This window comes from Gymnoscopelus microlampas (assembly GCF_963454915.1).
Source record: "Gymnoscopelus microlampas genome assembly, chromosome: 14".
Lineage (NCBI taxonomy): Eukaryota > Metazoa > Chordata > Actinopteri > Myctophiformes > Myctophidae > Gymnoscopelus > Gymnoscopelus microlampas.
The window spans coordinates 2,692,010-2,748,952 of NC_139951.1; the positions used below are offsets into that span (position 1 = coordinate 2,692,010).

The following is a 56,943-nucleotide window of genomic DNA, read 5'->3' on the forward strand; positions in this document are numbered from 1 at the left end:
AGATTGCCTATGCCATCTCTCCTCTCATTGGCCACACGTGCCACTGGTTATCAACGAGGGGTCCAGGGACCCCCAGCGTATGTTATGCCCGTCCGCCCGTATGAGCACGGGATGAGCACGGGATTGTAAACAGCTATAACTCCAGTTTGCAGCATGCCACCAAGTCCAAATTTGGTATGTGGACTTAGACCACCAATAGGGACGAGCATGAATTGCTGAAGCCCCGCCCCCTCTGTCTTCCCATTGGCTGGCCTTTAAACAGCCATAACTCAAGTTCGCAGCATGCTACGGAGTACAAATTTTGTACATGGACTAAAACCACCAATAGGGACAAACTGTAATGACTTAAGCCCCGCCCCCTCTGTCTGCCCATTGGCTGGGCTTTAAACAGCCATTATTCCAGTTTGCAGCATGCTACCAAGTACAAATTTGGTAAGTGGACTCGGACCACCAATAGGGACGAACTGAAATGAGTTAAGCCCCGCCCCAAAGGCACCGCTTCCTTCACACAGGGTGTGATTTTTAAATATATATCATTTTAAAAAAAACGGAAATGGAAAAAAAGGGATAATTACTCGCGACCCATGAAAAAACGCTGCCCTAGAGGTTTTAAATCACCTGATGAACTGTCAGTTGTCTACCATCTCTCTATACTGTGTTACAGAAATGTGTCGTGATCTAAAATGTAACGGCCCCATCAGAGTTCATCAGTGTTATTTATATCGTCCGAGACAGTCCTGTCAATATGTGTGACGTTTTCTTCATCCTCCAATTTACACACTTGTCTTTGAACAAAGTCACATGTCCTCAAGATGTTACATCAGCAGAAAGCAGCACAGGCGTAACATAAATCTTTCTTTAACCAATTAAACCCCATGGGTAACCGGGAGTGGTGTAAAGTAACTAATTACATGCACTCAAGTACTGTACATAAGTACAATTTTGAGTATTTAAAATGTTCAGTACTTTTACTTCTACTCCACTACTCTCAGAGGCAAATGTTGTTCTTTTACTCCACTACAATTATTTGAAAACTTTAGTTGCTAGATACTTTGCAGATATAAATTATTACGTTATAAAACATACATTAAACACTTTAGCTCTGTTTTATACATACTGTAGGCTAATTGAAAATAGCCGATCTACAAGACGCGTTGTGAGCTTGTAGATCGGCTATTTTCAAACATTTTAGTACTTTTACTTTTGGTATTTCAAGTATATTTTGATGCCAAAAGTAACATTTTGAACACGGGCCTTTTACTTGTAAGCAGAGTATTTTTATATTGTGGTATTGGCACTTTTACTTAATCTGATATTTCCAGCGAACGCTTTCCCTACAATAACAGAAAACTGAAAAGACACAGTAAGGAGCCTTGAGGGACTCCAGTTACCAGTGGTGGAAGAAGTAGGCCTACTCAGATATATTTGACTTAAAGGCATTGTAGGGAACATTAAGCCTAAATTTAAAAAATATTTATATATATATTTTTTGCATTTTTTCCCCTCTATCAGCCACTATATAATGATGCTGGGGTGTTTTGAAACACAGTACTCTTTCTGAAAACCCTATTTTCCCTCATTGTTATTGTTTGTGCAGTTCGTTTCCCGGCCACCAGGGGGTGATGCCTCCATAGACTTCCATAGACTTCCTTACCTACCGGACAAATATAACAACAACAACAACAATAGGGAAAATAGGGTTTTCAGAAAGAGGCCTGTGTTTCAGTGCAGGAAAACACCCCAGCATCATTATATAGTGGCTGATAGAGGGGAAAAAATGCAAAAAATATATATATAAATATTTTTTAAATTTAGGCTTAATGTTCCCTACAATGCCTTTAACAAGCTCACAATGTGACGCAATGGATGCTGGGGTTTAAGTAGTTAGTAGTTAGTTAAACTGTGGACACAAATGTACTCAGGAGTCAGTATTGTATATCATCGCTGTGGGGCAGATACCTCTTATCTCCATATTTAAACGTTTTGTGTTTTCTCGTAAATTCATGATCATCCTACACCTCACACAAAAGCATCAAAAGTAGCAGATCCACAAGCTCAAAATGCGTCCGCGCTTTGAGCTTGTAGATCTGTTGCTTTTGCTATTTTAAATTTTTAAATCCTGAAAAGTAACAGTTCTGCACATATGAGGTTTCCACCCGGCAGAGACGATACATATTAAACGTCACAGTAGTCCTCTGTGATAACAGCTTGTCGACAACGCTGTCAGAACGCGTCACAGTCCACTGGTTTTAACGGACATGCTGTATATATCTCTGCTGTCCGGCAGAAACCATCTAACTCCAAAAATCCAATTTTGGTGCGGATCGGAGCTGCGGTGCGCCTCGCAGGTCCGCATGTTACGTGTACGTGTGTGTGTGTGTGTGTGTGTGTGTGTGTGTGTGTGTGTGTGTGTGTGTGTGTGTGTGTGTGTGTGTGTGTCTGTGTGTGTCTGTGTGTGTGTGTGTGTGTGTGTGTGTGTGTGTGTGTGTGTGTGTGTGTGTGTGTGTGTGTGTTTGTGTGTGTTTGTGTGTGCCCACGCACGTGTGCAGTGCTGGCTTGTACATGTGTGTGCATGTCTTTAAGTGGCGCATGTGTTGCAGTGGTGCGCCTCGCAAGTCTGCACGTTACGTGTGTGTGTGTGTGTGTGTGTGTGTGTGTGTGTGTGTGTGTGTGTGTGTTCGCCCGCGCACATGTGCAGTGCTGGCTTGTGTGTGTGTGCATGTCTTTAAGTGGTGCATGTGTTGCAATGGTGCGCCTCGCAGGACCGCATGTTCTTGTGTGTGTGTGTGCGTGTGTGTGTGTGCGTGTGTGTGTGTGCGTGTGTGTGTGTGTGTGTGTGTGCGCGTGCGCGCGCATGTCTGCAGTGCTGGCTTGTGTGTTTGTGTGCATTTCTTGAAGTGCCGCATGTGTTACACCTTTGCCGTCCCCGCAAACAATGGACGGACGGACACGGTCAAATGTAGAGCGGCTGGCACCGCTAAAAAGTGGAGTTAGGAGGTTTTGTTCATCATTGAGAAGAACAGCTGCATGGACCTCCAAGGTCACAATGAGGTTGGAGGTCAAAAGGGGGTGGAGTCTGGAGTCAGCTGACTCCACCCCCCTTTGGTGGGCTTAGCTGGTTTCAGAAAGTTTGAGGATCCAATGGAGTTAGCTGGTTTTGTCAGAAGCGCTTTTTGATACTTTTCATTGGTTCAATATGTTTTTTAATCTACGCACAGACGTAAAGGGTGTTCAATAGCACTGATTTATGGAAAAAAAATATGAAAAGGCAGAATAAAGGAGTTAGCTGGTTTCTGCCAGACAGCAAAGATATTTATGCTACTGTACACATGCTGCAGAGCCCATGACCCCCTGATTCAAACACACTTTGCTATAGTTTGGGATGGCTCAGGGTAGAAGACAGGGTTAAGCAAATTTCAATGGGTTTTGTATTTAAGCCATTAAGACTGGGAAAAGCACCCAATGCCATTTTAAGATTTATTTGGCTATTCAAAAATAGCAGATATACAAGCTCATAGCTCATGCTTGTATATATCCGCTATTTTTGAATAGCCAAAGTATAAAATAATGGTTTATAAGTGGTTACACAGATGCGTTCCCGGTTTTAATGGGTTAAGAGGGAACCCATCAATTAAACCATGCAAGTAAATCACTGGTTTCTTTCAAAACTGACCTGAAAAAAGAAAAGAAAACATTTGTCAGGAGACGACAAGGGGAGGTAGATTTTAATTCCCATCGAAAGGAGGTGTCATTCACTGCTGCCGATTGTCCTTTTTCTCCTTTAGTTGTTTGAATTTGTTGTTGACATGTATTAATATTCTATGCTTATGGTTTATGGATTGAATACATAGGTCCCAGAACGTTTTAACCTTGCTGTACCTCTGTGCTGTTTACATTTCTGACTAATAAAGCATTCAATCATAAAAATAAATACATAAAAAAACGCTATTTAAGGGAATGATTACTTCAAAGGACCCGCGGTCATTTGCGTGACTTCCAGTCCATGCTGCTGCTAAGATGGATGACACACTGCTGGCTTGTTTTCCCGCATAATTAATGGTTAGAACAGTGGCTGTACACTACGCCCTTTACCCTATAGAGGTCAAAGCTGAGTCTGAACTCTCAACACGGCTGAAAAGAGCTACCAATGTTTTTGCACTGGGCTCCTGTGAAGGGGTTTGAATTCTTAGTCTATGTTATAATTTACAATTTAGGCATAGTAGACACTCCGATCGAGTGCGACTCTCTAATAAGCAAGGTAAAGACATACATCTAATGCAGAGAGACAGTGTAGGGTCTCAAGAAACTGTAGCATCACAGGTAAACCAAGAACATGCATGGGCAACTGGGCCACACACGGACCCCACCTTCACTTAATGCAGCCCGCAGGTTAATATCGGAATACTGATAAATTATTGATTTCAGCTGTTACAATTCCAAACATGCAAACATGACCCGCTTTAATTACTTCAGTCTATATTAGTAGCTTAATGACTAGTATTAACATTCTAATGTCTTTTCTATGTCCAATGTATTTGTATTTAAGTTCATAAAGTTAACATAAGTATAACTAAATGCATTTGAAATTCCAGGATTCCAATTTAAAAATACCTTTAGGTAAAAATCAGATCAGCTATTTTTGCTACTTTTGTGTCACATAGAATGGCAAGTACGGCATTAATTTGTGAAAAAAAGTTAAAATACGGAGATAGGTGTCTGCCTGACAGTATATGCAAAGTGGCCCTCTGGAGTGAGTGTGGAAATAGAGTGGCCCTCTCCATCATCAAAGTTGCCCCTCCCCTGCCCTAGGATCAGTCTAAACAAAATACTAATCTGTACATTGAAACTAGAATACCAGGTAAACAATGAACCTATAGCGTCTTTCGTTTAGACAAGCATCCCAAATCAGAGTGTTGGCGTATAAAATAGTTTTTTTATCAAAGTTGAACAGCAAACAATTTTTACTGTACCACATTCCTAGGTGGTCTGAAATGTGATTCAAATCTTTGTCATAATATGACAGATGTGGTTCCAGGTTCTGCAACTCTGCAAATGGAACCAAATGGGTCCATTTGGTTCAAATTGCACACCTCAGAGTTATGTGGGTCCATGGGCTATTATATATCAAATTGGGGGTCCTTGAAAATAAAAGATAACGTTTGAAAACCACTGTTCTAGAGAGGGTCATGTCCCGCATTACCCTGCAAAGGTAACTATATCCACTGGCAAGCACTGGACCTTTTTACATTTCGTTTTATGGGCTTTGGAAAGCAGACGGAAATACATTCAGATTTATGATGTTTATGTCCGACCGACTCGGGGAGGACAATACAGTAAATCGCCTTTCATTTCAAGTCGAGCTGACATTCATGCCATCATTGTTGTGACTCGTGTCAACATTATACGTGAATTAAAAATATTTCATTGGATATATCTGTTAGACGAGAGCGCACAGGGTAATGAGAGCATGACATGTGCTTGGGTCAAGAGCGCGCACGTGCGCGCGTGTGTGTGTGTGTGTGTGTGTGTGTGTGTGTGTGTGTGTGTGTGTGTGTGTGTGTGTGTGATAGTACAGTGTGTGATAGAACAGTGTGTGCTTCCTTTGATGTATGTGTATTGGAGCTGTGTGAATGGCTGGGAGCTGGGTGTAGATTTACACTGTGTGTGTGCATGCGTGTGTGTGTGCGTGCGTGCGTGCGTGCGTGTGTGTCAACTTGCCTTGCGATGCAGTCTCTGAGTAACGGCCCTCATTTATCATTCTGTCCTTATTGCCACATGGCATGCACGCATGCACACGCACACACACACGTTTACCATACTTGCGAGGACCTCAACATTTTAGAACAGCAATTTTACAAATGTCATATTTAGAAATATGTGGCATTTTTAACCGTAAGGCTGAAAAATAGCTGAAAACAAGCTCACCCTGCAGACTCAGCCTGATAACCCATAATCTCAACCTGAATCTATACAGTATAACTCTAGAAATCTTTTTTAACCATACATCCCATTTCTTTTGCTTGCGAGGACCAGGAAAATTGGCCTTAAAATGATGTTTTTTCATATTCTACTATAATTTTGTAGACATTTGGCCCTCACAAGCACACACACACACACACACACACACACACACACACACACACACACACACACACACACACACACACACACACACACACACACACACACACACACACACACACACACAGGTCTGTTTTACTGCAGTTATTTATAAGTGTCATTAAAAAAAGGAAGGCTTGTCAGAAGGATTGTTTTGGGCCTCAGTGATGATGATGAAGTGTTCTGCGTTCTGCTGTAATTCACTGACCATCGGACTCAATTATCTGCAGACAGACAGAGACACAGACAGACAGACAGACAGACAGACAGACAGACAGACAGAGACAAACACAGACAGACAGACAGACAGATACAAAGACAGACAGATACAAAGAGAGACAGACAGACAGACAGACAGAAATGTAACTAAGTACATTTACTCAAGTACTGTACAATTTTGAGGTACTTTTACTTTACTGGAGTATTTCCAATTGTCTATACTTCTACTCCACTACATCTCAGAGGCAAATATTGTACTTTTACTCCACTACAATTATTTGTAAACTTTAGTTACTAGTTACTTTTCAGATATAAATGATTATAAAATATACATTAACCACTTCGGCCCTATATTTTATACCTAGGCTATTTGAAAATAGCAGATCTACAAGCTCACAACGCGTCGCATCGCGACACGTTGTGAGCTGGTAGATTTATTTCCGGTCTTTTACTTGCAACGAGTACTTCTACATTGCAGTATTGATACTTTTACTTAAGTAAAACGTTTTTGTAGCACTGGTTTGTGCCACGTTTGGTGTGGATTGGAGCAACGGTGCACCTGTGGCACCCAGGGGGCACCCCTGGGAGTCGACCCACCCTCTAGGCAATTTTTATATAGGATAATGACATGCTCAAAATAGGAGTGCTATAAATGTGGTTCCAGAACCCAGACGGAGCAGATCGCTTGCAAACGGTGAATCCTGGGTAGCCCTTTGAGTTTGGACCTGTTAAAATCAGTGGTGGAAAAAGTACTCAAATGTTTTACTTAAGTTAAATTATCAATACTGCAATATAGAAATACTCTGTTACAAGTAAAAGACCAGAATTCAAAATGCACTTGAGTAGAAGTACAAAAGTATTGGCATCAAAATGTACTTAAAGTACCAAAAGTAAAAGTACTCATTATGCAGATCGAATGTCCCATTTCAAGTCTTCAAAATGTGTAAAAATATTTGAAAATAGCAGATCTACAAGCTCACAATGCGTCACATCGCGACGCATTGTGAGCTTGTAGATTGGCTATTTTTAAATAGCCGAAATGTACATAGGGCTGAAGTGGTTAGTGTATGTTTTGTAATAATAATACAAATCTACAAAGTAACTAGTAAAGTTTTCAAATAATTATAGTGAAAAAAAAGTACAATATTTGCCTCTGAGATGTAGTGGAGTAGAAGTAAAAGTACTGAAAATTGGAAATACTCCAGTAAAGTAAAAAACACCTCAAAAGAGTATGTGAGTAAGTACAGTACTTGAGTAAATTAACTTAAGTTACTTTACACCATTGGTTAAGAGTAATAATAGTCCACACTTCTAAGTCACTCTGGAACAGAGCATCTGCTAAATGCCTAAACAGTAAACGGAAAATAGCAGCGCTAGAGCTTGTAGCTCTGCTGTTTTCGCTGCGTGGGTACAAGCATCCCCAAACCCACCATACAAAAGCATGTCGTCACCTTCTTAAACTAATGGCCTAAGTAATCTTCTAAAGTTTTTCGGAAACAAATAAAAAACTGATCCAAAACAAAACTAGATGATATTTCACCCAAAACGTTTAGAACAATTTATGACTATTAACATAAAAATAACACTGTCCGTCAGTTATATAACATACATGTAAGAGATTTAAATATGTTTAAATAGGATTAAACCTGACTTAAGCCAAATGATTTACGGATTTTTTCCAGACTTTTTTTCTCACATGGTTTTGTGACTTAAAATGGCCTACTTTGGCCTAAGTCACACTAGGGAGATAGGCCAGGCCATTATACTAAAAGGGGATTGAACAGCATGATTCTTTTTCAATTAGGAGATAGGCGATTTTACCAGAGGTGGCCAGTGTCATGAGGAGCTGACTTAGGCAAACATATCATTTTCCTCAAAACATGACTTAGGCCATTAGTTTAAGAAGGTGACGATGTGAAGAAAATGCTGAAATGACCAATCAATCAATGAGATTGGTCATTCAATCACCGTTTATCAAATACACACTACGGGGTCAAATGAAACTAAACCATTCCAGTGAAATAAATAACCGGGAGGGAATATTGATTTATTTTCCATCATATACAGTAGAAAGACATTTTTTTTATTGCTCAGGATACCGTTAATGTGTCACCGTTTCACACCATCAAACATACGCTTAAGATAATCTTTTCTTTTTCCCAGAATACCTCAACCATTTAACAAGTACACAAAAAGCATACTGTAATATCTATTATCCAAAAAAATACACACAACTCATTACAGTAGCTCTGTGTCTATAAGTCTTTCCCTTTGGGTCGCAAAAATGCCTGATACATAAACATGATAATAAAACATACATAATAAAGCAGTACAGCTTTGTGTTATAACAACAGTCATAACTCAGTAACATGTTCGGTTCCCTTGTTGCAGACATACCGTTCAACTTGCATCATTTTATAGTTTTGCTTTTAGTAGTGACATTTTACTAACACAATGTGTACTATACAGTATGTATGGAAGTTAGTATATTATTTTCACAAATCGGCCCAAAAATATTCTGATAGATTTTTTAGTAATTGACTAAATCGATTTGTCCGATTAACCACTTAAGTCACGCTGCAGGGAAGCAATTTGAGCAATTTCTTTGCAATCAATTATTTTTTATTAAAATCAATTATTTTGTATAGGGGATAAAATCAATCAGTTTGATTAAGCGTTGTACATCAAAATGCAATGTAGGGGCTAGAACAGCGGCGAGAACCTTCACAAACAAACCTAAAGCCAAAGCTTTGAAAAAAAAGACTCATGCTGCAATACCTTGAAAAGCCTTGAACGTTACATTAAAAAGACGTCTATTCTCTCAGGCTCATGGCAACTAGTGGTTTGACATTTTGTTTGTTGGTTGTTCATTGTCTTTTGATGTAAAGCGTTCTTGGGTTTCGTGAAAGGCACTATATATATATAATTATGCATTATAATACACTTATAAACATTCATAACAAGTTATAATGCCTTATAAGTGCATTATAATGCGTTATAAATGTGGTTATAACACATTATAGACCCGTCCTTAATACAAAGTCTTACCATTATATAATACAGTTTGTATTTAAAGCTCTGGATCGTTTCCCGGCCAGTTTTAGCCGATTTGTTGAATTTAGATGTCAACAGACGTAGATCTCTGATCGTTCGGCTAGGTGAGACTAGCAGAGGTCACACTGGAGTGATTTCCTTATCATTCACACCTCACACAGTATACAGACTGCATCCTACGGTGCGCACACCGGACGCTGGGGACAGCTACTGTCATCAACTGCCTCCTCCATCTGTTCGTGTATACAGTAACTTAAAAATGGAACTGTTCCATTTTACACACGCTCAGAGTTACAAGTGAATACATATAGGGCATTCATTCACTAAAAACAAACATAAAAGGTTGAAATATGGAGATTACGAGGTTTTCGCACGACAGCAACGATATGGCGAAGGACGTATACATTTGGCGTTATCAGTAAAAAGGACCAGTTATATTGTATCTCTACTGCATAAAACATCACAAAATGAGTGCGGAGGGCAAGCAATGTTGTTTTTTTTTGCTACATTATGAATACAACCGATTTACATTAATTATTGCAAACAATATAACGCATAAACCACTCTCTGACAGATGAAGACATCACTTTGTGCACAATCGTTTGTGAAAGCCTATACAATGCTTGAGATGCTCTGGCTTAATGTAAACATTTATGACTAGGGCTGGGCAATCAACGCCAAATAGTTATAGTGAAACCGATATTTAGAACCGACAACCAACTTAATGTTGAACATAGGTTAAATAAACGAGAAGCAAAAAATTGAATCGACCAAATCAATTGAAATCGACTAAATACTGTATTATACTTTGCTGTGCAAAGGTGCCGTACACAACTATAGAAAATAGCCAATCTGCAAGCTCACAACGTGTCGCATACAGTGACGTGTGGTGATCTGCTATTTTCTTTTTTAACCCATTAAGACCGGGAATGCATCTGTCATTTCCGATTTTCGATATCCGATATCTGCTATTTTTGAATAGCCCAAAGTATAAAGTAATGGTTAAAGTGGTTACACGGATCCGTTCCCGGTCTTATGGGTTAGATAATCATAATAGAAGCAACATTTTAAAAATAATTGTGATATTGATTTGAAGTCATATGGCCCAGCCCTATACACACACACCCTCTCTCTCTCATTAATATTAGACAATACATTGGTACAGTACATATTAGAAAACATATGATCCATCTATGTGTTTGTGCATAGATAAAAGCCTCTGTTCTGTATTAAATAGACATACATGCAGTCTCACACATTACTGGCATCATGTGTGAACACATGCCAACACCCACATGGTCACAATATGCTCTTTTTTTTCCCTACAGGTGTCCGAAACGTGACATTTTCATGGGCTCTGTAGGAAGGAGCGCCATCTAACACATTGGTTCTCAACCCCCAGGTGGGTAGCCTGGGTGCCAGCCTGCTTCGCTACGTTCGGCGGATTTTTTTTTCTCTCTGCGCTTCTCAGTCTGGAATGCCTCCTATCTCCAGGAGGCGGGACACAGCAGCCAAGGTTCCAAACCTACCGTGGCTTCTGATTGGTCTGTGGTGCGGGACGGGACAAAAAAAACGGTGTGATCGTTTTGATTCGTCATTCGTTTGAACAACATCCAATCAGCAACGACGTTGCCTAACGTAACATATGTAGTTCCTGTGTACTTCCTGTGTAGTTCTCCAAGACGAGTCAATGGGGTGCATTCCAGACTGAGAAGCGGAGAGAGAAAAAAAGTCCGCCGAACGCAGCGAAGCAGGCTGGCACCCAGGCTACCAGGTGGGTCCCCACAAGATTTGTGGGGGGTCCCCAGATGACAATTTAAGGACTTTTAAGACCTTTTTAATACGAAAACTAAATAGCTCTAAAGGTATATTATGACATGGTTCAATGTTGAAAATGACTGGTATTCCCCTTTAAGCCCCATCTCAAAAATAGCTAAAATAGCCGAGCTACAAGTTGAGAACGCGTCACGATGCGACGCGTTGTGCGTTGTGAATATAAGTCACATCTACCCCTGTTTTTTTTTACAAGCTCATAGCGTGGCACAAGAGTGCCGCGCTATGGAGCTTGAAGATCAGCTATTTTTGAAAAATCGTGAAAATGTGTGCAAATCTTTGAATATATATTCTACAAATGTTTTCTAAATCCTAACCCTAACCCATGTTACTATATCAGTGTTGCTCAAACCTTTTCATGTCAAGGAGCCCCAAAACGATATGTATTCGGCTGCGGACCCCCATCTAAAACATTTTTTTTCCAGGGACCCCCCCAGAAGCAAAGATTTGAGTTAAAAATCTTCGCTTAAAAAAAAAATCCTATATTCAAATATTTGCAAAAAATCAAGATTTTTCAAAAAAATAGCAGATCTACAAGCTCATAGCGCGGCACTCGGTGCCGCGCTATGAGCTTGTATATCTGCTATTTTTTTTTATAGCCAAAGTATAGGCTATTATAGTATAGGTAATAGGCTTCAGAAGGCGTGGGCCATCTCCACGGTGACGTCGGCTCCCTGCGCGGCCGCGGCGGCGCCAAAGCGGAGCGGCTGGGAGAAGGCGGCGGCTTTCATCATGCAGGCTCCGCCCCCGGCCAGGCAGCAGTACACCCACACGCTCAGCGTCAGCGACGGGGCGGGGGTCCCCGAGGCAGCTGTTGCCTCGGGGACCAATGGGAGCTTGGTCGAGACGGAGAGGGGCTCCGCTAGGCTCGCGATGTCCCCGGTGACCACACCCCCGCTCTCCAGCAGCCAATCGTTGCCTGGGGTTGAAATGTTCACAAAGAGTCACAGGATCGTTAGTATCATGGCGATCTGATCTTAAAGCCTTCGTGAAATGAAAACATATGTATTTCACACTTTAAGAGCATGGTTCTCAAACCTTTTTATGTCAAGGATCCCACAAATGGTCCCACAAATTCATATGTATTTGGCCGCGGACACCCATCTGAAAATATTGTGCCAGTAATAATAATAATAAACTTTATTTGTATAGCAGCTTTCATGACATGAAATGCAGCTCAAAGTGCTTTACAGAGCAAGAATACAATTACAGTTACAACCAATTTAACAAAAAGGCAAAAAAAAGAAAACCAAAAGCATAAAACAACATTAAAGTAATAGCAAAAAATCTGCCAAAAGCAAGAGTGAAGAAGTAGGTCTTGAGCTGCAGAATGCTGCTTCACCGTGTTTTTTATATGTCATTGTAGGCACCTCGAGCAGGTCAGCACTTGAAGACCTGAGGGGCCGGTTTGGAACATATCTCTCTAGGCAGTCATAGAGGTAGGATGGTGCCAGACCATTTAGAGCTTTATAAACTAGTAAAATCATTTTTAAATCAATCCTAAAAACAACCGGGAGCCCCCCGGTAGTTTTTAGTTTAAAAAATAATTCCAAATTAATTGGTCACAATATTTCATGATTTTTCAACGATTCAAAAATAGTAGATCTACCAACTCAAAGCGTGTCGCATCGCAACACGTGAACTTGTAGATCAAAAAAAGGAGGTGGAGCCCCCAGAGGCAAAAACAAACGGAGAAAAAAACAAACCTCGTTCCTCCACACGCAGCTGATTTTGATTAGGGAGACGCTCTTGAGCAGTACATTGAAATATATCGGAAAACATTTGAAGTGAGAAATAGACAAAGCGGTAACATATACAGTCCGGTACAGTCCGTCTCGGGTCTCGGTTCGGTCACGGGTCCATTCACAAGATGTGACTCCGGGTCCAGGTCGGAGCCGGTACAGTCCGTCTCGGGTCTCGGTTCTCCGACTGTGAAATGGACGGTTCCACTAATACCCGAGTTGACCCGGCGAGCGGGTTTCTCGGGGCTCAGACTGTGAAATGCACGGTTCCATTAATACCCGAGTGGAGGGAGGGAGGGAGGTCGCTCAGATGACAGACTGGCAGTGACGCAGTCAATGACTGGCTGCTATTTATATTATCATATCACTACATAATGTTATATCATTGACCTAAATGGCGATATATTAACCCATTGCATGCCAATCACGTAGATCTACGTGAACCTATTTAAAGCCGCCACGTGCCAATCGCGTAGATCTACGTGAAGTGAAAAAAAATTCAAAATAAAAGTTTTTTTTTTTTTTTTTGGTCCAATTTGACCCAAAGGATATATGATTTATCGAAGATATAGGGGTCTATCCACTTCCTTTTTAACTTAAAACTTAAAAAATATTCATCTCTGCTCCTAAGTACTTTTTTGTTTTTCAATGAAAAATCTCTGGCACTGGCTAGAAATTTTCAGAAATAATCTCTGGCAGTTAAAGGGTTAACAAGGATAGGATGATTAAAACATATTTATGTCTGTATTAGCCTTGATGATCGTCTTTCTTGACCGAAGGCTCTGTCTGTATTAGGAACAATTTGGACAGGGGTGGAAAACTTTAGAACTTTAGTGGCGCATTACTTTACCTGAGTTACATCTTCTGATAGTTGTACTTGAATGTTGACATGAGATAATAATCCTGTTTAGTGTTTCACTACCACGAGCAAAGACTACAGCGCATATTAACGGCGCTGATCAACACACACGTTGAAAAGCTAGGACAAAGATACCAAGGATTCGACAGTGATGTCACTATGCAACAAGGAAGTAGCGACGGACGCTACGCCATGTTCAAAGTTGTTTTAAAGATAGCAACTTTAGCAAGGATTCGTCGGCGATGACATCACCGACGAATCCTTGGACATATTTTACCCACTCATTTATATACACCAGTTATATCAAATATTGTCGATTAACGTAACGCTTTGTTTGGTTAATGGTTAAAAATGGTAAAATAATCGAGTTAATATCAACATGTTGTTAATCAAAGCACAATGGAAACTCCAAAGCCAATTATAATGTTAAACAACATTAAATGTGGTTTAACATTAGAAATTAACATGGATTATAGTTGGCAATGAAGAAGGATTACAAACATATAGAACGTGGATTTATTTTTGTATAGCTGTCCAATGAGCATTGACTGGGATTATACATCATAATCATGGAGGCTATACATTTATAGGTAAGAAAGTATGAAACAAGTCTTATTTAACGCTGGACAACTTGTACTAATGACGTTGGCAAACAATTTTGCGTTCGGGTTTTTCGGAGGCTCGGGTTATGTACGGGTTCGGTTCTTGTATGTCACGGTTCTATACGGGTCGGTCCCCGACAGCTCTCGGTGCTGTTCGGGTCCGGATCTCAATTTCTAACAATGGCCCGGGTCCATTCGGTTACGGGTATTTTTTTCGCGGGTCCACTCGGGTATCGGTCCTTCATATTGGACCATAGGCCGGGTCCATTCGGTTCCGGGTAAAAAAATCACGGGTCCATTTGGGTTCGGGTATTTATATTTGACCCGTGAAGACCTCTACTCTGCAATTAAAATCAGGTGTGTTTGGAGGAACGTGCAGCTATGGGAATCATACAGGTGAAGGAAGTACGTTTTTGTTTGACAGGAAGTCATTTAGATTGGCCTTTTTGATATAAGAATACACAAACACTGATGACCACGGATATGCTCCAAAAGTGTGCAAATGTTAATTTCACCAAGTCTTTAAAGATTAAGTTCTGTTAACACAGAACTATTAAGGTTGTACACACATTCGGTGAATGAAAAGCCTGCCAGGCCATTGAGTCTGAAGAACTCAATTCTTCTCTCTTTCCTTTATTTCCTGACAGTCTTGTGGAAAACAAAACCAAAACATTACATCAAGGGTTCACAAACTTTTCAGTGCCGCGACTCTCCCAAAATAATCGTATTTGAACTGGGGACCCCCCACCCTGACAAGCACTTGGAATTGTAGGCATTGCATTTAGTTTGACTGTTGCACAGATAAATATTGTGAAAATAGCCGATCTACAAGCTCACAACGCCTCACACCGCGAGGCGTTGTGAGCTTGTAGATTGGCTATTTTCACAATGTTTGCCCCCTTCTTATGTAATATTTGACAATTTGGCCAATTTTGTATAAAAAATATCTTAAAAGTCATTAAATTGTAAATTTAGAATTGTGCAGAAAACCTGTATACAATTACACAGTATGTTGGTGTGTTTACTGTTGAGCAACAGTACAGCTTGTACTGTTGCTCAACAGTACAAGCTGTACATAAGTACAAAAAAACATAAGTGAGAGCACATTTCCTCAACACCGGCCTGCCTGCTACTTTCGATTAATAAAGATAAATCTTTATTTAGATTTGAAGATTTCGTTTGCCAACAAAATCATGAACCACTCGAACCCTAGTATAAAATGTGCAAACACATGTGGATTTAATTGGATGTAAATTCTGTTTTTGTGCACAGATCAATGGAATGCATAGCATTTCTCTTGGAACTTTTATAGGTTCATAGGTTTGGGATTTATAGTGCGTCCCCCCCATCCTGTTATTACACTGGCCCGGGGCGAAGTCCGCAGAAAATGAAAAAAAGAGACAAGAGAAAAACACAGGACAAGACGAAGAAGTCTAGACTAGGACAACAAGACCTCAGCCACACTGTCAGTCAGTCACAACAGGAGGGAGAGTAGAAACTAATCACACACACACACACACACACACGCACGCACGCACGCACACACACACACAAAACACACACAAAAATGCCTTATTTTCTATCAATTTCACACCCCATGAAGCATTGAATTCATGGAGAGTTTTTTTTTTGTCGCATTCCTGAGACAATCATTTGATAACCGGCGGAAAGATGTTAATGTGTCCGGAGACTCTTTGAGCCTCCTACCGGAAATACACCCGGTCATCAAATGATTGGCTTAGGAATGCGACAAAAACAAAACAAATCTCCATGAATTCAATGCTTCATGGGGTGTGTAATTGATAGAAAATAATATTTTTAGGGTAAACTATTTCTTTAAGCATGCTTTTAACCCATTAATACCAGGAACGCATCTGTGTCATTTTAGATTCTTTGGCTAATCAAAAATAGCAGATATACAAGCTATTTTTGAAGAAAAAAAAAGGAATTCGCACAAATCTTTGAATATATACATGTTTTAATGTGGTTCGTGCAACAACGGCTGATAAGTCTATTGAGAATTACGGAGCCATTCCGGGTGGAAAACGGAACGCTCGTCCCAAAACACACTGCCCCATTTTTTTCCGCGGACCGAGGCCGCCGGTTTAGACCTGGGGCGAGGGTGTTTCAGGACGACGGTTCTTCTTCTATTCCATTTCTGAACTGGACAGAGGTGGCCGTCTCTGCGCAATGGAGAGAAGGACGGCCGAGGTTTCCTTTTTGCTACTCACAACAATAATGAAATGTGAAGCTATTTCGGGGCCCTCTTTATACTGTGTACCTGGCAGGAAACCGGTTTGACGGCTAAACTGTTTTTTTAATGGCCACTCATTAACAATTCGGCCGAATGCAAATGAGCCCCATTTGAAAACAAAGGCGACTTTCTGTGGTCGGCTACAACAGAATAGGGTGAGAGGCTGCTAATGTTGATTTTTAGTTTTTTTTCCCCTGGCGGATCTTGCCCCTACACAGGGACAAGCTGGGTTTACAGACCGGGCCATGGCATCGTTGGCCCCAATGGACGGTACGCGCCTGGTGGGAGTGAGAGGCACGTCTGTCAGCCTGGCACGGCCTGCTAGCACAGGTCTGTCAGCCGTGGCACATGTCTGGGCACACGCTACCATTCACCAGTGACTGGAGTCAACCAGAGCCTGTTGAAAGACACTGTGCCAGGGTGGTCTTAGTTTCCCAAACAGTGGATCGGGACCCATCTTTGGGGTCGCGTACCAGTTTTTATGGGTCGTGAGTAAATATTGTTTCCCCCCGTTTCTTACATTAAAATAATAAAAATAAATAGTATTATTATTGTTAGATATATGTATATAAATAATAATTTATTATCATTTAAAACATAATAAATATAATATAATATAAATATAATAAACAAATCTAACACTTGTGTTTGAACAAACATTATGTTGCAAAGAAACATACTTTTGTAGATTCTAACCACATCGGAGTTGCCCGACACATTTTCAGGCTTTACATTTGTTGTACCGCAAGTCTCTCAAAGCAGTGGATCTCAACAACGTGGGGTCCGGGACCCCCAGGGGTCCTTGGGGGAGGGGGGGTTCCAGGGGGTCCCCAGCAAAGGCAGTTAATGTAGCATCACAATCATTTGAACCACTTCATCCATTTATACCGGGGCTATTAAAAAATGGCAGATCAACAGGCTCACAGCGCGCCACGAAGTGACGCGCTGTGAGCTTGTAGATCTGCTATTTTTCACTTATTTAAAAAAAATATCGGAAATGTTTGGAATAATGTTTAAATCATTTTTGATATGTTTTTTTCCTTCTCTTCTGGGGGTCCCTGGCAGAACATATTTTCTGGGGGTCCTCGGCACGAACAAGTTTGAGTTCCGCTGTCTTAAAGAGAGGTATTTAAGCCGAGCAATTTAAAACAAAAAGAGAGAGAGAGAAAACAGCAGTAAACAGCAGTTTACGGCCCGTCATGCTCCACTGGCGTGATCCATTAACATTCCTGCCTGCGAGATGGGGATCAGACCAGAATGTCAACGTAAGCCACTGACTGCAGAGGCTAATTACGTAAGGCCATCTCCCCTTATCAAAATGTTTCTAAAAATAGACCCCAGCGATTAAACCCCCCCGCCCAGACCTGGAAACATTTGCGTGCCACAACAAGGCAGGCAGCACAAAACTCCTCCTGGCCATCAATCACTGCTGCAAAGCCATAGTTTCCATCGCTCGGTCGGAGAAAATGCTACTTGATTTAATTTCATCTCACAGCACATTTGGAACGCACAGCAGGCCGTTCCGTAATGTTCTAATACAGGGGTCTTCAACGTTTTCAGGCCAAGGACCCCTTAGCTGAGAGAGAGATGAAGCAGGGACCCCCTCCTCTATATTGTAAAAATTGTGTTTCAGATTAAACATTTTCATAGACTTGGACAGCACTATCATCAGTGTATGTTGGATTAATGTGCATTTTCAGACATTTAACCAATTTAACTGTCAATACTTAATCTGCCCTTTTTTCCCCTCTACACCAAACCTCGCTGCGAGGCGTTGTGAGCTTGTAGATCTGCTATTTTTGGCTAATGTTCCACTCAGAATAGGGATGATAGGGTTCAAGTGGTTAATGTAAAAAACATTATCCTATCACACAAAGATTTGGCGGACCCCCTGTAGTAACTCTGAGGACCCCCTGTTGAAGACCCCTGTTCTAATACTATTGTAGGCCAACCAACAATTTTCTTTGAGATCATTCTATTTATTTTATTATTCAATTATTCAATCAATTGAATCAATTAAAGTTTCTATTTTATATATTTATTTTTTTTCGCAAATTTTTTATCCCACGATTTTGTAAACCATTTTTGTAATCCCGGGCGCTACTCTCCCTCTGCCAGCCTATAATTAGGCCAAAACGTGAATCTGCCTGTTACAGCGCCACCATGAGGCTGATTTGAAAAATATAGGGTGGCATTTCTTCCTTGGCCTAGTGGGGATGTGCGTACAAAGTTTCACGGAAATCGGAGGCTGCGTTCATGACTATTTACCAATGGATCGAAAATCACTAAATCATTTAAAAACGATTGAAAACAATACATGATTTTTTTAAACACCTCATCTTTTAATTATTATCATTACAAACTAATAAAATAACCCTTGTCGTACAAAAACAAAGTTGTCCTTTAAAGGACAACTACACCCATTTTCAACCCATCAAATAATTGGTCCTCACTAATGATGATTATAATTATGGTGAAATTGTTGTCAGCTCGGTCTGTGTCTCAGAGGAGCAGATGGCTAATGATCTCTGTGCGGTAATAATACTAATGTGTTCCAGGCCGGTGCCTACAGGTGTGAACTAAATGTCACTTCTCATCCAGACACTATACGGTAACCTCCACAAACCTTTACAGCAGTGTTAATGTCGTGTTGACGATTTAAAAAAAAAAAAGGTTGAATCATTTCGAATTGTTTGGGGGGGGGGCGGGGGGGGCGCTCAGAAGACAGTTGACTGGCTGTCAATGACTGGCTGCTATTTAAATGTTATCATATCACTATATAATGTTATATCATTGACCTAAATGGCGATATATTAACAAGGATAGGATGATTACAAAATCTTTATGTCTGTATTAGCCTTGATGACGGTCTTGACCCAAGGCTCTGTCTGTATCAGGACACAGGTGGAAAGCTTTAGTTAAACTTGCAGAGTGACGCATTACTTCGATTCGATTCGACGGTGATGTCACTGCTATGCAACACGGAAGTAGCACGGACATAGAACGCCATTATGTTCGAAGTTGGTTATAGAGATACCAAGGATTCGTTAGTGATGTGACATCACTGACGAATCCTTGGACATGTGACCCGACTCAGATTTTCTCCGTCGTTTGCGACATCCTGGTGACGCAAGGTTATAGCCTCAACGTTGCCTGCGCATATTGTACAATCCAGAGGTCTTCAACAGGGGGTCCGGGACCCCTTGGGGGTCCTCAAGAGTTACTACAGGGGGTCCGCCAAATCTTTGTGTGATATGATGATTTTTTTTTTACCATAACCACTTGAACCCTAGCATCCCTTTTCTGAGGAGAACTTAAGCCAAAAATAGCAGATCTACAAGCTCACAACGCCTCGCGCTGCGAGGCGTTGTGAGCTTGTAGATCGGCTATTTTTGGTAAAGAGGTATAGGTGTAGAGGGAAAAAAGAGCAGACTACTGTATGTAAACGAAAAAAGTTGAATTTGAAACACAATTTTATACAATATAGAGGGGGTCCCTGCTTCATCTCTTTCTCAGCTAGGGGGTCCTTGGGCTGAAAACGTTGAAGACCCCTGGTACAATCCATAAACTTGGAATTCCCGGCCGCCTTCTCGAGGACCAGTGGTTGGGAACCCCCAGTGCCATCTATTAGAGAGTTACGCCAACTCCGTTCACTTCATCGGGCCAGGCCTTCTACATACACATACATTGGCGAATAGTGACAAATCCCTAAACCGGAAGTTCATGGAATGCATTGAAGTCGACGGCTCCTTGTCACTATTTCCAGCTACATGAACCACGTGACCGACGCTGTTTCTGACCCCTCATTGGCGCAACTCTCTAATAGAAGGCTCTGGGAAGCCCTGCTTTACACCACTGGGGTCCGCGGCCAAACACATATCAATTTGGGGGGGTCCTTGACACGTAAAAGTTTGAGAACCGACCGTTGTAGCGTTTCTCCTCTCACCTTCGGCGGACAGGGCCCAGAAGCTGGGAGCCTCGGGGGTGAGCTTGGTGTCCGGGGGGAGGGTCAGCTTCAGGGTCAGGGTGACCTTTTGACCCGGGGACACGCACAGCGGGGACATCTCCACCCGGGCGGCCGACCGGGGCAGAGTGGGAGCCCTGGTGGTGTTGGCCCTACGGGTCTGGCTGGGCGGCGCGTCCGTGCAATCGGCGGCGATGATGGGGAACTGGGACGGAATGAATACAAAATATATCTCAATTAAAACCACTTTCAGAAAAGACAAACATGCATGGAGGAACATGCATCTTCTCAAAAGCAAAAACCAGAACAAAAGCTATACAACGATGGATAAAATTCGCTGGAGTGACTTTGTGGAATAGCCTTGATATGGATGTGAAATTGTGCAGCTCATTAAACAAATGTAAAAAATGACTTAAAGACGGGGTGCCGTGATTTTCAGTGACCCCCCCCCCTCCTAAAACATAATCATCAGGTATTATGGTTATACTAGGAGGAAGATTTTTTTCAAAAAAGTGTACAGAAATTGTTAAAATTATGTTTTTATGTGGACATGCCTCCAGTTCATTAAGTATACCTGGTTCTCACCTTAGCACCTCCTCCACCACCTTAGCACCACCCACCTGTCCTAGTCCCTCCTCCTCCTCATGCCCACACCTGTTGTGTTATGATAATGAGGGGGAGGGTATGTTTTTACTATGTTACTAAAGCGCTGTTTCTCTATTGGCACGTTTGACCCTCAAGGTTTCAGCTTCCAGGAAGAAACTCCAAATAGTCAGAGAAGACATAAAACACCATAAAAACACCCCCAGGGGGCTTAATGAAGTTCTATCAACCTCATAAGACACATGAAAAACAGAAAAAGTGCAAAAACATGGCACCAGCTCTTTAAAAACAAGATGATAGATAATTATAAATACATGTGCCTTCTGTATGATTAACTTATTTATTATAGCACTTGTACAAGGACAAGACACTATAGTGTCTTGTCCTTGTACTTGTTTTTGTTTTATTTTGTTTTGTTTTGTAAAAGGGTAGGCGAAATAAGCTATGGCTTCAGCTGATACCTTTTCGGTCAGAAATGTGGTTATTTTCTCATTTCTTTTTGTATTACTTATGAAACCTAAACTTTGTTACTACACAATTGACCGAAATAAAATAAACTAAACTAACTAAATAACCTGGCATCCCCATTTTAAGCCAATAAAACAATTTAGAAAATAAACGATCAACAAGCTCACAACGTGTCACGATATGACACGTTGTGAGCTTGTAGATCTGCTATTTTCCGAGACACCATCGTACGACTAAGTATAAAATAGTGTAGTTAAAAAATGAGCTGTGAAACACTATACAAAATAGTGTTTGTTTAGTGTTGCACAGATTATTCAATCTTGCAAACCACCCGAGTACAAAGTCAGATAGACTATATTTTTTACACACACACACACACACACACACACACAAACACACACACACACACACACACACACACACATCTGACCTTGGACACGGTGTGTGTTTCCAAGTCGAGGACTTTGATGTGGTGGTTGTTGGTGTCGGCTACGTAGAGCAGCTGTCCCCCGGGGGCCACGCAGAGACCCCCAGGCTCACTGAAGCAGGACTCTGAGAAGCCGGGCCCCAGGACGTCACCGGCCTGGCCCGTCCCCGCTAGCGTCCTGCACTGCTTGCTCTTTGGGTCCACCACCTTGATCTGAACACACAATACACGGCAGCATCAAACATTATGAATGATTAAATATACATTGCATGGGAAACAGGAACAGGGGAACAGGGAGTTTAACAGGGACACTATATTATTAAAGGGCAAGACCACTTTAGTAGAGGTTTGGGTTGTGTAGTTACCTTGCCATGATGTAACTCCAAAGGTGAACAAGAAATACAAAATAAATGCTCTATTGATTAGAAATTGATAATTTAAAAATATGCTCCTCATTGACTTACATTGTACAGTGAAACAGCTCTCAAAGTCACTCTTTTAGCATGTAAACAAACACAAACAAAGCTGATTCAGGCAATAAAGAACATCACAAAACCCAGTAGTATTTTTTTTATTTATAAAAATGACAACTTCCTGTTGATTTTACTATTTGAAGATCCGGGTTTTCTTCTAAATAAAAATAGCTAAATCAACAGGAAGTTGACATTTTTATGAAACAAATAAAACAGTACTGGGTTTGGTGATGCTTCACATTGTCTGAATCAACTTTGTTTGCGTTCGTTTATGTGCTAAAAGACTGACTTTGAGAGCCGTTTTACCGTACAATGTAAGTCAATGAGGAGCATATTTTAAAATGATCAATTTCTAATCAATGGAGCAATTATTTTTGATTCCCTGCCCACCTTTGGAGTTACATCATGGCAAGGTAATCCAAATTCCTACCAAAGTGGTATTGCCCTTTAAGGGAACCAAACTAGAAGATATGTAGGCACTGTTGAAGAGGATAGGTTATGTGTGATCTCAAGGAAGTTGAAAATGAAATGCATTTAGTATTGTATTGGTTGGATGAAGGAAAAATCGTTTTAAAAAATGTTCTTCTTTTTTTGCTCAAAGGTCAATGAGGAGGAGGCCTATAAAAGGGCGGGGTCTTATTTGTTCATGTTTTCTTTTTGTGTAATGTGTCATATAATCCCATATATGATGGTGGCATGGCGGGAAAAAAAGGCATTCATTCATTCATTTGGTCACTTGTGGAATCGGTAATTGTATTTCAGCTTGTCCACTGCATGGCAAAATGAACTAGATCGGAATAGAAAAAAGAACAGATCTACAAGCTCACACGGTGTCACATTGCGATGCAAATGTGCGCTTGTAGAGCGGATATTTTGAATATGAAATGAAATCAAATATTGTGGCTATTGTGACGATCACTACTGGGGCTTTCACAAAACACAATAAGATTCTTCATAAATAATCATCACTAAAGCCTTTCATAATAACTAAATTGGGTAATGGTTGATAATAGGACAAGAACAGCCAGGTTCATGAAATGATGTCACTTTACTGCAATGCAGCCTTTAAATCCAGGAAAAGACCAAACTAATGACATGATATCCCAGACGATATCTAGACTCATATCACATTACTGATAAAATAGCAACAACACAGTAGCCCTAAATAAATGGACACATAAGTACAGTGTGTGTGTGTGTGTGTGTGTGTGTGTGTGTGTGTGTGTGTGTGTGTGTGTGTGCGCGCGCGCGCGCGTGCAGTGGTGTAAAGTAACTGAGTACAGTTACTCAAGTACTGTACTTAAGTACAATTTTGAGGTATTTGTACTTTACTTAACCATCTCCAATTTCCAAAACTTTTACTTCTACTACACTGTTTGTGTGTTTGTGTGTGTGTGTGTGTGTGTGTGTGTGTGTGTGCGTGTGCGTGCGTGTGCGTGCGTGCGTGCGTACCTTGTGGTTGTAGGAATCAGCCACATACAACAGGTTGTGTTCAGGAGACCAGGCCACGCCCAGTGGATGCTGCAGCTTAGCGTCCACCCCCTTCCCATCCACGTCCCCGAACGCAAACAGATTCTGATTGGACAACAACACGGATCAGACCGATATGTCCATATATGGGCATGCCAATATACAGGGTATATGGGCATATACTAATGACATCAGGGAGCTCCATAATACTGTATGGGCATAAAAGGCACACAGGTAGACAGACACATACAGATATTTCACAGTATTTGGGCACAAAACGGACAGACGGGTACAACGGGTAGTACTCTGACGAAACCCCCCCGTCACTATGACTCAGATCGGCGGTGAGAGGTAGGTGTGAGGGCCTCTAGTGCCATGGTTCTCAAAGTGGGGTCCGGGGACCCCCAGGGGTCCTTGAGTGGGTTCCAGGGGGTACCCAGATAAACGTTGGGTAGTTAGTAACCAAATGGACCCTTATATTTGCTGTAACTCTGAGAGTGTACAAATGGAACCAAATGGACCCTCACGGGTCCATTTGGTTCCATTTGTACACTCTCTGAGCTATGGTGGTCCGTGGTCTAATGCAGGGGTTCCCAAAGTGGGGTCCGGGGACCCCCAGGGCCCTACATACATCAGCTATTTTCCAAAAATCTTGATATTCTTTGAAAATGTTTGAACATTTTTAACACCACATCTGGAACTCTTCTCAGGTGGGGGTCCGCAACCAAATCCACATTCATTTAGGGGTACTTGACCTGAAAAGGTTTGAGAACCACTGCTCTAGTGAATCAAAATGACTTTAGAAACATCCTCAAACATAGTGAAAATAGTTGATCTACTACAAGCTCACAACGTGTGAGCAAAAAAATTGGTGAAGAATTTCGGTGTAAAGGAAAAAAGATGGGACTAGGTACAGGGCCGACCTTGGTCAAGTAAGTATTAGTTCACTAGTAAGTGCATAGGGGTTAAGAGATTAATAATGCCATACTGTATCAGTGGTTCCTGAACTTTTTAGTTCAAGACCCCCCCAAAAAATTACGTTTGCCCAGGACCCAAACTTGTGAAAATAGCAGATCTACAAGCTCACAACGTGTTTGCGTCGCTTCGCGAGCTTGTGGATTTGCTATTCTCACTCCTTCTTAAACATTTTTTTAAAATACATTTATGGAAATGATTAGATGTTTTTAATTGAATTTATTAAATACTTTTGAAACATGCAGGAATTGTTTTTAATTGCTAAAAAGTAGAGATTTCTTTTGTTTCAACTTTTTAACATCTTTTAAAACAATATATATTTTTGATGTAGGTGATAAAAAGGGGGATATTTACTCGTGACCAATAAAAAGTGATTTGCGACCCAAACATGGGTCCCGACCCACAGACCCAACAGTGCTGTATACAGTATTAACCCATTTAGACCTGAGGCCAATTCTAAAAACGCCTTCAGAAAAACTTCAAATATTTATTAAAGGAGAGTTCCAGTAATTTTAGGTGTTTGCTTTGATGTGTCGCTAATCACCCAACATACCAGGGGCAGTTGACTTTTTTTCATAGAAGCCCCTGTTGTCCATTGTGGAGACCCCTTCCACTGGCATAATGGAGTAATGTGTATAAACGAAAATCGCCTATTTTAGCACCTAGTGTTTAGCACCAGTGTCCTGACACTCAAACATGCACTGAATGTCCCTTATGAGATGCCGTTCATGCAGAACGACATGGAGCTGGTTGCTTGTTTCTCTTACAGAATCTGGCAACACCGAGGACTAGCTTCACGTCGTTCTGCATGAACGGCAGCTCATAAGGGACATTCAGTGCATGTTTGAGTGTCAGTACACTGCATAATGAGGATTAGTGGGGAAAAAACAAACTTTGGAGGTGCTAAAATAGGCGATTTTTGTTTATCCGCATTAGTCCATTATGCCAGTGGAAGGGGTCTCCACAATGGACAACAGAGGCTTCTATGAAAAAAGTCAACTGCCCCTGGTATGTTGGTGAGTGATTATGATGTTGCTATATACTGTACATAGCAACAGGAACCCCAAAAGGGGTTCCCGTCCTGAAAGGTATAGTTACAAAAAGGGGTTCCCGCCCCAAAATGGGTTTAAGATGTTAGCGTGTCAAAACTCACCAGGGGGTCTCTCTCGCCTCCCACCAGCAGCTTCACGGCCCCGTCCTTCAGGGCCAGCGTCCGCACGGTGCTGCTCTCGCTGTCGGCCACGAACGCGCACGCCCAGGGCTCCTCGGGGGCCCAGGCCAGGCCGGAGGGCTGGGCGAAGCCCGCCTTGTGGGGGTAGGAGTTGTTGCGGTTCTCCTCGTTGCCGCTGCCGGCCCAGCGGACGCACGTCCCCGCTACGCTCTCACTGAGAGGAGAGAGGTGAGAGGACTGATCAGAACTTTTAAGTGCTGCGACCCCCCAAAATAATCCTAATTGAACTGACAAGCACTTGGAATGGTAGGCATTACATTTTTGAACTTGTAGATCGGCTGTCTTCACAATGTTTGCCTCTTTCTTACGTAATAATAATTTAACTTTAGAAATGTGCAGATACCCTGTATACAAACACTTAGGCTGTATGTTTTTTTTTTACTGTTGAGTGAGAAAACAATGTTACACATTAAGCTAATCATCTGGGGACCCCCCACAATAATTTGGGGACTGAATCCCAGTTTGGGAACCACTGTGCTACACCGCAATAGAAGATGGCCACGTCACACTGCATTGTTGAATATGTATGGATCTAGGGGTGCAATATTTAATCAATTATTAAAAATATATTTTTAATGAAAAGTTAATTTTTGTGAAGAAGACCGACGCACACCTCAAAAGGTTGGTTACAGGTGTAAAAAAAAAATGCATATGTTCAGAAGGGGATCTCTGATGGTGATATCAAAGAAAAGGACCCAGACACTGGACCTTCATCAGGACAGACATTTGTCTGTCATTTGAATTGATTCTGTCTGATGAAGGTCTAATGACTGAAATGTCGAAAAAAGAGCTACATTTTTTTTGCAAGTTCCTGACAGTGTGTGGGTCCTTTTCTTTGATATCAGCATCAGAGATCCCCTTCTGAATAAATGAAAACTAAATTATAATAGAGTAGCAAGAGTTTACAAAAAGCAGCAAAGATAGCTGATCTACAAGCTCACTAGGTGTTCAATTAATCCTTTAGCCAGTGGTGTAAAGTAACTAAGTACATGTACTCAAGTACTGTACTTAAGTACAATTTTGAGGTATTTTGACTTTACTGGAGTATTTCCAATTTTCTGTACTTTTACTTCTACTCCACTACATCTCAGAGGCAAATATTGCCTCATAAGCTCACAATCCGTCGCATCGCGACGCATTGTGAGCTTGTAGATCTGATATTTCCAAAAGATTTTAATACATTTTAAACATTTGGAAACTTGTGAAATGGGACATTCTGCATAATGAGTACTTTCTACTTTTGGTACTTTAAGTACATTTTGATACCAATACTTTTGTACTTTTACTCAAGTAAATTTTCAATTCCGGATTTTTACTTGTAAAAGGAGTATTTCTACATTGCAGTATTGATACTTTTATTTAAGTAAAACATTCAAATACTTTTTACACCAACTGCCTTTAGCTCCTTTAGAATAATCAAAGAAAATAATATATATACTGTAGATCCATCATTAAATTGGACTAGTTGCTGTTAGTCAACGGGAGAACTGAAATGTTTTAGATGTTTTATTTAGTAATGTGCCAAACATGGTTGCAAATGTGGGAAGATTCCAAGACCCCCTGGGCTGACAGACCCAGATGTAGTGCTAAAAAATGTTTTAGAAAGTTTTTAATTACGTTCTAATTTAATAATTTAGTAGTAGAAATACTTACGTTTTTATTATAAGATCAGATATTTTTTAGGTCCTACTTTTGACCAATCTCTCGCTTTTTTGCCATCTATTCTCATGGATCTGCCCTGCAAATGTCATTCTAAATACTTGAGGGGTTTCCATAAAGAACATCGGCCACAGGGCCGATACTATACACACATTTAACACTGATTGACATTGTGAGGAACAGTAGCACCCAGTGACTATGTAAATGTGGTCTTTAACCCATTAACTCATTCCCTGCCTAGCGACTAAAACGACTTCTGTCCCATAATAAGCCATGCCTGCCTAGAACGACTAAAACGACTTTAAAAAAAAAAAAGAAAAAAAGACCAAGGAGATAGGATTTTTCGAAGATCTAGACTCTCATCCACTTCCTTGTTAACTTTAAACTTAAAAATTCTGTATCTCCGCTCCTGAGTACTTTAACGCATCTGTGTCATTTTAAGATTTCTTTGGCTATTCAAAAACAGCAGATCTACAAGTTCACAGTGCGGCACTCTATGAACTTGTAGATCTGCTATTTTTTTTTAAATTGTGAAAATTTGAGCCAATGTTTGAATATATACGTTTTTAAGCGAACATTTTTAACTCATGTTACAACTTACTGGGGGTAACGGGAACAAAATATTTTGAGATGGGGGTCCACGGCCAAATACGTATCATTTCGGATGGTCCTTGACATGAAAAAGTTTGAGGACCACTGATATTATAGCAACATAAGTTCAAGATATTTGAGTTACAAATGTTCACTTTAAAAATATATAGTATATTCAAAGATTTGGGTAGCACTTTACAATAATGACCCGTTATAAAGCATTTATAAACGTTTATAAGTAGTTTGTAGACTATTAACAAATAATTAACAACCTGTTTGTTGACATTCGTAAATGATTACTAAAACCTTTATAACTACAGTTACAAATCATTTGTAAAGTATTAGTAAGTAGTGAACTATTCATGAATAAGCCATTTATATACATCTGTAAAAGATTATTAAATCATTTGTAACGACCCATTCTAAAGCATTTATAAACGTTTATAAGCAGTCTGTAGACTATTAACAAATCATTCACAACCTGTTTATTGACATTCGTAAATGATTACTAAAACCTTTATAACTACGGTTACAAATCATCTATAAAGGTATTAGTAACTATTCATGAATAAGCCATGTATAATACATCTGTAAATGATTATTAAATCATTTGTAACTGATGTTACATAATATATACAAGCTATTGGTAGCTTGTTCATGTTTAACATATGCTTTGTTAAACATTCCTAAAGTATCTATAAATCCTTAGTACATGTTATTATGTGCCCTATAGTAAAGTGAAGACAGTTCATCATTTACAACTGTCTGTTAATGTGTTTGTTCATGTTTAACATGCTTTGTAAAACATTCCTAAAATATCTATAAATCCTTTGTACATGTTATTATGTGCCCTACAGTAAAGTGAAGACAGTTCATCATTTATGACTGTCTGTTAATGTGGACTTTCTCCTTACCTGTTGCAAACTACCTGGCTTTCATGAATGCAGACACCAAACAATTACTAGAATTATCATTCATGTTAAGCAAATGATGCGTAAGACATTCGTAAAGAGTATGTAAACCATTTGCAGACGTTATCATGAGCCTGAGCCTAGTTGCTTCTTTTGGGCTTGTTTTCATAGACCTGTCCGCTTGTTTCTTTTGCAAAATCTGGCAACACACTGATTACCTGCATTACACCTGCAGTAGCCTACTAGGGAGGAAGTGAACAGTGATGCAGTTGCAGACTGGACAGAAATATGTCTAATTCATGTTTTATGTGTTTTAACTGTCTTGTTGCAGGTGATCGAGGTAACATAAAATGGCTAATCTTACACACATGAAGTAGCATTATGACTAGGGGGTATTTTGATGGTGGCTGTTTGTATCCACAATGTTTGTTTTGATGTGTAGGCTAGTAATGTCCTCCATGCTTAGCAGTTTAGCTTAGCAGCTAAAGCTAACTTGCACTGGGAGGTGGTGACTCCAAGCTGCTACTCTGTGATTCTGTTGTGATTAATTTCTTTGTTTAAATGTCAGTGTGTGTGCTGTGGCCAAGAGTTGCTACATTTTATATCTTAATAAATTGTTGTATACTTGTATACTATATAACGTTACTTTTGCCACTTTTTGATGTCACATGTTTTACTAATCACTGTTAAACATGAAATAATAATGCATAGTCTTCACTTTACAACAAGGCCCATGATAACGTTAGCAAATGGTCAACACACTCTTTATGAATGTCTTACGAATCATATATTAAACATGAAAGATAATTCTAGTAATTGTTTGGCATCTGCATTCATGAAAGCCAGGTAGTTTGCAACAGGTAAGGAGAAAGTCACATTAACAGACAGTTGTAAATGATGAACTGTCCTCACTTTACTATAGGGCACATAATAACATGTACTAAGGATTTATAGATATTTTACTCTACTCAGAGTCATAAGTTTACAAAATGTACTAAAGTACAGTGAACGTCTGTGCGGTTTGTCTTCATCACTGAAAATAACGTACATGTAAACTGATATAAAACTGCTGTCATGTGCAGTTGGGGTGAAGAAACACAACCATTTCACTCCTAATAATACCTATTTGATTTGACATCCTGACTTGCTGCTGTAGCTGAGGCTTGAACCTGTTACCTGCGGCTCACTAGTCAGTGACTCTATCCATTCACCTACAGCTGTTTCCTTGGAATCTGTGGTTCTGAAACGTTTTGTTGTCAACCCCCCAAATTGACATGTATTTGGGCAGTGGACCCCAATGTGAAAAGATGTAGTGTCAGGGCCCCCCATGAAAAAGATTTATATTTATGCTGTAACACATTTTTTTTTAAGTTATTTGTCTTGTTTGTTGTTCAAGTCAAAGCACCAGGAAGGCTGTACTTGTCAGCCATCTGTTAGCTCAATGGGTTGAGACGCAGTATTCATGATCCAGAGGCCATGAGTTCAAATCCCATTGATGTCTTTCCTATGATTCTTTCCTTTGCAGACTGGCTTCCAGAAGATCAACTGAAAAGTACCAGGAAGGCTATATTTGTCATCCAACTGTTAGCTCAATGGGTTTAGACGCAGTATACATGATCCAGAGGCCATGAGTTCAAATCCCATTGATGTCTTTCCTATGATTCTTTCCTTTGCAGACTGGCTTCCAGAAGATCAACTGAAAACTACCAGGAAGGCTGTACTTGTCAGCGATCTGTTAGCTCAATGGGTTGAGTGAGACGCAGTATTCATGATCCAGAGGCCATGAGTTCAAATCCCATTGATGTCTTTCCTATGATTCTTTCCTTGAGTGGGTTCGATTCCCACTCCGAGTCATGTGTCCCCGGTAACTTGGGGCAACGGATAAATTGACTGATATCCTTAGTGATGCTTCCCTTTGCAGACTAACTTCTAGAAAACAAGTTAAAACCACCAGGAAACCTGTAACTCTCAGCCAACAGCATAGCTCAACTGGTAGAGCGTCTGTCCAATAACATGACTTGACTTGACTTGAGTGGGTTCGATTCCCACTCGAGTCAAGTGTCCCCGGTAACTTGGGGCAACGGATAAATTGACTGATATCCTTAGTGATGCTTCCCTTTGCAGACTAACTTCTAGAAAACAAGTTAAAACCACCAGGAAACCTGTAACTCTCAGCCAACAGCATAGCTCAACTGGTAGAGCGTCTGTCCAATAACATGACTTGACTTGACTTGAGTGGGTTCGATTCCCACTCGAGTCAAGTGTCCCCGGTAACTCCTACAAGTTATTCTACGGATATCAGTCAATTTATCCGTTGCCCCAAGTTAACTAGGACACTTGACTTGAGTGGGAATTAGGGTTGTCCGATATTGGCTTTTTTACCGATAACCGATATACCGATATTGTCCAACTCTTAATTACCGATACCGATATCAACCGATACCGATATATGCGGGGATTATTGTGATTAGGGTAAGCTCAAATTTCATATCACACACACCATATACAGTAAGAACTCCTGTAACTTATTTATAAAGCAAAAAAAAAAAAAAAAAAAAAAAAATGTTTTTTTTTTTTCAAAAACCGATACCGATATTTTCCCGATATCAATTTTTATGCTAATATCGGCCGATAATATCGGGAGGCCGATAATATCGGACATCCCTAGTGGGAATCGAACCCACTCAAGTCAAGTCAAGTCATGTTATTGGACTGACGCTCTACCAGTCGAGCTATGCTGTTGGCTGAGAGTTACAGGTTTCCTGGTGGTTTTAACTTGTTTTCTAGAAGTTAGTCTGCAAAGGGAAGCATCACTAAGGATATCAGTCAATTTATCCGTTGCCCCAAGTTACCGGGGACACTTGACTCGAGTGGGAATCGAACCCACTCAAGTCAAGTCACGTCATGTTATTGGACAGACGCTCTACCAGTTGAGCTATGCTGTTGGCTGAGAGTTACAGGTTTCCTGGTGGTTTTAACTTGTTTTTCTAGAAGTTATTCTGCAAAGGGAAGCATCACGAAGGATATCAGTCAATTTATCCGTTGCCCCAAGTTACCGGGGACACATGACTCGGAGTGGGAATCGAACCCACTCAAGGAAAGAATCATAGGAAAGACATCAATGGGATTTGAACTCATGGCCTCTGGATCATGAATACTGCGTCTCAACCCATTGAGCTAACAGATCGCTGACAAGTACAGCCTTCCTGGTAGTTTTCAGTTGATCTTCTGGAAGCCAGTCTGCAAAGGAAAGAATCATAGGAAAGACATCAATGGGATTTGAACTCATGGCCTCTGGATCATGTATACTGCGTCTCAACCCATTGAGCTAACAGTTGGATGACAAATATAGCCTTCCTGGTACTTTTCAGTTGATCTTCTGGAAGCCAGTCTGCAAAGGAAAGAATCATAGGAAAGACATCAATGGGATTTGAACTCATGGCCTCTGGATCATGAATACTGCGTCTCAACCCATTGAGCTAACAGATGGCTGACAAGTACAGCCTTCCTGGTCCTTTGACTTGAACAACAAACAAGACAAATAACTTTAAAAAAATGTGTTACAGCATAAATATAAATCTTTTTCATGGGGGGCCCTGACACTACATCTTTTCACATTGGGGTCCACTGCCCAAATACATGTCAATTTGGGGGGTTGACAACAAAACGTTTCAGAACCACAGATTCCAAGGAAACAGCTGTAGGTGAATGGATAGAGTCACTGACTAGTGAGCCGCAGGTAACAGGTTCAAGCCTCAGCTACAGCAGCAAGTCAGGATGTCAAATCAAATAGGTATTATTAGGAGTGAAATGGTTGTGTTTCTTCACCCCAACTGCACATGACAGCAGTTTTATATCAGTTTACATGTACGTTATTTTCAGTGATGAAGACAAACCGCACAGACGTTCACTGTACTTTAGTACATTTTGTAAACTTATGACTCTGAGTAGAGTAAAATATCTATAAATCCTTAGTACATGTTATTATGTGCCCTATAGTAAAGTGAGGACAGTTCATCATTTACAACTGTCTGTTAATGTGACTTTCTCCTTACCTGTTGCAAACTACCTGGCTTTCATGAATGCAGATGCCAAACAATTACTAGAATTATCTTTCATGTTTAATATATGATTCGTAAGACATTCATAAAGAGTGTGTTGACCATTTGCTAACGTTATCATGGGCCTTGTTGTAAAGTGAAGACTATGCATTATTATTTCATGTTTAACAGTGATTAGTAAAACATGTGACATCAAAAAGTGGCAAAAGTAACGTTATATAGTATACAAGTATACAACAATTTATTAAGATATAAAATGTAGCAACTCTTGGCCACAGCACACACACTGACATTTAAACAAAGAAATTAATCACAACAGAATCACAGAGTAGCAGCTTGGAGTCACCACCTCCCAGTGCAAGTTAGCTTTAGCTGCTAAGCTAAACTGCTAAGCATGGAGGACATTACTAGCCTACACATCAAAACAAACATTGTGGATACAAACAGCCACCATCAAAATACCCCCTAGTCATAATGCTACTTCATGTGTGTAAGATTAGCCATTTTATGTTACCTCGATCACCTGCAACAAGACAGTTAAAACACATAAAACATGAATTAGACATATTTCTGTCCAGTCTGCAACTGCATCACTGTTCACTTCCTCCCTAGTAGGCTACTGCAGGTGTAATGCAGGTAATCAGTGTGTTGCCAGATTTTGCAAAAGAAACAAGCGGACAGGTCTATGAAAACAAGCCCAAAAGAAGCAACTAGGCTCAGGCTCATGATAACGTCTGCAAATGGTTTACATACTCTTTACGAATGTCTTACGCATCATTTGCTTAACATGAATGATAATTCTAGTAATTGTTTGGTGTCTGCATTCATGAAAGCCAGGTAGTTTGCAACAGGTAAGGAGAAAGTCCACATTAACAGACAGTCATAAATGATGAACTGTCTTCAACTTTACTGTAGGGCACATAATAACATGTACAAAGGATTTATAGATATTTTAGGAATGTTTTACAAAGCATGTTAAACATGAACAAACACATTAACAGACAGTTGTAAATGATGAACTGTCTTCACTTTACTATAGGGCACATAATAACATGTACTAAGGATTTATAGATACTTTAGGAATGTTTAACAAAGCATATGTTAAACATGAACAAGCTACCAATAGCTTGTATATATTATGTAACATCAGTTACAAATGATTTAATAATCATTTACAGATGTATTATACATGGCTTATTCATGAATAGTTACTAATACCTTTATAGATGATTTGTAACCGTAGTTATAAAGGTTTTAGTAATCATTTACGAATGTCAATAAACAGGTTGTTAATGATTTGTTAATAGTCTACAAACTGCTTATAAACGTTTATAAATGCTTTAGAATGGGTCGTTACAAATTATTTAATAATCTTTTACAGATGTATATAAATGGCTTATTCATGAATAGTTCACTACTTACTAATATTTTACAAATGATTTGTAACTGTAGTTATAAAGGTTTTAGTAATCATTTACAAATGTCAACAAACAGGTTGTTAATGATTTGTTAATAGTCTACAAACTACTTATAAACGTTTATAAATGCTTTATAACGGGTCATTATTGTAAAGTGCTACCAAGATTTGCACACAATGTTCACAATTTCTTCCCAAAAATAGCAGATCTACAAGCTCATAGCGCGGCACCGAGTGCCGCGCTATGAGCTTGTAGATCTGCTATTTTTGGGAAGAAATTGTGAAAATGACACAGAAATCAGGCATGCAAACAGCCCCGAGGTGAAAAAGGTGACAACATGTTGTTTTCTTTCTGGTCAGGTGTCACACAATTGCCCTTTTTGGGTTAAAAAAGGTGACTGTAGCTGAAAAGTGACACTTTTGCATGTCTGAGAAATGACACAGATGTGTTCCCGGTCTTAAAGGTTTAATGAAGAAAGATTCAGACATTTATTTTATAATAGCGAAAAGCGATGTTGTGATAATGTTTCAACCAAGGGCCACGGTGATTATGTTTAATAGCTTTATTATAACAACATGGTTACCATCTCACCTTCCTTTAGGCAGCTTCCCATCTGCTAGGAACAGAGCCCAGATCTGATGGGTCCCGGCCATGGCTATCCACAGAACATTATCCTCATCACCACCTACAAACACACACACACACACACACATATTTGTATTACTGTAATTGTGAGGACATTTTACCACATTTTTGCCATTTTTAAACCCCAGCCCTCAAGACAGCATCGCGCAAGTAAGTATAAAAAGCAAGCCTGAATCTAACATTTTTATAACCATAAATAATTATTTTTTTCTTGTGAGGTCATCACAGTTCCACTGTACTTGTGGGGACACGTGGCCTCACAAGTACGTGCGCACACGCACACACACACACACACACACACACACACACACACACACACACACACACACACACACACACACACACACACACACACACACACACACACACACACACACACACGTGTCCAATAAACTCAGTGGGCTGACATCAATAGATGACCAAAATCCATGTCTATAGAATAATTCCAAACGGTCTGTATACATAGGTATGTGTCATATTGTCATACTGTAAATAGCTATACATAAATAGTCACTGTCAACGTACAACCTTTTTTTTACCTTTTTTTTTTCCAAAACAGCAAAAATACGCGTCACTCGTGTGCGACGAAGAATGGCATTAATTTATGAAAATAAAAAAAACATAAAAAAGTTGAAACATGGAGATGGACGGTATGCACACTATGACACTCACCTGCAGAACCCAGGCAAACATCCCAAGGGGAGCTGATTGGCTGCTGGGGTCCCGGGGCGCCGCCCTCTAAGTCTGTTCCTTGAACTCCGACCCCAGCTAGAGTACTGACCTGCCCTGACGACAGGTCAATCTAGCACACGCACACACACACACACACACACACACACACACACACACACACACACACACACACACACACACACACACACACACACGGTATAATCCATCATTAAAGGATGTGCATCACTGGTTTCGTTCAAAATTGGCCTGTAAAAGCCCATGAAATCAGGAAACTACAAGTGGAGATAGATTTTAATCCCCATTGAATTGAGGGGGTCATACACTGGCGCCCTTGTTCCTTTTTCTCCTCTGTAAATATAGGTATTTGCTTTTTTTGATGACATGTATTAATATTCCAATGCTCTTTTGATGAATTGAATACTTAGGACCACAATGGAAACAATTCCCCAGGTCTTTTTTTTGTGTTATCCTTATAGCCCACATGCTTTACTGTACCTTTGTGCTGTCTAATTGTGTTTCAATATTCAATAAAAAATAAAATAAAATAAAATAAAATAAAATAAAATAAAATAAAATAAAATAAAATAAAATAAAATAAAATAAAATAAAATAAAATAAAAACATAAATTAAATAAAATGAAACATGTCCAAAACTGTTACTTTTCAGGATTCAAATAAAAACATGCAAATAAAAAGCAGCAGATCTACAAGCTTGAATCGCTTTGCGGCGCGTTTCGAGCTTGTAGATCTGCTACTTTTGATGCTTTTGTGTGACGCTGTAGTGTGATCAAGTAGGGCGTTCATTTACGGAAAAAACACAAACAGTGTCTCATCACGTACCTTTCGGATGAGATGGTTCTCCGTGTCGGCCACGTACACCACGTCGTCTTTGATGGCCACGCCCTGCGGCGAGAAGAACGAGGCTTGTGATAGGTCGCCGTCTCGCCTGCCGCTCTCAGGCCCTGTGACATCATGGGGCGTGACAGGATGAGGTCATCGTGAGGTCATCATGAGGTCATGCACTATGTCACTTTTTTTTATGAATAAAATATTATTTTGTCCAAACTGTATGGTAGAGTATGTTAATCTCTACCATACAGTATGCGGATGATTTGGTCATCTTTAGTCCATATAGTGTTGGGCTACAACAGCTACTGAGGATATGCTCACAGTATGGTTTTGATTTTAATATCCTATAATACATTTCTAAACCCAAAACCCCCAAAAAAAACCTGCCACTGTGTGGGACTAAACACAAAAACAACATATCAATGTCACTAACAAGACACGCCACAACGTGCAGAATTACTACGCGCAGTCTGTAGGCCACTTCATACTGCTCAGCACACATCTGCCCCCTCGCAGCATAATTAATTGCGGTCAACACAAACTCACAACATTACAGTCGGCCATGTTGTTCCTTAGCGTCATCGCCGACCACCGCCCAACGAGACCCAAGTGAGGTCAGACAACACACTCCATATTTGGGCATAGCTCCATTGGGAACATCTCCTATTATGGCTTTATATATTATAGAGACCAACAAACACAAAGCACCGCGCAGCGGATAGGGGGGAGGGGCGCGCAGCGCCCCGACCCTCTATAACATACAACGCTAAAAAGAGTAAGGTAATGATTGTCCGAAGTAGGGAAGACAGACAATCTATCTTTCCTGACTTATATCTGGCTGGCACTGCCAGATATAAGTGTGTGCAGTGAGTAGGGGTGTGCCGATACACTAATTTCACGAAACGATACGATACGATATTTGGCTCACAACTTCGATACGATTTCGATACGATACGATACGCACTTTTTTTATTATGAAAATAAATGGGGGAGAAAAAAAGGAAATGTAAACAAATAATTCTGTTTTTGCATTATTCAGACATGCAAACTTGTAGCTTTTCAGCCGTTTTGAATCCAAATAGGGCAATAGTGTGACACCTGACCCAAAAAAACCAACATGTTGTCACCCTTTTCACCTCGGGGCTGTTTGCATGCCTGATTATTTTTGATTGGTGTAAAAAAAAAGAGAATCTTTTTTTTTTTTTTTTTTCAAAACGATATTTTTTTCCCCCAAAACGATACATATCGTCGCGAAAACGTATCGCGATATATCGCGGGACGATATATCGGCACACCCCTAGCAGTGAGATTACTTATTTGGGACATATTATCTCCAATGACCTATCAGATGACAAGGACATTTATAGGCAGCGGCGTAAGCTGTATGCCCAAGCAAACATGCTGTGTCGCAAATTCAGCATGTGCTCAGTACCTGTGAAGATCTCTCTCTTTAGATCCCTTTGTACTGTATACTGAGCAGTGGCGTGCACAGACATTTCGAGGGGCAGGTGCTCAAGTAAATTATAATTTTTTGTTTACTTGGTCTGCTCTTTTTTCCCTCTACACCTATACCTCTTTGACAAAAATAGCCGATCTACAAGCTTACAACGCCTCGCAGCGTGAGGCGTTGTGAGCTTGTAGATCTGCTATTTTTGGCTAAAGTTCTCCTCAGAAAAGGGATGCTAGGTTTCGAATGGTTATGGTGAAAAGAAAAATCATATCACATAAAGATTTGGCGGACCCCCTGTAGTAACTCTGAGGACCACCTAGGGGTCCCAGACCCCCTGTTGAAGACCCCTGCTGTAAACTGGAAAAAAAAAACTTTTTTTTTCAAAAGGGCACTTCTGGTCAAGAGGGCAAAGGGCAGGTGCTCTAGCACCACCTAGAGTCTATCTGTGCACTTCCCTGATACTGAGTCAGTAAATGACATAATTGCTGTCATAACATGCGTGTGGGGTCACGCAGTTCTGTCAGGTTGACCTCTAGACTGTGGAACCATTGGCGCACATGTCTGTCTGTATGTCAGAAACTGGACAATGTGGGCTATTTGCATTATTTTTATTTATTTTATTTTATTTTTTCTGTTTTTATTGTGTGGTGTTGTATTCTTGTGATATGGATCCTCCTGGGTCTGAAATAAAGATTGAATTGAATTAATCCATTAAGACCAGGAAAACAGCAGTGCCATTTTTTGATTTCTTTGGCTATTCAAAAATAGTAGATCTACAAGCTCATAACAAATACATATCATTGGTCCTTGACATGAAAAAAGTTTGAAAACCACTGATATTATAGCATCACAAGTTTTTTTTTCAAAGCGCGGCACTCGGTGCCGCTCTATGAGCTTGTATATCTGCAATTTTTTAATAGCCAAAGAAATCTGAAAACAGACAGATGCATTCCCGGTCTTAAAGGGTTAATACAATATAACTTATTATACCATTGGGGTGGTTGTGTTTTGTCTCCCTGCTCTTCTATTGAGACATTTATATAGCGTCAAAGGTCACGTCTCACCTAGACACAGGACTCTGACACGAATCTTCTTTGACCATGAATCACGAAGCAAGTTCTTCTAAACTGGACTCACTCCATTTTCTGCGCCAGTCCGTGACGGAGCGCACCTTTTAATAAGCTACTCAAGCGTTTCATATGCTGCGGCGCTAGTGATCAGATCAGATAAAAAAAAAAGGTCATTTCATTCCGTGCGGGTGAAACGCTGACTCGGCAGACCGCAGCTGCTTCAGTGGCTGAAATGCTTAGCTGGGCTACCTGTCATGTTCACGTCAAATTAATTACTTTTAACCCATTAAGACCGGGAAAGTATCAGTGTCATTTTTAGATTTCTTTGGCTATTCAAACATAGCAGATCTACAAGCTCAGAGCTTGTAGACCTGCTATTTTTGAAAAAACTTGAACATTTGGGAAAATCTTTGAATATTATTTAAAGCAAGCATTTTTAACTCAAATCTTTGCTTCTGGGGGGTCCCTGGAACAACATATTTTGAGATGGGGGTCTGCGGCCAAATACATATCATTTTGGGTGGTCCATGACATGAAAATGATTGAGAAACACTGATTGTAGCAACATACGTTTTTTCAAAAAACTGTTAGGATTTAGAAGACATTTGTAGAATCCTCCAGTAGCAAAGATTTTAGTTACAAATGTTGTCTTTAAAAAACAAATATACATATATATTCAAAGAATTGCACAAATGTTCATGATTTGTCAAAAAATAGCAGATCTAGAAGCTCATAGCGCGGCACTCGGTGCCACGCTATGAGCTTCTATATCTGCTATTTTTGAACAGCCAAAGAAATCTTAAAATGACACAGATGCGTTCCCGGTCTTAATGGGTTAATGCGTGATTCGTAGTCTATTTCATCCTATACCGTCGTCGAGGCTCTGATGAAGGCTATAGCTGCCAAGCGGCCGTCTATATAAACCACAATGAACCCTAGCATCACTATCTTGGGGGGTGACTATTCAGCGAAAATAGCTGAATCTACAAGCTCACAACGCGTCACAATTTTTCTCAACTTTTGTATAGGGCTGTCATGATCACGGAATTGTACGTGACGATTAACGCTTTGATTGTGTTTCTGTCATTGGAACATTATGAATGAAAACATCATTTCTGTTTGCCTTTAAGACTTCGTAAACAAGAGTTGCACAGGGGCGATATGGATATCCTTGGGTCTGAATTAAAGATTGAATTCAATGACAAATAACATACATATCGTCACTGTTGGGTAGAAACCTTCTAAGTTCAAAACCGTTCCTTTAAAAAAAAATAAAAAAATAGTGAAAATAGCAGATCTACAAGCTCACAACGCCTCGCGACGCGAGGCGTTGTGAGCTTGCAGATCTGCTATTTTCACTATTTTCGTGTGACACCATTGTAGGGCGTTGATTTACGGATTTACTTTATACTATATTTAATAACTTGAGGGACTCCTATCACCTACAGTTCAAGTGGTTAAACCATATTGCATTCTCCATCTGTAACTCGATTTTCTCCTCCATGTCATTTCATCCTATATGCCAGTTAACTGTCGAGGAAGATTAGTTGTATACACAGTCCACTGTCGAAGGAAATTCTAAATTACAATTCATAAGGACGTTTTGATAAATGGTGCGGGCTTATCCGTCAAGTACGGCGTGTTCCCTATCAACCATTTATATTCATTAGTCTGTTTTACATCTTACCTCGACTCAATTAATCAACGCTACGTTCAATTAAAGTGAAGTTGCACTACCAGGGAGTAAAGCAAAAGATTATAATAAAGAAAATGTAAAAAGAAAATTAAAACAGAAAAGTTTTTGTTTGGCCATGTCCCAATCTGCAATGTGTTAAACAGCAAGAAAGGAGCCATCCACCATAGCGCTCTGTTTCCTAAACTATTAGCACAAATATAAAATTATAATCTCTCAAGATAGATTCTTTCAGCACCACTGCCCTAAACATGTAGTGTTGTTGTTAGTAGGAATTAACACAGAAGCACCCGGGAGGAAGTAGACTAAGAAAGGGGAGGAGCCAAACCGAGTTCCAGTTTCTACAAAAAAAAAGGAGGTGATGCCAACAGAGGCAAAACTAATTTTCCCCCTTTTTTTTTTACCAAATGGGTTCCCAGATTGGTAAACTTAGGATGTTTCATGTTTCAATGTTATCTTACTATAAATACACAACAGGCACACAGGCTGGAACACACATGTTAAAGTAAACGTGTGTGCGAGAAAAAAAAAGGACGCTCTGCTCCCAAATTGGGACGTTCACGGCATATTTTGCACCATTACGGTGCCTTCATCATCGGTGACGAGTGCCTCTAACAGCCGCTGCTGGCTGCATTCACGCAGCGAGGCAATGCGAGGCGATGCGAGGCAATACTCACACAATCACGTGCAGCATGCGTCCCCTCCTCCTGTGCCTAATGGCTGTACATGGGGCAGACGCATGCTTTAGCGTGATTGTGTGAGTGTGGCTAGTAAGTAAATTCCTAGCCTCGGTCTCCAGGCTTTTATTTTTTATTTTTGCTAAAAAACAAAAGCTTGGAAATTCCTGTCCCAGCTGTTGGTACGCAAAAGCACCTCGCGTCGTCTGATGTGCCGCGCATTATTTATTTTGGGTGCGCATGCGCACCAGTTATATGCACCCCTGGTTAATAGACTGATACATGGTTCTTACCTCCTACGACGTGCAGAATGTGTCCGGTGGACGTCACCACCAGTACGCGGTGATGTCCCGTGTCGGCGATGACCAGCCTCTTGGACGCCCGGTCCACGGCAACCTTCCCGGGGAAGGAGAGGAGGGTGGGGGGCAGGGAGTCTCTGTACAGCTGGGTTCCCACGCCGTGGCCCTTCAGGAGACCCCGTTCCTCCCCGTAGAACCGGAGGGCGGCGGCGGCGAACAGCGCGAGCCGCTCGCGGTTTTCCTCGCCGACCTATTATCGGTGGTCGTGATCGGTGTTAATTTTGACGACTGAGACTATGACGAAAAATGTTCCTCGACTTGCCTTTTTTCCCCTGACAAAAACTAAATAAAACTAAATTAAAACTAAGCTATGATGACAAAAAAAAAACGTTTTCACCCAGTGCCAATTGTCTAAGTAATCCTGGGCGCTACACTCCCCCTGCCAGCCTAGGGAGCCCATAGCCGAGCTCATGCCTCCTTCAATGCATGAGAGCCAACTGACCTTCTTGTCACCTGACAGGGGAGAGTTTCCCCGGTAGGACGTAGCGCGTGGAAGGAACACGTTATTCCAACCAGTTCCTTTACCTCCATCAGGCGCACCGGTTATCAAGAGGGAGGCGGTATAGCGACCAGGATTACCGCGATCCAAAGATCGTCAAAATACGGTAAAAAACACTGGCATGGGGATGAAAAACTATGTTTTAATCTCAGGCAGTCAATGTGTTAAAGACCTGGTCTAGAAAATACAAATGCTTATTTTAAATAGGGTGATATTTCTTATTTTTCTTCTATTACCAGAGATAAGATGAGGATATAGAATATCGATATTTTGCAAGATCGTGACAAACACAAACCCACCACAGAGAGGAGCAGGTTTCCGCGCGGCCCCAGCAGTACCAGCGTTGGCCAGCAGGACACCTCCAGAGCGTGCCAGAGGCGCGCCTCGCCGTCGTTCACCACCGGGTGGCGTATGTCGTAGCGGAGCACGGCGCTGCGCACGTGGTCCACCACCTGCCAGAGATGGGTATATGTCAACAAAAATAGGCTCTGTGCACAGCAGCTATGTTGCAAAGAAATTGGGCCTCTTCTTACATCCTTCACAGGTTTTGCCAATGATACTAATGAAGGCTTTTACGGTGGTTCTCAAACTTTTAATTTCAAGGACCCCCATAACTCTGAGAGTGTACAAATGGAACCAAATGGACCCTTACGGGTTCATTTGGTTCCATTTGTACACTCTCAGAGTTACACACCTTTTAAAATGCACAATATCAGCACCCTGACTCTGTTTGACCAGAATGGAACAGAGCCTTCATTAGTATCATTGGTAACACCTGTGAAGGAAGTAAGAAGAGGCCCAATTTCTCTCCAAAATGGCTGCTAGCTCTGTGCACAGCAGCCATGTTGGAAAGAAATTGGGCCTCTTCCTTACTTCCTTCACAGGTCTAACCAATGTTACTAATGAGTAGCACAGTGGTTCTCAAACTTTTTTTGCCCCCAGAACTCTGAGCGTGTAAAAATTCAACCATTTGTACACTCTCAGAGTTACACACCTGTAAGGGTCAATTTGGAACCCCCTCAAGGAACCATGAGGGGTCCCTGGACCACACGTTGAGACCCACTGGTGTAGCAGAGTGTTTCCAGTGAGTCAACAACACCCTGACTCTGTTTGACCAGAATGGAACAGGGCCTTCATTAGTATCATTGGTAACCTGTGCAGGAAGTAAAGAAGAGGCCCAATTGCTTTCCAATCTGGTTTTTGGTTATTTTGTTCAACTGATGCAACACTGACATAACTGTAGTAAGTTCTGACGACTGTAGCTGTTGTCAGGCCGTCTATCTATATTGAAACATGGACATGGAAAAAGAAAAGACACTGACCTTTTCATTGGGGAACTTGGCAGAGTGCACACCCACTATAACTAATCCATCTGAGAGAAAAGAAACGACAGAAAGAGGAAAAAATAAGGAATAACATAATTGTCATACATCATCAAAATATGTTTTTAAAATGAGTAACTGTGCTATGGTCAATGGAATATGGTAAATGGTGAATTTATATAGCACCTTCATCTAAAGCGCATTATACATTTTATATTTTTGGTGGTATATGAAAACAAATGAAATAAGTGAAAAAAGTGAAAAAAGGCCCGGACGGTTGGCGTAACCGTCTGGGCACCTAGGATGGTAAATCCAGCCTGACAGTGTAACACAGCCCTTCACATATTAGAAGGACAATATCTGTCACCAGCACCAAGGACGTGTATTTTTGATTGATCTAACAAGGTTAAAATGGAGTTTGAAGTAACAATGGGTTTGTACAGGAAGGGGGCGTGTCTGGTCAAAAGAATATCAACTTAAAACTGTCTGGGGTGTAACACACAAGCCCGAGTAGACGTTAAAATGACCCTAAACAGTGAAATATCTCTTTAAGGCACTCGACAAAGAGAGCACTTGTTGTGACAGGGAAACCCATTTGGACTAGAGTGACGTGTGCCTGCCTATTAAACCAGCCCTTGGTCGGTAGTTTATGCAACTTAGGTTACATAAGACTGTGGGAACACAATTACACACAGCAATTTAACACAGATCTCTACTGTATGATAATAAATGGAGGCTTCAAAGAGTAACAATTGATCGATTAATCAATTCTAAAAAGATTTTCAAAAATTGCGAAAATTGCAGGTCTACAAGCTCACAATGTGTTACGGTGCGACCCGTGGTGAGCTTGCAGATCTGCTATATTTCAATATTTTTGCGCATCAGCAAAGTATAATAAAGGGCTTAAGTGGTAACCCAGACTAACCAACTTAGTTGATTATTTAAGAACAATTTATAATAATCGGTAATCAACGGTCACACACACACACACACACACACACACACACACACACACACACACACACACACACACACACACACACACACACACACACACACACACACACACACACACACACACACGGGGAGAGAGAAAGCATCCTCTGTCTCCTCCGTAAATAAACATCACACTCGCTTAACATAAGTTGAGAGCAGTGAACCAGACAGCCAATCATAGCTGTCGGGTTAAAACCTTGTATGTCAAAAAAAAAGAAAAAAAAGAACCATGTGTTCCAATAGATACAATGTAGTTATTACATTTTTCCATCTTTCGCCGCAGGCTGAGAACCCACCTCTTCAGGAAACACTACCCTTCCTCTTTGCCTTGCCTGCTTGTTGTCGATTAGTTGTACGAGCTCTTGTCTTATTGGATCTTGTTTATTCGATACGTATTTAGTTTTTTAGCTCTTGCTCATTTGATGTTCCTACTTGTCTCATCGGTTTAACCAAATGGATCCGTATAGGGTCCATTTGGTTCCATTTGTAAAAAGTTTGAGAACCAGTTCGCTACAGTATGTTAAATGGAACAGAGCCTTAATATCATTGATAAGACCTGGAACGCATCTGTGTCACTTTAGATTTCTTTGGCTATTCAAAAATAGCAGATATACAAGCCCATAGCGCGGCACCGAGTGCCGCGCTATGGGCTTGTAGATCTGCTATTTTTTAAAAATCTAGATTCTTTTTTTTTTTTAATAAACTGTTAGGATTTAGAAAATCTTAATGGGTTAATATCATCGATAAGACTTGTGAAGGAAGTAAGGAAGAGGCCCAATTTCGTTCCATTATCCGGCTGCTGTGCGTAGAGTCTATTTATGGGACGAAACATGAAACGTTGAAACATGGAGATAGAAGGTTTCTGAAGTTGAAAGACAACAGCAGTGCATTGTTATCAGTGATCTGCTGTGTGTGTGTGTGTGTGTGTGTGTGTGTGTGTGTGTGTGTGTGTGTGTGTGTGTGTGTGTGTGTGTGTGTGTGTGTGTGTGTGTGTGTGCGTGCGTGCGTGCGTGCGTGCGTGCGTGCGTGCGTGCGTGCGTGCGTGCGTGCGTGCGTGCGTGCGTGCGTGCGTTCACCCTGGGCTGCAGCCAAGCAGTACAGTAGACCAGGCTGCAGCCAGGGTGGGGGTCCGACCGCAGGGGACGCACGACTTGGCTCTCACACACACACACACACACACAACGCTGGCATACGGTAATACGGTATGTACCCGCAGCTAATGCCAGAGATAGGAGCAGCGAGATAACGCGCGACGGCTGTGTGTGTGTGTGTGTGTGTGTGTGTGTGTGTGTGTGTGTGTGTGTGTGTGTGTGTGTGTGTGTGTGTGTGTGTGTGTGTGTGTGTGTGTGTGTGTGTGTGTGTGTACACACTATACTATACTCGTGAGGACCAAATGTCCGGTCCCCACATACAGTATAGTAGCAGTGGTGGAAAGTAAAGTACATTTACTTAAGTACTGTACTTAAGTGCAATTTTGAGGTATTTGTGCTTTACTTGAGTATTTCCAATTTCCAATACTTTCACTTCTACTCCACTACATCTCAGAGGCAAATATTGTACTTTTACTCCACTACAATTATTTGAAAACTTTAGACACTAGTTACTTTTGATTTTGATTGTTATTACAAAACATACATTAACCACTTCAGCTCCATATACATTTCGGCCGTTTGAAAATAGCCGATCTACAAGCTTGTGAGCTTATAGATCTGCTATTTAGATATATATACATTTGAAAACTTGAAGTAGGACATTCTGCATAACGAGTACTTTCTACTTTTGGTACTTTCAGTACATTTTGACACCAATACTTTTGCACTTTTACTCAAGTAAATTTAGAATTCCGGACTTTTACTTGTAACAGAGTATTTCTACATTGCAGAATTGATACTTTTACTTAAGTAAAAAAGATGGAGTACTTTTTCCATCCTTGTATAGTAGAATATGAGAAATAGATGTCACAGGGACCATTCTCCACGTTCTCACAAGATAAATGCTTGTTTTATCATTAAAACAGATTTTTAGAGATGGGTTTACAATTAGAAAAAAATCTCCAGGTTGAGGTTAGGTTTAGGGGTTAGGATTATACTTATAGGTGCATACCAGTGGCATGCACCAAAAAAAAAAATCACACCCAGTGTGAAGAGTTAATTAGTGTAACTGGTTGCATCTTTGTATTGCAATCAGCTGCAGCTGTTGAGGCCGTGCTCAAACATACGGACGGACGGACAGACAGACAGAGACAGACACACGGTCAAGTGTAGGAGTGGCTGGCACCACTCAAAAATTGCAGATCTACAAGCTCACAACGTGTCATAACATGTCGCGATGCGGCACGTTGTGAGCTTGTGGATCTGCAATTTTTGGGACTTAGGTTAGATATACAAGCTCATAGAGCGGCACCGAGTGCCGCGCTATGAGCTTGTTTTTTTTTTCGTGAAAATGTGTGCAAACCTTTGAATATATATATATTTTTAAGTGAACATTTGTAACTCAAATCTTTGCTTCTGGGGGGTCCCTGGAACAAAATATTTGAGAAGGGGGTCCGCGGCCAAATACATATCATTTTGGGGGTCCTTGACATGAAAAGGTTTGAGAACCACTGCCCTAAAATGTTGATGTCCTCACAAGTATGGTAATACAAACCTGCGTGTGTGTGTGTGTGTGTGTGTATGTGTGTGTGTGTGTGTGTGTGTGTGTGTGTGTGTGTGTGTGTGTGTGTGTGTGTGTGTGTGTGTGTGTGTGTGTGTGTGTGTGTGTGTGTGTGTGTGTGTGTGTGTGTGTGTGTGTGTGTGTGTGTGTGTGTGTGTGTGTGTGCGCGCGTGCGTGTTCTGGGCATGCAGTGGAAGGTGTAACTATGCATTTCCTGTAGAGTAACAGTGATAACACCCAGGCAGGCAGACAGATTATTATCACACCTCACAACGTTAACACAGGCTTAAAATAAGCACCCCCGCAGCGGAGTGCAGCAGGGCACCAGACCGGGCCCTCTACTCATTTTGACAAACGGAACATGTTTACAGCCCTGACTACTGACAGCTCTTTGATTAAAAGGTAGGGTAAGTGATATTTTCTTTTAAAAATGTTATCCCACGATTTTGCAACCCCATTTTTTCACCCAGTGCCAATTGTCAAAGTAATCCTGGGCGCTACACTCCCTCTGCCAACCTAGGGAGAACCCAGAAGCCGAGCTCATGCCTTCTTCAATGCATGTGGGCTAACAGGTAGCGCTGTCGCCTCACAGCTAGAAGGTCCTGGGTTCGATTCCCGCAGGGGACACTGTGGGCGTCATCAGTGCCCATACCTAGGTGGGGTTGGCAAAAGAGCCTTTCTGTGTGGAGTTTGCATGTTCTCCCTGTGTCTCCTAGGGTAGGTACCCTCACAAAAACATGCAGTAATCCTGGTCACTATACTGCCTCCCCCTGGCCAGCCAGTTGGCTCTCATGCATTGAAGGACACATGAGCTCGGCCCTGGCCTCCCTAGGTTGGCAGAGGTAGGGTAGTGCCCAGGAGTACATAGTCAATTGGCACTGGGTGTAAAAAATGGGGTTACAAAATCGTGGGATGAAAATTTGGAAGTTTAAAAAAAAATGCATGAGGGCTAACAAGTCTTCTTATCACCTGACAGGGGGGAGTTTCCCTGGTAGGACGTAGCGCGTGGAAGGAACACGTTATTCCAACCAGTTCCCTTCCCCTCCATCAGGCGCCCCGGCTGACCAAGGGGAAGCGGTATAGCGACCAGGATTACTACTATGTTTTTTTGTGAGGGTACCTACCCTAGGGCAGTGGTTTTCAACAGGTGGTCCGGGGACCACCAGTGGTAACAGGGGGTCCCCAGCGAAAGTTAGTTAACATAGCGTCACAATCATTTTTAACCACTTAGCTTGAGTGCTATGAGCTTGTAGATCTGCTTTTTTTGAAAAACCTTGAAAAAGTGTGCATATCTTTGAATATTTATATTTTTTGATATCTTTGCCTCTGGGGGTCCCTGGCACAGAACATTTTCGAATGGGGATCCGCGGCCAAATGTATATCAAATTAGGGGTCCTTGGCATGAAAAAGGTTGAAAACCACTGCCCTAGGGGACATGGGGAGAAAATGCAAACTTCACACAGAAAGGCCCTTTCACCAACCCCACCTAGGGTATGGGCGCTGATGACGCGGAGGAGAGGACACGCCCCCAGCGCCCACAGCGTCCCTGGCGGGAATCGAACCCAGGACCTTCTAGCTGTGAGGGCGACAGCGCTACCGACAGCGCCACCGTTCCCCGTAAGTAAGTGATATTTTCTATTACAATAAGTGTTAGATAACTCTATATTCTGATAGTAATCATTGTTGCTAGAGTGTTTGTTCAGTAACAGGGGTCTCTCCATGTCTCTCCAGCTCTTTAGTAAAAAGAAAATGCATTTTCAGGTCGGGATACGAATTTTATCCAATCAGGAGAGAGGGAGAACTCACACAGGATAAAGGATAAACAAGTGAAATTGGAGGTGATGACACAACGCAATGAGCAGACACAATTGGAACTGGAACACTATAGTTATTTAAGCTGATAAATGGGTTCAATGAGAAACAAAAACTAAATAAAACAACTGTAAGAATCCTACACAGCTATATTTGCTAATACAATCAAAATCTATGTAACCACTTTAAAGCTGCACTATGTAGTTTGGGGTATCAGTGGCCACTTTGGACACAAATAACATGGCAGCCAACGTCTTTGACTTCATTACCCAAGAATCTCTGCAAGCATGTCCGGCGTAGCCTGGTAAACCCTCCCTCCGGAAATCTCATTTCCATTTGATTTCAGGAGTGAGTCTGGCCTGATCGCCCATTCTGCAATATTGGCTGTGTACACCAAATGGACGACCCTATCAGCGTCGTTGCACATCGTTCTGTGATTGACAGCGACAGTTGGCCAATCAGGTGGCGAGTTCGAGTGAGCCCGAATGGCACCGAGTGCAGCCTGAATGCAGCCGACAAAACACGAACGGCAGCCATCTTTTCTGTCCACTATTTTCTCCGCTGTTTTTTTTTTTCTCCGCTCTCAAACTTCTATTTTGAGGCATGGAATTTACTATCGTTTGGATAGAATTTAGTTGTTTAACTTCATATATGTGGTCAATTAATCATGACAGAGCCTATTTAAAAATAAAAATTCAGAGAACCGGCCAGGGCGGGCAGTGACACACATGTATCCCAATAAGGCAACCTATTTTGGGCATGGCCATCTCAAAAGTCCCGTTGCGTCACATTAGTCTGGTGAACTGCTGATTGGCTGAAGGGGAAAAACGATCATTGGCTGAAGGGGTTGTCAGTCAACAGTATTACTCCCGCCCAACTCCAGCCCACAGCCAATATTGCAGAATGGGCGATCAGGCCAGACTCACTCCTGAAATCAAATGGAAATGAGATTTCCGGAGGGAGGGTTTCATTGTAGCACACCGGAAACGGTAATGAATGTCAATCGAAGATTTTCGTTCCCATCCGCCGCCGCTCTAAAGCTTCCGCTAAATCGCCATTATCTCGGTGTTGTTTTTCTCCGCGCTGAACACTGTTTAATAGAAACTGCGACTACTGCAAAATGGAAAGTCGCCGATTGAACATTTCTTCTCTGGGCCACTCACACAGCTACCCTGTGTGTCTACAAACAGTTGAACGCGCGATCATAAGGGATTTAACGAGGTCTGTGGCAAGGTGAAAAAAAAACAAAAAACAATACAACGCTGGCAGTGGTGAGTACATTATGATATTAAACTCTGGCATGGAATGTGTTAATGGATGAATGGTGTTAAACAGTGTGTACTACGTGGATGATGTGTTTTCTTATACCTTTGACAGAGTGTGTGTTCTCCAGGCGGTGCAGGTCAGGCAGGATGTGCATGCAGTTGATGCAGCAGTAGGTGAAGAAGTCCAGGAGAACCACCTTACCGCTCAGCTCTGCTGCCAGGGACAGAGGAGCCTCCACGTTCAGCCATTCCAGGTCTAGAGAACAAAAAACAAATCACATCATTTACCCTTTTAGGGCAAGGGGGTCTTCAACAAGAGGGGTCCGGGACCACTAGGGGGTCCTCAGAGTTACAAAGTGATAGGAACTTTTTTTGTTTGTTTATTTCGCAACTCTCGCATCCCTATTCTGAGGGGAACATTAGCCAAAAAAAATAGCAGATCTACAAGCTCGCAACGCCGTTGAGAGCTTGTAGATCTGCTATTTTCGGCCAAGAGTTTTGACGGACAGACAGACAATTAAATATTTAGCTACAGTCAATAGACAGTAAAGGAATTGTGGACCAAACCAAATAACTGAACATATCGGACAAAATCATGTCTAACAACAACAAACAAGTTGTTAAATCGGGGTCCAAGAGATGAAGATTTTCAAATAAAAGGTGGGTCCTTAGTTTCTACAAAGTTTGACAAATCACTGATGCTTTGAAGTCTCTATGATCTGGCCTGTCTACCTTTTAATTAGTTCATTAACATAAGTGCACACTGTGGCAGCGTGCATACGATAAATAGCTGTGCTTTTTAATACATTTATATAGCTATGTGTTTGATCATGTGTCATTTCAAAAGTTATTATTAACTTGTTTAACAGTCAATCCAATCAATGAGTACGAGACCACAGGGCCAGTGGTCTTACTGTAGCCTGTGCAGCATATCTTTTCGGGTCTATGATCCGGTCGGGAGCGGAAGTAACTCTACGTCACCAGGCGCGTGACCGTCATCCGCGTCATCAGGCGGCCGGATGGGCAGATCCGGAAAGACTTCACCCCAAAATAGGTCCGTCCTAATAAAATCCTTGATGCGGCGTAGTTTAGCTTATTTTTTTTATATAAATGTGAGTGTACTTTCCGGAGACTATTTAGCGTCTGTATTATGCCACGGGTAAATTCTACTCCATTTAAATAGGGATTGGCTCTATGCACAGCAGCCATATTGGACAGAAAGTGGGCCCCTTCATTGCTTCCTTCACAGGTGTTACCAATGACACTAATGAAGGCTCTGTTCCATTTAAGTGTAGCACAGTGGTTCTCAAACCTTTTAATTTCAAGGACCCACTAGTATTTCTAGTGAGCCAACATGCACAATATCAGCACCCTGACTATGTTTGACCAGAATGGAACAGAGCCTTCATTAGTATCATTGGTAACACCTGTGAAGGAAGTAAGAAGAGGCCCAATTTTTCTCCAAAATGGCTGCTGTGCATAGAGCCTATTGGGGAACCAAAACAAAGCGGCACCGCAAAACCGGATGGGCAAAATCCAGAAAGAGATTTTTTATTTTATTTTTCCCCAGTAGGCGTGGCCAAGACCGGATCACACGGGTCTTTAATAACGCATATCAGGCTTTCTACCTCCGAGGTGGAAAGACTGGTGATGCGAGGTTAGCCTTACTGTAAACCAGAGGTTCTTAGAGTGGGGTCTGGGGACCCCCAGGGTTCCTTGGGGACATAACCTTTTCAGATTGCATCTCCGCTGCCAAAAACAACTTTGACAACCACTGGCATAATGTATATGCTGGGGTTCCCTGGCTGGAACATAATATTATCAGATGGGGGTCCACAGATAATAGATACATATTCATTTGGGGGTTGAGTGACAAGACATGAAAAGTTGTCTGTGTAAAGTTTTTTTTACCAGTGGCGTAAAGTAACTAAGTACACATACTCAAGTACTGTACTTAAGTACAATTTTGAGGCATTTTTACTTTCTTCAGTATTTAGTTTACAATACTTTTACTTCTACCCCATTACATCTCAGAGGCAAATATTGTACTTTTTACTCCATCTACAATTATTTTAAAACATTAGTTACTACTTTGTAGATGTGTATTATTATTACAAAACACGCATTAACCACTTTAGCCTTATATATACACTTCGGCTATTTGAAAATAGCAGATCCACAAGTAGATCTGCTATTTTCAAAAGATTTTTATAGGTACATATTGAACTTGTGAAATGGGACATTCTGCATATTATTTTACTTTTGGTACTTTAAGTACATTCTGATACCAATACATTTTAGTAAATTTTGTTCCGGACTTTTTATTGTAACTGAGTATTTCTACATTAAAGTATTGACACTTTTACTTAAAGTAAAACATTTGAGTTCTTATGGCGAAACAGGTTCCTGGTTTCCTGGTCATGACAGTCATGACTGTGGCGAAACGTGTCCTGGTTTTGGACATTTCTCTATTTACAACCCGTTCATCTACATAAACGTTCAGATTTCAAATATAAAGTGCTGACCCCACGGCCATGGATGTAACAAGTTAAAACGCTTGGGTCTAAGTACCCGTATCTTCAGTATTGTTCAATAAAAAACATTTTAAACCGATCGGCGGCCATTTTTCCCATAGAGTTATAACGTATCAGCGTGCAATACCCCTTCCAACCGATAGGGTCGCGTAGTTGAAAGCAAATGAAGCATGATTATGAAAATGGCCAGCAATTGGATTAAAATGCTTTTTTTATTGAACAATACGGAAGATACAAGTACTTAGACCCAGGCGTTTTAACTTGCTACATCCGTGGACGTGGGGTAAACACTTTATATTTGAAATCTGAACGTTTATGTAGATGTACTGGCTGTAAATGGAGAAAATGCAAAAAGCAGGAACAAGTAGCGCCATGACACTGAGTATGAGACAACACTGGGCTAGTGGTCATGGTATAAAGTGGTCTTTACCCGGGTCAAAGTCAGGTATTCTCAGGTCTAATTCATCCAGTTTCTTCAGATAGTCCAGCACTAGCTGTTGTCGTTCATTCTGGGTGGAGGCTTCATCCAGGGCGACGTCCAGAGCACTTTGAAGAGGAAATAAAGTGAACAGACTGCTCCCAGACGCCATGTTTTAGTTCACTACAACAACACAGGGTACTCTGTTTTGCCCCGTGTGTCAAAAGGGAGGCAGCCTTCTAGCCTGGAATGGAATGAAATGAAATGAAATTAAATGGAATGGAATGGAATGGAATGGAATGGAATGGAATGGAATTCAATTCAATTCAATTCAATTCAATTCAATTCAATTCAATTCAATTCAATTCAATTCAATTCAATGCCATTCCATTCCATTCCATTCAGTTCAGTGGTGGAAGAAGTACTCCGGATATTTTACCTCAAAAGTACCAATACCACAATATAAAAATACTCTGTGACAAGTAAATGGCTTGTGTTCAAAATGTTACCTGAGTGAAAGTACAAACGTATTGGCATTAAAATATACTTAAAGTACCAAAAGTAAAAGTACTAAAATGTTTGAAAACAGCCGATCTACAAGCTCACCTTGTAGATCTGCTATTTTCAAATAGCTGATGAATAAAATAGGGTATAACGTGTTACGTGGTTAATGTATGTTTAATAACATAATAACTTACATCTGCAAAGTAACTACTAACTAAAGTTTTCAAATCATTGTAGTGGAGTAAAAGTACAATATTTGCCTCTGAGATGTAGTGGAGTAGAAGTAAAAATATTGAACATTGGAAATACTCAGTAAAGTAAAAAAAATACCTCAAAATTGTACCTAAGTTGTGCTCAGTTAGCACCTGAGCTTACTTTACACCATTGCAATTCAATGCAATTAAATTCAAAGGAGCTTTATTGGCATGAGAAAACATGCGTTTACATTGCAAAAGCAAGTGTCAAAACATACTAAAAACAGTTGTAAATGGGGAACGTTTTAAAAACTATATGTATTATACCTTTGTTGAATGTCTAAGAAATATGTTTATTTTTATCACGAGTCGTAAAATGTAGGACAAATATTGAACTAATGTGTGTAAAAAGCTTGAAATTAAATACTGTTAAATAGTGTATACATAATTGAATAAACAAAATAGAAATGACTTGTCTTCTTCTTATTATATGAAATGTACATTTTCTAATTTATATTTATTGTTGTGGTGGTGAGGTGGTGCTTTATTTGAGCTCATAAAGAGAATGGAGAACCACTATGCCTTCTTGTGGGTAAAAAAGGGCAAACAAACACCTCATGCACAGCCGGCAGTGTCAAGGAAGATTTGGGCAGTGTAAGGAAATGGACGCAGATTCACATCAGCACTTTCGACAATAATACAATATCACAATCAATAATCAATCACAACAAATCACGCTCTCAACGTATCTCAAATTTTACCCAACAATACATTTATTCCGTTGATATTGTGTTTATTATGAGTAATCGTGATTATATTGTTATATGTAATGCGAAATGTGTGGAAAGTGTTGCTGTGGGTATTACTGGCTTATTTTACTGTGTTCTTCTACTGGCGGTAAGTGTGGACGATCATGTCAATAGATTACATATATATACATTGAAATACTATTCAAAAATAGCAGATCGACAAGCTCATAGCGTGGCACCGAGTGCTGCGCTATGAGCTTGTAGATCTGCTAAAAGAAGACAGTTGACAAACACGTCACATCAAAAGTCTTAAAATAATCAATAGGGAAACATTGTGTAATAACGTTATAGAAGCTCTATATGCTATGTAACGTTACAATGTAACACTGCAGAGTATGTAACGTTAAACATCAGTGTAACGTGTTATGTGACTCACTTTACAATGTAATAGTGTAATAATGCATTGTAACAGTTTTTTTCTTTGGTTGATTGAATACATTATTGGTTCTCAAAGTGGGGTCCGGGGACCTCCGGTGGTCCTTGAGGGAGTTCCAGGGGGTACCCAGCTAAATGATAGATTAGGCACCAAATGGACCCTTATGGGTCTGTAATTCTGAGAGTGTACAAATGGAACCAAATGGACCCTTATGGGTCTGTAACTCTGAGAGTGTACACATGGAACCAAATGGACCCTTACGGGTCTGTAACTCAGAGACTGTACAAATGGACCCCTATGGGTCTGTAACTCAGCGAGTGTACAAATGGAACCAAATGGACCCGTCCATTTGGTTAAATTATAATTGATTTTACAATATAAATTGGGGTCCCAAAGATAGAAACGCCATTAAACGGGGGTCTGTAGCCTAAATGCATGTCAAACTGGGGGTCCTTGAAATGAAAATGGTTGAGAATCACCGCTAGAGCCGTACAAATCTTCTCTTGACTTATGGGGGTCCCTGGCATATCTGGGTGTCAGCGGGCGGCTAATAAGTGTCAATTTGGGAGTCCTTGATATGAAAAAGTTTGAGAACCACTGCTTTATTAGACAGAAATGCAAACAGCAGGACTAGGCTACAGTTCATAGACATTTAAAGACATACAATACAATACTATATCCCAGACATCATCAGCACTAGTAGCCCTAACTGAACTGCCCTAAAAGAGTACCTAAAAACTGCTTATATGATGTTCTGCATAGTAGTGTATATCTGTCTGCCGTTTAATGTCACTATGAATTGAGTTACAAAGGACCCCAATGGAAACAAGCCATTGGCTTTCTTGGGTTTTTAAATTCCTATTAGCTGACCTTGCATTGAACTGTACTTTCATGTGCTTTTTTTCTGCAAACTTCTAATAAAGTATTCAATCAATCAATCAATCAATCAATCAATCAATCAATCAATCAATCAATCAATCAATCAATCAATCAAACAAACAATCAATAGCAATACAACACTAATAGCTAAAAATATATGTACAGTAAACAGTTGTATCATTTTAAGTTTCATTTGGCTATTCAAAAATAGCAGATATACAAGCTCATATAGCGTGGCACCGAGTGCCGCACTATGAGCTTGTAGATCTGCAATTTATTTTGAAAAATTGTGGATAATTTGTGCAAACCGTTG

At 40.8% G+C, this 56,943-nt stretch overlaps 1 protein-coding gene across 2 annotated transcripts; it reads right to left on the reverse strand.

The window, feature by feature from the left end:
• Positions 1-11,820: 11,820 nt before the first annotated feature.
• On the reverse strand, positions 11,821-54,041 carry nhlrc2 (NHL repeat containing 2). 2 transcript variants are annotated; one of them, XM_084077945.1, is made up of 13 exons: positions 53,881-54,041; positions 51,020-51,172; positions 44,192-44,241; positions 43,169-43,321; positions 42,305-42,560; positions 37,113-37,234; positions 36,252-36,381; positions 35,526-35,619; positions 26,217-26,448; positions 24,071-24,193; positions 22,149-22,358; positions 20,630-20,852; positions 11,821-12,145 (listed from the first exon to the last, which is right to left on the reverse strand). In XM_084077945.1, exons 1-13 carry the CDS (start codon positions 54,038-54,040, stop codon positions 11,862-11,864), a joined length of 2,190 nt encoding a protein of 729 aa, XP_083934071.1. In that variant the 5' UTR covers position 54,041; the 3' UTR covers positions 11,821-11,861. The 2 variants fall into 2 exon arrangements, with proteins under 2 accessions (XP_083934071.1, XP_083934072.1); XM_084077946.1 differs by lacking the exons at positions 11,821-12,145; positions 20,630-20,852 and adding an exon at positions 21,742-21,812 and having other exon boundaries at positions 22,122-22,358.
• Between the last annotated feature and the right edge of the window lie 2,902 nt (positions 54,042-56,943).

Excerpts from the sequence above, each read along its gene's own strand:
- nhlrc2 (XM_084077945.1), bottom strand. The coding sequence starts at position 54,040 with ATGGCGTCTGGGAGCAGTCTGTTCACTTTATTTCCTCTTCAAAGTGCT. Across the intron at positions 24,194-26,216 it reads GAGGCGAGAGAGACCCCCTG|AATCTGTTTGCGTTCGGGGA; the intron begins GTGAGTTTTGAC and ends TTGTCCAATCAG. Across the intron at positions 12,146-20,629 it reads CTGGGCCCTGTCCGCCGAAG|GCAACGATTGGCTGCTGGAG; the intron begins GTGAGAGGAGAA and ends TTTCAACCCCAG.